This window comes from Uloborus diversus, unplaced genomic scaffold (genome assembly GCF_026930045.1).
Source record: "Uloborus diversus isolate 005 unplaced genomic scaffold, Udiv.v.3.1 scaffold_13, whole genome shotgun sequence".
Classification (NCBI taxonomy): Eukaryota; Metazoa; Arthropoda; class Arachnida; order Araneae; family Uloboridae; genus Uloborus; species Uloborus diversus.
This window is the reverse complement of record NW_026557987.1, coordinates 10,512,508-10,584,596: the sequence shown is the minus strand read 5'-3', so window position 1 is coordinate 10,584,596 and position 72,089 is coordinate 10,512,508. Positions and strand designations below refer to the sequence as shown.

General features: G+C 33.6%; 2 protein-coding genes across 2 annotated transcripts in view; both read left to right on the top strand.

Moving 5' to 3' along the window:
* The first annotated feature begins 16,263 nt into the window (after positions 1-16,263).
* LOC129232590 (60S ribosomal protein L44) lies at positions 16,264-46,779 on the top strand. The gene is made up of 5 exons (XM_054866722.1): positions 16,264-16,393; positions 20,587-20,695; positions 30,864-30,931; positions 40,539-40,655; positions 46,706-46,779. Exons 1-5 carry the CDS (start codon positions 16,391-16,393, stop codon positions 46,724-46,726), a joined length of 318 nt encoding a protein of 105 aa, XP_054722697.1. The 5' UTR covers positions 16,264-16,390; the 3' UTR covers positions 46,727-46,779.
* Positions 46,780-64,723: 17,944 nt separating this feature from the next.
* Positions 64,724-72,089, top strand: part of LOC129232665 (uncharacterized) — a 24,969-nt gene continuing 17,603 nt past the window's right edge. The window contains exons 1-2 of the mRNA XM_054866797.1: positions 64,724-64,740; positions 68,525-68,580. Coding sequence (XP_054722772.1) covers positions 64,724-64,740; positions 68,525-68,580 — 73 coding nt within the window. The remainder of the gene's footprint in view (positions 64,741-68,524; positions 68,581-72,089) is intronic.

The following is a 72,089-nucleotide window of genomic DNA, read 5'->3' as shown; positions in this document are numbered from 1 at the left end:
TATTATTACTATTGCTGCTGTTGTTAATTCTCCGTCACCCAATTGATCATCAATAAGCTCTTTCTCATTTTATAAAAAAAAACATATATATATATATATATAAACAAATTCAAGTTTTGGAGCATCGTATTAAAGCTGGTGCTTTTAAAATTAAAGTTTATTAGATCATAGATTTAGACCAACTTTATTATCTTTACTGAAACTTTAAAAGAGTTGATTTTGTGTGTGTGTGGTTTTTTTTTTCTTTTTTCCATTTTATTGCTATACGCTATACATATACTTTCGTAACTATGCTGGATGGTTACCAGTTTTTTTTCAAGATCTTTTTCTTTAACCCACAAACCTTCCAGACATACACAAAGCCTTTGAAAAAGGAACGTTTGTTGTAAAAAAGACAATGAACGTGTTTTCTGTAAGTGGATCGGACCATATGCTTAGCAAAACAGTGCGATAGTGAAAGGAGATGGTGGGGCTATTGGTCTTTCACACATTCAACTGCGTTTGGTCTTCAAATTATTGATTTAATTACACAGTTTGAAAAAGTTACCTCTGCTGATTTAAAGAAACGCTGTATATGCGCAATGCAGAAATGTTAAGTTTCCAAAGCACATTTTCAAGAAAGTTTTTGAAGAGAAAGAGCTAAACATGAGAATCCATTTTTAGTCATCGAAAGAATTGGTCTCATTGGAGACGAATGTAGCAGAAGACGAATAATATGTGGATCAACTGATGAAGATTGGGCAAGTTGAGGAAAAAAAAAGAGTTTTGACTCAAAAGTCACTTTATGTCACGGGTAGAAAAACAATAACTTTTTAGCATTTCATTTTTCCAGAAAAATCTGTAAGTCTGCTCTTTTACTGAAAAGATTAAAATCCAATACAGATTCGTTTTCAAAGCTTTTCATTATTTGCAATGCCGTAAATTTCAACCTAGTTGAATTTCTGCTCTATGAAAATCAACCTCACCCTCCATCGATTTCAATAAATGGAGCTCTTTGGCCGGGAAATAAGTCTGATCAATAACGTTCCTGCTCAATGAGTTAAATCATAGTATTCCTACTGATGAAAACAACTCGAGAGAAGAAGAAAACGAGTTAGGATGGGATGATGAAGATGCAAATGATGAATGCTAATTTTAAAATAAGTGTAATGGAGATACATTGTGACGCCATTGTCTATGATGGTTCTTTCATCATTCACATAAAACGACTTAGGACAGAAAAATTTTCGGTGGAGTATCTGCATTCTTTTCAAGACACAACAAGTAGGACATATAAGAGGAATAAGAGAAAGATATCATTTTAAGAGAAAATGGTTTGCTTTCTAAAAACTGGTTCAGTTTCTACGAAACGCAAATAAGACAGAATTGTTTTCCATGATTGCACTTGCTATATGATCTTATGTTTGCTCTTAATGATGTGACGGTGATTTTCATCGAATAAGACATCTCTAGTGCCATAAAATCACGAGGAAGCTAATTTCTGGATCTTCGTTCACGTTTTGCATGCTGCAATAAAAGGACAAATGAGCATATTCGTTGGAACTGTTGACAACGATGCTTCCATTAGCTGTACATAAAAAGGGGGATAAAGAAGATTTTGGAGCTGGAAAACACTTTCGACTTATACTAGTTCAAGACTTGGCTTACAAATTTGGTCAGCAAAAGTCAGTTGTTCTAAGAGAATTCCACTCATTCTCAGCGGAACTCTAATGGTTACCTCATTTCCTGCAGGTCGGGAAAAAGTGACGATGTGGAAATGATGAAAAGACTATCCTGATGTTATTGGTGTATTTTCATATATATATATATATATATATCCTAACCTAAAAAAATGCACACCTAATTAAAAATTCAAATATCTTAGCGATTCATTAATCTTTGCTACTACTCGTCTGCATGCAACTCGCCGTCCGTAAATGAAACTGGAAACTTTTTTCACCAGCGAACCAATGATCATTGAATAACTTACCACCCACAGCTGAAGCCCTAAGGCAAGTTATTTAGTGCTTATCAAGGGGGACATCAGTGGGGCAGTATGTCCAAAAATTTAGCCTTAACTTCAATTTATGATTGGGGTTTTACAGTAACTGATGAAAAGCGCGTTCTTATTTGTTTGAGTTTGTCCGAAGTTTCAAGTTTTGCTGAAAGCGAATTTACGTTATGCAAGTGGAAAAAAAAAAACTGCTCTCAAATAACTTGTGGGTGCTTCAAAAATGAACTTATCTAAACACCTATGTGTAAATACTGCAATGGAAAATGTTATGTACTTGTGTAAATTACTTGTAAATTCAAACGTTTTAACTTGTCTTCTATGTAATCGTTGTATGCATCACTTAATCAGATTTGTATTGCAATTTAGTTGTAGTTTTTGTAACAGTGAATTATATTTCAATAAATAACAATTTTATTCTTCCTCTTACATGGTTTAGAACAAACATATAACAATTGCCTCAAATCGTCTAATGAGAAAAAACTTGAAACTTGTTTTAAAGCGTTTAATAATAATAAAGATTAGAGCTCTGTAAAAACAACGTCTGTGTCCCCTCCCCTTTATTTCAACTGCACATATGACTGAAACTGCAAAATGTAAATGAAACTTCCAAAAATTGCGTACTTCATTTCCAAGTGTTTGAAGTTTTTTTTTTTTTTTTTTTTTTTTTTTCCGCCGATAATGAAAATTGATTTCGTTTTAACTCATCAAAGTGCTGTATTTATTCTTAAACAACAACTCAAATGTTTGTTTCAAGTTTTGACAAATTAAAATAGCTTTGTTTATGTTTGTAATCAATTTTAATAGCAAACTGGATTTCTGGGGTTCGGATTATTGGGTTCTACTGTAAATGAATTGATTTTCCTTACCACAGTGCTTTAAAATGCATAAAAAAACATTTCTCAAACGACCCCTCAAGAAATATCAAAGACTTTAACTAATCAAAGTTTTGTTTAAAAAAAATCAAGTTTTTAAAATTAGGAGGTTTAGAAATATTTTGATGATTTTTTTAGCTTTAGCAAGCATAATAGAACTCCCAAAAGAAGATACAGTGGGTATTTTTCAAAAAATAAAGAAGATAAGTAGTTTTGGATTTTTGACCAAAAATGGCTTATTACACTAATAGTCGGAGAGCCCAGGGCCGCCAGACCTAACTTATTTTCTAAGTAACAAAATGTGAAGGACAGAATAGAGTTAGCATGTACTTTCAAACATATGCATGTTTATTAACTTGGACCGAGGGCCGATTTGCAGGTACTGGGTACTGAATGTACGCAAAAACACAATACTTTACTTATTTTCTGAGTGCTGATTTTTCACGCGCTCGTACTCACAGCGACGATTTAATTGCATCTGGCGGGGGTTTGGTCCATACGATTGGTTTGGCTATGCTTACAAAATGCATTGAAATAGTTTCCTGAGTACCATAGTACAAAAATTGAGACTTAGAAAATAAGAAAGGTTGCGCCACTGGCAGCCATTAGTGCTCACGGGACATGTCTGGCAGTCTGACTATGAACTATTGACAATATTCTGTAAAACATACGAAAAAATCAGCACTCAGAAAATAAATAAAGTTGTCACTGTTTTTGCGTACATTCAGAACCCAGTACCTGAAAATTGGCCCTCGGTCTAAGTTAGCAGGCATAACTGGGGGACCTGATAGATGGGAACCAATGAAAAAACCTAAAATGTGGAGAAAACGTAGACTCGGGGGACGTAAGACCGGGGTTTCAGTGAAATCCTATTTCATGTTCTTTTTACTAGGTTTTCCGCCTTAGCAATATTGCTTTTTGAAAGCAGACGATATTTTTCAGTGCTTATGAGCAAGAATAATAGCGTCGCGCTCGTACTCACATCTTTTTATACCGACTTTCGCGAAATAACCTTGTACGGTGCGGAAACGAATTTAGGTAACAATTATGCCAAACTGCATTAAAAAAAAGCCAACACCTCATTGGAGAGATTAAGTAATCAATACCAACTTCTATTGGTGTTTCATTACGACTGTGTGTTTGAATTCTTGTTTTACTTATTGATACAGAAATCAGGGTAGAAAACATCGATTACACTTGGAATAATTGGTCACACAGATAATCGGGATCTGTTTCCAATTTATCCATCAGTATGAGATTCCCCCCCCCCCTCCCCCCGTTCATTTTTGCATCATACTTATGACGGAATATTTGATGATTCTCTAATCTTGAAAACATGTTAGAGCAAAAAAAAAAAAAAATCAGGGCCCGATTAAGATATCAGGAGGCCCCGTTTAATGGCCCCTAAAAAGTGGGGGCCCTAGGCCACGGTCTAGTGTTGGCCTATTCAGCAATCAGGCCCTAATAATAATCAGCACAAGGCTTTTATAGACTTCAACTGCACACAGTGGTGAATCAAAGAATAATGTTTGGAGGGACCCTCGGAAATTGAAAAGTGCACTCCCCCCTCCCCACCCCTACAACTTATATTATGTTGTAATGTACTTTGAATGTGGAAGTAAAACATCTCTTTAATTTTGAAGTCATTTAAATACTAAAACCTATTTAATTTCACCCAGATGCTAGAATGTTTTAATTAGGAACATTACATTTAATAATTACATTTATTTACTATGCTTATTTCTTGAAATTGCAGAACTGGTCGGACAAAAGGCTCGAGTTTAAAAGAGTCGATCGTGACACTAGTTTCACATCACGAAACTATTTCTCTTTTAAAACATGTTGAACAGCTCGAGAGCTGCTTCGTAATTTGAGTTCACATCTAAGAATATTTCATGATATTGGAGCAAAGCTCGTCTTATTATCATGTGTTTCACACGTACAGAAACAGAAGATTATACGAGGCGTATCCGGAAAGTAAGTACCGTTTCGTTCTAATGCCGCTGCAGCGCTGCTGTCGGCGCTCAGTGCATGCGTACTTGTTTCCTCTGTTCATCGGCTACAAACTCGCGCCATTACGGTTGATTTGTCTTGTGTTTTGCGTTTACTGTGGCCGTATATAATGTTTAAAAAAATCGATGATCCCAGGGGCGTAGGAACTTTGTAGAAGTAGGGGGAGCTGGGACACAGTATAAGAAGTGTCTGGAATCTAAGGGGCAGAAGCAGAGGGGCAACCAGAAAATAATTTTTTGGGGGGGGGGGGGAGGGAGGATTTTAAACGTTTTTCCCCATAAAAAATTGGCTTCGAAGCTTCCATCTCTTATTGAATATTGTATATATACAATTGTTTACGGAGAGAATGAGGTGATTAAACTTCTGGTTTTGAAAAAGAGTCGGTTAGTACTTGAAGATGAGCACGTAGAAATAGAGGTGTTTTGGGGTCTCTCCCGGAAAATTTTCAAAATTCTTGCTCTAAAATCGAACTTATAGGTGATCTTTGATAATGTTAAGGGGAGAAAAGGTTCGAATACCCTCCCTGAAAATTTTTCGAAATTAATGTCTTTAAACGCGATTATATACCATATTTGTTGCCTTTAGTGAAAATATGACTCGAAGGATTATTCTCTATCGATTTTTCGAACGATTTACATCTCCGTCCCAATATTTCGAATTGGAAGTCCTAAAAACGTAACTGTAGACAAGCTTCAATGATAGAAGGGGAAAAGGCTGTACTAGGGCTCTACTCTGGAAATTTTTCAAAATTGAAGTCCTAATAGAGAGCGTTTTTCAATGATGTAATCAGAAAAGGTTCAGAGGTTTCTTCTTCTTAATTTTTTCAAAATTGTTGTTGCTGAAAAACGCGACTGTGGATCATATTTGTTGGCGTTAGGGGTCCAGCAATTTTTTTGAAATTGAAGTCCCAAAAACGGAATATTACATAATCTCCCATGTTGTTGGAGGGCAAGGCATTCAAAGGACTCTCTTCCGGAAATTTTCAGGGAATTGAGCCTTGAAAACAAAATTTGAGGCACTCTGTAATAATTTTGGAGGAAAGCGGAGGCTTCGACAGCGTAGCATTTAGAAGACTTTCTTATTTTTTGAGAACTAGAAAAAGGGGAATAGATGAAACAGGAGGGCGGAAAAACAGAACGTTGGATATGTGTTAAAATGAATTATACACTATATATCATATTGTTCAGATAAATTTTTAGTTTAAAGTCTTTGAGTCTTTGATAGAAACTATAAAATATTGTTGGCTTTTTTTTTTTTTTTTTTTTGCAATAATAGATGAAAGGTAACAATTTTGGCATAAAAATAAATCTGTAAGTGATAAAAAAATCGTAATTTTAAGAAAGCAAATAATAATAATAATAATAATAATAATAATAATAATTAATTTGAATTTTGACATCTGGAATTCAAATTATGTTTTTCGCAATCACGAGTGTGTGTGTGTATGTAGGCGTGTGTGTTTGTGTCTGTGTGCAGGCATGAGTGTGTGGGCAGTTGTGTGTATGAGTGTTTGTGGTAGGGGGGGGGAATGTGTATGTGTGTGTAGGCATGTGTTTGTGTCTGTGTGCAGGCATGAGTGTGTGGGTAGTTGTATGTAGGTGTGTGTATATGTCCGTATGTATGCGTGTGTGTGTTTGTGTATGTGTGTTGGTGTATGTATGTGTGTGTATGTGTTTGTTTGTACGTGCGTGTATGTATGCGTGTAAGTGTAGGATATTGACTCTACCTAGAGATGGTTTTCGCTAGAGGAGCAGCATCGTGAGGCCGGTCGACGGTGGTGCTGCAGAGGGTGCTGGCGGGAAAATAAAATGATAGCACATCAAAACAGTCAAATAAAAGCAATAAGCAATCGTGATTGCTCAAAAAACAAGAATAACTGTAACTTCGTAAAGTATAATCTGAGGGGTCAGATAACTTAAAATGAGATACAGTGGCTCCCAAAAGTGTTCGTACACCTTGAAATTTTGTAGTAAAATCAAAATAACGCAAAACTGAATTCGAATATGAAGTCCCTTTTTTTTTTTCACACCATTCCTATGCCATTCTGAATAAAACCCAATAGTTTTTTTTTTCAAAATATTGCCAGATTTTATTTTTGAAATTTGTCAAAAGACGAAGGGTCAGAGAAAAAAAATACGCTACAAAAGTCATCGCACACTGAAATATTTTCGAATAAATTCATGATTAAAATTATCATAGTTTTTTTTTATTATTATTTTTGCATTGTGTTGACACACTGTAAAGTCATTTGGCTTTAATTTTTTGATTATTTATGCCCTAATATTCTGCTTATTATTTTAAAATGGCAGCTATGCGCATAAACCAAAAACACAATTTGAAATTTGATGTTTTTTCTCTCTCAGTAGCCGTAAATTGGCTTGAAATGTCTCTAAATTAGTTATTTTATACCATTCTATAGTGAAGTGCTTGATAAAATGCTTTAAAGACAAGAAACGAATCGAAAACAAGGTAATAAAATTTCAAATGCAAAGTTAACAAAGCGTGACCGGAGATTTACAGTTACAAAAATGATAAAAAATACACCTTTGAGTGATGAAAAATTTTCTGCAGAATTGAATGAAACATTTTCGTTTAATTTTCCCCTAAAATTATTCGCCAAGTTCTCTGATTACCTGGATTAAATGGGCCCTCTTCCTGCTGAAATTTTCTTGTTCGTGCGAAAAACAGAAAGCTTACGTTTTCCGCCGTAAAATCAATGATAAATAAGCTCAAAACATTTTGAACATCGTCTTACTTAAAAATAAAAATAAATTCAACATTTTGGGTTGAATTGTTGCATAATTGTAAATAGAAAAAAAAAATGAGAAATTAAATCTATTGAACTTAGTTGGGATCAGTTAATCGGGACGGTGAAGGTGTTATTGTGTGAGGGTGCAGGACTTGGAAGTTTGAAATTTTTCGATGAATCATGCTGTTCAGTGAAATATTTTTAAAAACAATTTTAAATTATTAACCCAAAATTTGGCAATCGGAAACTTTTTTAATCAATGGAACGATAAGAAGCCTACGTTTGCGTTTGGTGCCTCAAATATTGTCATTAAACTTAGAAATATCTCCTCAATCGCCAGATTTAAACTTAATAGAACATATTTGGAGATATCTGGTGGATATATTACGAAAATACACTATTGAAACGGAAAACGAATTAGAAACAGCAAGACTCGAAGTGCGGGAAAAAAAAAGAAAGAAAAAAAAACAATGGAATCTATTCCCAGACGTTTAAAAGCTGTTGCTGATACTGCATGATATTCTACTAAATAATAACTTAGTAAAAAGTTAGATTATTTACTAGTTTTTTGACATTTTTTCAAAGTGTACGAAGACTTTTGTGAAATCAAGTTTCTGGCACTTTTTGATTATTGATTTCTTAAAAATCAAGTTTTATTATGTTATTAACAATTTTCATGTAGTTTTGTTAAAAAATAAATCAAAGATCTTATAATTAAATACCCGTTCCAAAATATTAATTTTAACGAATCGATAATGGTGTATTTCGTTGAAAATCGTAAGTGTACGAATGCTTTTGGGAGCCACTGTAAGTTTTTGGAAAGTTGAAATTATTTGAACAAGTTCAACATTCGTGAAATACACCGCCAGCTCAGTCATTTCCAGCCGAGGACTGCAGTTTCGTGCTTATTAGCACTCATCAGCCCGGCATAGGAAAGTGACTGAGCTGGAGATGGAAAATCTCTTAAGGAAGCCAAGAGTGCGAAACAAACTGGTAGCTAATATAGAATTAGCAGACCAAATGGGTTGTAATTTACTGAATAAGTTCAACATTATTTGAACAAGTACAAACAACCTTAGTAACCTTTTTTCAGTCATGTCTGGAGCACCTTCCATGTTATTCATCTTTAAATGCCAAACTGGGTCATTATTATCTCTTTTTGTGATCATTGGACTAATGGCAAATCCGGGGGGGGGGGGGGGGCGGCTATGAGGCAGCAGCCACCCCCATACCAGAAATAAATTCTTTCACCCTCTGTCTATGCATCTTAATGTTAAAAATATATATATAATTTCCTACATCTATTTTATCTTTATCAATTAATTTGTTTTCGCTCTTCTTAAGGTTGATACACAAATTTGCGATAGTAACAGGAGTGTTAGTTTTCCGAAATTTCCCTTCAGATTTCTGAATTTTTTCCCTACCTGAACCAAATATTTATACATTTACTCACTGAAAGAAGGAAAGGAGAAAAAAGTGTAGATATAATAGCTACTTGTTTTTCTTTCTTTCTCTCTCTTTAACTTTCGTGTTTAATATCAATTCTTAAAATTTTGTCTTCTTTCTCGCTGTTTTTCACTATTTGTTTAGCATCTTTCAGCTTTTCTTTCTTCTATTTCATTTACATCACCTTGTCAGCGTAATTGTTTTGCATCCTTAACAAGAATTGAAAATTTTGCCTTCAAATTGCATAACAAATATGTCTAATTGAATGAAAAAACTTTGAATATACATTTAAAATTTAGAAATTTTAATACTGAATACCAAATTTTAGATAATTTCAAATGTAACTCAGAAAGATTCATTAGTCATTAACACTCCTAGATAGCAGATAATGATACAGAACACTTTCGTTTACATCGATAAACTTTGGTAATGAGAAGGAGACCTCAGCAAGAATTTTAACTACCTCAGCCGCTCCCAGAACAAAATTCTGGATTCGCCACCGCATTGGACAAAATAAAACCGCATGCAAAACTAATAAGAATATGAACTGAACTGCAATGCCGCTCTCGAAAGCCGAAACACGAGCTCAAGGTGGGGAGCAAATCCATATTGGTACTAGTACAGATTTTCGCAGGCCGCGGGGTAGAGCCCAGTTTTCCGCATTTCTGGAATCAAGAGATGTTTTAACAGTAAAAAAAGGGTGAAGGTGAATTCAAGTACACTGACCACTCCGTCTGCCTGCTGCTTTTGTTGCTTATTGGGTGGAAATTCCGAAATTCCTAGAAAATGCTGATCACATTTTTGAAATCAGATTTGAGGAAATCAATTCACGGCAATAAGCTGCAGTGCTAGAATTTTCCGGGGGAGCTGAGCCGGTTTGAAATATTCCAGGGGGAGCTCAAGCTCCCCCAGCTCCCCCGGTTCCGACGCCTATGGATGATCCCGCCGACTGTGAAATTCGTTCTGTGATCCGGTTTTTGAATGCAAGGAACGTTAAGCCATCCGAAATCCATCGTCAGATTACAGAGATTTACGGTGAAAGTGCAATGACTGATGGAATGGTGCGGAAGTGGGTAAGACAATTCAATGAAGGACGGACAAATGTCCACGACGCAACACGAAGTGGGCGGCCTTCGCTTGCGACTAATGATTTGGTTAACAGAGTGGATGAGAAAATTAAAGCGAACAGACGAGTCACAATGACAATGCTTGCAGATGAATTTCCACAAGTTTCGAGAACTGTTTTGCACGAGATTGTAACCGATCGTTTAGGTTATCACAAGCTGTGTTCCCGCTGGGTACCAAAAATGCTGACGGATTAGCACAAAACAAAGCGACTTGGCAGTGCTCTGACATTTCTTACCCGGTACAATGATGAAGGTGGGGAATTTTTAAAACAAATCGTGACCGGTGATGAAACTTGGATTCGCCATCTTACTCCAGAATCCAAACAACAATCGATGGAGTGGAGACACACAAGTTCCCCCAAAAAGCACAAATTCAAAACAACGTTTTCTGCGCAAAAAATCATGTGCACTGTATTCTGGGACACGAAAGGTGCTTTGCTTGTTGAATATTGTCCCAGAGGTCAAACCATCAATGCGGAACGTTACCGTGTGACTTTGAGGAATCTTCGGCGAGCTATTCAAAACAAACGTAGAGGAATGCTCAGTGAAGGAATTGTGTTGCTGCATGACAATGCTCGACCCCATACTGCTCGTGACACTCAAAGACTAATTGAGCAGTTCGGTTGGGAGCAGTTTAATCACCCGCCGTACAGCCCAGATTTGGCACCGTCTGATTTCCACTTGTTCCTGCACATGAAACGAGAACTTGGAGGTAGGCGCTTTGCTTGTGATGACGACGCAAAAAACGCTGTAAATTTATGGCTCTCTTCATTGGCGGCAAGCTTCTTTGAGGCAGGTATAAATAAGCTGGTGAGCCGCTACGACAAGTGCCTCAACCATGGTGGAAACTATGTTGAAAAATAATTTAAGGTATGATCTTTCATGTAAACATTAAATAATCTTTAAAAAAAAATTTTATAGCTTTTTTTTTCAAAACGGTACTTACTTTCCGGATACGCCTCGTACCTACCTGTTCGTCTTTGTGGTCCAATTATTTGCCAAATTTTGTGAGAAAATTCTAAATGACCAATCTCTGTCTATTCAGATTTCTTGTTATTTCACGTACAGTAAGTCGTGAAGTTTTTCAATCAACCACTTTCCTTTTCTTAAATTCTTTATTAAGTTTAGTACGTAGCGGTATGACTAAAAATAGAATGTGACGTCCCCAATGGCTTACTACGCATTTATATTGCTATGCAGTGCTGCGTGCAGAACAAAAAAAAAAAAAAAAAAAACAGATTTAGCTTTTTAGAATACGCAGATCTAATTGAATTTACAATGCGTCCATATTACAGGGATGTGGATATTCAAACTTCATTCTATGAATATGAAATTCCTATGTATTTCCAATAAAAGTAATTAAAGATGTTTCTTTAACCATTGATTTTCAGACATAAAAATTGCTTAACTTTCCGACCAAATGCAGTCAAGATTTTGGGAAGTTTTTTTTTCGTCCTTATAATTTTGACTACCATCGTATTTTGAACAGTTGACAGACGCCTTGTGCGTATTTGTGTAGGCGTGTGTCACACATTCACTAGACTGTAAAAATAGCACACACACCCACACACAGTGTGGGTATGTGTACGTGTGTTTGACAGGGCATAGACGCCACCACCCAGGAGTGATCCCACTCGCTGAGGCCGGTAAATAGTAGAGTTCCTAATGGCAAAAGGGACTATAGAGTAGACAGTAGAGTTAACAAACTGACATTTTATGCTTAAGTTGAACCTCGAATGAATGCAAACGTTTTGTAACCATGGCGACGGAAATGTGTCTTTTTAATAAGTATTAAAACAACTATCGGTTTTATTTGCGTGGTCATGGTAATCTGAAAATCAGAGCAACATCAACTTGGTCAAGTGAGAATAAGAAACAATTCGTTTATTCCTCAAGAAAATTGAAGCTGTTACCGTATGAAACTTTTCAACGGTTTCATTTGTTTTTAACGGTTTATGATTATTATCTTGCAACTTCTGATTCGGAATTTTAAAATCAAAATCCTAAAAACGTAGTTGCAGGCTATCTTCTATAACTAGAGATCAAATACTCTACTCTGGCAAATTTAAATTCTACGTTCTACAAGTCATCTTGCTGCCTCCGGAGACAATCAGATTTCTCTTTTTTTTTGCTATATAATTTGCATTGAGTGTGTATCCTATCTCTTTTTGCCCCCCCCCTCCTCCCCCGAAGTCATTCGGAATGACTAGAGTCTCTATAAATGATAATGATAGGGCAATTCCACGGTGTCGGACGTAGAATTTGCACGAAATTTACTAATAAAGGTTCATATTTTTCAGAGTTAAAATGGATGAACTGAGCCAATTTTTTTTCTCAATACTTATATATGTAGGAACAATATAAAAACTTATAGAATTTCTGAAAAAAATTCAAACTATAAATATTAAAAATAAAAACCCTCATGGTGTCGGACGTAGATGAAAGGGGAACTGAAAATTGACTTACGTTGAAAAAACCCAAGTTTCAGCTCAATGAACTGTTTTCAGATTTTTTTTACTACTTGAATGTTTAAAAGCAAAGCTGAAATATGAATAATTTTTCCTATTTCACCAAATTATTTTACGGATAAATAGCAGAATTTTTTTTTCCCCTTGGTGTCGGACGTAGAATAGTTGGTGTCGGACGTAGAATTGATATATTTCCATTGATACCAAATTTGTAAGAAAAAGATTATTTTAAAATTCTGCCATTTTTTCCCCTTTCCTGTGGAATTGCCCGATAGGACCTTTAGAAATGACGAGTATGGTTAGAACCCTTCAAAAATGTTTTCATGCGCACAAATACCGAGACAAATTCTCATATCTGATGGAATGCTTTCAACATAATGCGTATTTGGAATATAAATTAAAGAAAAGGGGCTCTCTACAAATGATGTCAAGCTTTGAGTGGGAGGGAGGCTCATGAAGTTGTGACAGTTTGTAATAAGGGGGAGAAAGGGTTTAAAAAAAAGTAACATCGCTCAATTTTTAAATAAGAATAAGTTAGTAAAATATAGCGTGGCATGTGTAAAGGTAGGGGAAGGGGTACGGTGAAGGGCGACGCTTTGCGCCACAGAGGGGAGGAAGAAGACGTCGCTGAAGTTGTGACGTTACAATATGGCGGCTGGGCAATAACAAACTTTTTTTATGTGCCCAAACGCATTGTAAATCAGTCTGTCATCGTGAATAGTTTATATTTAAGAAAATGGTGCTTTGTTTTGCAGCTTGTTGTAATCATCAAACTGTAAAAAATCAATGTTCATTTTTTAGATTTCCGAAGGATAAGAAGTTAAAAGCATTATGGACAAATTTGTCTAGGTGTGGATTGCATGTCTCGATAAGCTTATATATACGTGTTTTCTTGTATTGAGTTTTAGTAAATTTAAATGTTATTTGTTATTAATTTCGACGTACGTTTGTAAAATGTGAAATAATCTTTTTTTCGAATTTATTTTGTGTTTAAAATTAATATTAAACTCTGGTAATTAAAAATGCGAACCAAAAACTTATTTTTGTGTGCAAAAGCATGTAGGAACAACTTCAATATAAGCGGACTACCCTCCGAGTTGATTTTTAGGAATTATTTATTTATTTAAATAACAACCTACTATTATGCATCAAGAGAAAAATTATAGAGTACTCTGTGCACATTTATATAACCATATGCAGTCGGAAAAAAAATCGATATGTTGAAATGATCTTAGTTTATCATAAATTTTGGCCAACTGTAATGCCCTTTCATGTTTTTGAGTGCGTTTACTGTAAGTTTCAGCCTACTTTTATTGGTTATTTGATTTCTCATAATTTATTTTTGCTAGTGTAACATAAGTTGGCTAATCTAAAACGCTTTTCTAGCCACTTCTTAACATTTATTTCTCCTGGAAATTCTGGCACAAAGTAATATGCGATATTTTTAAATTCAAACTGCGCTGACTTGTAACTAAACAAATATTTAAGCAAAAACAAACGAAAAAAAGATAAAGTATAAAGCACACCCAAACAGCACAAATCGTCCCAAAATCGTAGAAGTAATGTAACATCAACGTGATCACATGTACCGAAATCCTCTTAAATTCGTAGAGAACTGGTTGATAAAATCGCAAAATGTCCGCCCAGCACAGCGATTTTACGTGAAATCGCTGTAGATATGATATGACTTTCAACATTTTTGGGAGCAATTATCAACGTTTTTTGGATGCTTACAAAATATCAACGATATTTCTATTTTGGTTATATTGTACTCTGGAGGAGTTTTCAACGGATTTTAGAGGTTAAATGGATTTATCTACTAATATTAGATGAACTGGCAACCTGTTTCAGAGGATTTATCAACGATTTTCTCATGTGTTTGTGTCACGAAATATCTACAAATTGCATCTTGGTAAATTAATTACCAATAATTTATAGACTGTTTGCACGCTTTTTGAAAGTCTTAAAAACTTTTTTACTCTCAAACTTTTTAAAACAGTAATATACTTATGATTTTTTTAAAAATCGTCTAAATAAAATTCAAATTTGGAATATAACTCAATAAAATAATTAAGAAAGACAAGAAAAATCAAATAATTTTTAAATTAATTTCAAATATAAATAAATATGTATATTTTATTTAAATAATTTAAGAAAAATTGGCTGATTTTAACTATTTTTAGCGTTTTAAAAAAGTAATTTTATTTAAGACTTCCAAGAAACATGCCAGTAATCTATGAATCATTGATAACCTATTTTGTGTTCATATTTAAGTAGACAATAAACCATTTCTTTTGTATGCACAATTCACAAATTTTATTCCAGCAATAATCTGAACAAACAAACAAAATAATAATAATAATATGAGAATTTTTAATTCAAAGCTATCTCTACGTCGTTCTTGACGATCAGAACATTGTTTCTTGAATTCAGAAAACATAATTTTAAAAAAACTTAAAAAGCAGGCAATTACTTACTTCACGTTAATACAAGAAATCGCTAATTCATTTACACACTCACGCTCGCAACAATGCACAAGCCGACAACTGACAACGTGAAAACATACTACAGTCAGTAAATAGCCATTTTTCTAAACTGAAATTGTTGCGCATGAGCAGATTAAACAGTTTTCAGACATGTAAAAACTCGTCAAAATGATTACAAAAATTAGAGATACGCTATATACTATAAATGTAAACTTTCAAACATATTTTGGATTTATTTTGAAACCTGTGCCAATTTCGTACTTTTGTCAACCATATTTGGAAAAGCCCAACTACGTGAGGAAATCTACATCGCGTCGATATCCGTTTGTGATCTGTCATGAGTTTTGCACCAGTTCAACGATATAACAACGAATATTGGAAGATCTGTGCTGTCTGGGCATACATATATATATATATATATATTTAATGTACCTACGCGGGTGAATTAGAAAAAAAATATTCTCCATGTGTTTACGTGATAAACGCGATTTCATATAAAGTTAATTTTCTAATCAAATATTACAAAATCAGCACATTAAATGTATTTATCAATTCCTACTAAAACTGAGTATGTAGTATCCCGCATTGACGCTTGTACAGTTCCTCGAATATCTTACATTTCGGGATCAAAAGAAAAACTTTGAAGATGAGAAGATTTCAAATGGTTTTCCCCTCGTTCAATTAATTTAATATTTTCGGAAAAAAAGATGGTAATATCGTAGAACGAAGCCATTCTCGACAAACACTGCGGTAGTTTCAACACACTAATCGTTTGTTGTTGCCCAGCGCCATGTTGTGACGTCAGACTTCAGCGGCGTAGAAGGGTCAAAAACGTACACCGTTGAGCCTCATTGATCCGGATTAGAGTCCCTATATGACAATGTTTTCATTTTGGGACTCTAATCCGAATTAGGTGTTCCAGCAGGTCGTCTGAATTAATGAGAGGGCGGATCAAGCAAAATAATCTATAAATTGGGTGCATAAACAAGTACTTTATATAAGTAAGAATTGTATTTTAAATTCAAAGGGTTAATGAGGGAAATTATTACGATTTCCTCACAAAGAAAATCCCTAAAAATCTCTTGAAGTAACTCCATCATGGATGTGGAGGAAAAGTTTTTTTCTTTTGGTTTTTTAAACTCCTCTTTGTCGCAAAAACAGCGTGAGTGGCAACAACCTGAAAATTCATTGCGAATTGGCGTTTCGAAGGAAACGAAATAAAGTTAACAAATTAAAATGGTATGTTCATTTATTTATTGTTTTTATCAACTCTGAAATTAGTGTGATTACTTTCTGCCGTTTCATATAATTTTTTTATCATTATAATCTTGTACAGTAATCGTAAGTACCAAACTTGATTATCTTGACACGTGTAACTATTCACGACATGCGGCATGTTTATTTCTGCCATAAATTTTCATATTAATGAAAAATCTTTTTCTAAACATGTGTGATTTAGCTTTTTTAAATGTTAATGCAGTATTAAATATTAGTTGTTAATCCAGCGTTTACAATAGTGCATTTGTGACCGAGAACTTAAGCCTACTCGGTTATTTTCTGTACAGAATTCACATCGATTCTCAGAAATCGATTTGATTTGTTTTCAGGGGTCGATCCAGGTTTTATTTTTTGGGTCCCCATTTTGTGAAAAGGCAAAATATTTTTGTGAAATTTCGTTATTTTTGTGAAAAAGCAAAATATTTTTGTGAATTTTCTTTATTTTTGTAAAAAAGACCTTCTCGTGATTTTTTTCTTGGAAAAGATTACATTAAAGCATTTTTAGCTGTCGTATCGTTATAGAAAAGCCCTAGACAGGTTTCAGGGGTGATTGCAAGTTCTTGAAGAATACCTGAAAGCTGTCAAGAGAAAATGCGCTGGGGGAGGGGGGAAGTAAGACCCTTAACATTTTATTCGTAATTTGACACATACATTACATTTATTGCTTTTTACAAATATACATATGCAAGCAGGGGCGGCATTTCAGCATTTCGTTTGGGGGGTCGAGTTTCTTGAACATGAATTTCCTCACAACGGTATAAAATACATATTGTTTTTCACAAGAACTGATAATTAAATGGTTTTAATGTTAAGAATAATTAGGTTTGTAAAGAACAATTAAAATTTTTTCGACCGAAGCTTTAAATTTATTTTGTTATAAGTTATCTCACAAAATATCTCGGTACTAGTTTTTATTTTTTAGTAAAGTTTTAATCTGCTATTTTTGGAGTTAGGAAGAACAGAAAATTTTGTAACTATAGTTAATCAATATCCAATGACTTAATTTATTGCCAGTATATATGGCTAAAGAGGAAGGTCTTGCTTTGCCTCATTGCGCTCCTGAGACACGCAAGTCAAAATTGGTTGACGTTCAGTTCTCCTACAACTTTCTGGTTGTGTGCGTAGTTTTTTACACTGATGAAGAGGCTCCATTTTTGTAGCCTTGAAATAGCTATATGCTGTATTTTCGTGTAAACTTGTGCTTTATTTACATCTATTTTTCAATTTAATCACGTAAGTCGTCTTTCAAATGACTGACCTGATTGAAACAGTCAAAAAACAATGGAAGCAAGAAAGTTATGTCAAAAAAGCACATTTCCTTTAGATTCCTCTCTTTAAAATAACCAAGAAAGCTTTTTAAATAGGTTAGTATTTATTTTGTGTCATTAAAAAGTATAATCACAATTCACAAAACAATTCCTCTTCCCTCATGCTATTACTTATAAGTGTAATATTTTCTTTTTCGCTTTCTATAACCGACCTACATAATATTGAAGTTAAGACCAATAATAAATATATCTCATTAAATCCTGTCTCAATTTCTTGAGAAACTGAATTGATCAGTTTATTCAAAATATTGATTTAATATTTTGACTAAAACTTCGTCTGGGTTTTGTCACCTCTTCCACATTGGCATACATTAAAAACTGTTACGAAAAGTTCTGTCACAAAGTGCCACACCTGGTTCAAGTATGCATTAATGCGAAAATAACTAAGAGTTTCAATTGTCAATCCAAGAATAAAGATTAGCGAATTAAAATTTTTATGATAGAGTGTAGCATTTATCAAAAAAACGCTCCGCAGTATAAATAAAGTAAACAAAAAATTCAGACAAAGGCATACATATTAAAATGACATCAAATTTTTTATCAATGAAAAGGTCACTTTCCAGTAATTCTTCCAGGGGGCTTTTATAACTCTTGAAGACCATCTTGTGTCACTCGGAGATTGTCAAGTAAAGAGCCTCAAGATACATTTGTTGATGTGAAAGTATTTTTTGATGTGAGATGTTTTTCAAAAATAGCATATCTTTACAAAAAGTTCCCATGAAAGCATATGATACACCGAGTTGCTAAAATGTGTTTCTAGTACATGGCGTCAATGAACACTTACTAGCTGAACATTAAGTTATAATATGAGCATAAAAATTTATGCAAAATGACATGGAATTTACTCGTAAAAATTGCACAGACTGTACGGGTATCTCATACAAGATGCTCCATCATAACATAGATTACTCAATTTTGAAATATTTAACCCATATGAAGCGATTACTTCTTTAGTTAAGGCAAACACTTATCCTCAATCAGTTTTTTCTGTTCTGAAAATTCAGGCAAATGATTTTCTAAGTTATCTAAATTGAATTTTACCATTTTATATTATTCTTAGTGAAAAATTTGGGGGTGCAACCGCCCCCTCTCGCACCCCCTATTTGCCACCCCTGTATGCAAGGCACACTTTCTTAAGGTGAAAGTCTCACAACAGATTTCCTGTTTGCCCCTCTCTTTAGAGCAATGAAACTCTTTAGAGCACTTTAAGAGCAATGAAAATTGCACATGCTGCTGAACGTAATGATAACTCCTAATAAATACAAAATGAACAGACTCAAAGATATCACGTATTTCTTAACACAGAAGTGAAATACTCATTAAAGATTCCATGTATGTGTTTGAAAAACTTAAAAGTAATTAAAATCCAAAATAATACTGCACCAGCATTCAATGTTTAATTTTTTGACTTTTGACTTTCTTACAGAATAGGTATTTCGTTTGAAACTTTTGCAATTTAATGATGTTAATAAATATATAAGAAATTTTATTTGTTTGCCTCTTAACAAGGTACAGTAAACATCAAAAATGCGAAAAATTCGTTTACCATGGCCGATGTAAGGAAATCAAGATCTTCAAAAGAAATAAAAATATAAAAACAGCATGTAAATATGTTTATTTTAAGTAAAGTTATTTTAGAATTGGATTTTGAAACTCAACACAAATTAATACTAAATATATATTGCATAATCAAAGAAAAATTTAAGATTTTCCTGAAAACAAGCTACCAATCACAAGTGTCCCTCTCCCGTCCCCCCTCTGACGCTCTCGAGCAAAAACACCTCACGCAGCAAGCAAAAAGATAAGATTGGGGAAGGTGGAAGAGGCTCCCGCGTAGATGCGTACACATTTGCGGTTAAAAAATATTGTGAAAAGGCTGCCTTTTTATAAATTTTTGTGAAGGGGCTGCTTTTACGACGCGGAATTTTGTGAATGGGGCCGCTTTTGCGATGGGGAATTTTGTGAATGGGGCCGCTTCTGCGACGCGGAATTTTGTGAATGGGGCCGCTTTTGCGATGGGGAATTTTGTGAATGGGGCCGCTTCTGCGACGCGGAATTTTGTGAATGGGGCCGCTTTTGCGATGGGGAATTTTGTGAATGGGGCCGCTTCTGCGACGCGGAATTTTGTGAATGGGGCCGCTTTTGCCATGCGGAATTTTGTGAAGGGGCCGCAAAGCGGCCCCAATTTGGCGCTGGATCGACCCCTGGTTTTTAATGCGTTAAAAAAAGTTTTTTACCGTATGTTTGTTTACATGTGATTTTAGTTCTTTTTTGCCTTTTAAGTTGTATTCTATATATATATTCGATTTCGTATAGTTCCATGATAATGATAATTTTTTTCACACTGCTCCTTGTTTATTTCTCTTTGTCTGAACCAGCTATTTGTATGAAAAATAAAAATTTATTTTAATTCGTAGTTAAAGTTTAGTGACTGTATTGTATTCGTACTAATATTTCTGTTATTGGAACTCTAAATATGTTCTACATACAGTTGGGGCATTCCACGGTATTTTTTACATTTATGTAGAGTCCGTGACGTGACCTTTTTTTGCCATAACTTTAATTTACCGTTTGATTTGCAAATTATTTTAATTTGGGCTGGTGTGTTGGTAGGAAAAGATCAAAATAAAATAATATGCTAATCAAACAGTAAATTAAAAAGTTATGGCAAAAAACGTCACGTTACGGACTCTACATAAATGTCAAAAATACCTTGGAATGCCCCAGTTACGACTTTTTTCAATGATTTTGTAATGTTAGAACGAATGGTTTTCTCTATCAAGTTTTGCTCCATGGTCACATTGTTATTATTGGCATTTTCCTCAGGTGAACGTACCCAAGACGAGACGTACCTTTTGCAAAGGTAAATGCAAGAAACACACTTTGCACAAAGTAACACAATATAAGAAAGGAAAAGACTCCGTTTGGGCTCAAGGTATGTTGAAAAAATCTTCTTTTTTATGTTTTTTCGAGAATGTTTATTACAATTTTCGTTTTTCATGATAATGGTATATTTGAATAATCTATAACAACAACAACTTGCGTTACTTCAAGGCCTAGTTGCTCAAATGTTCCTTTATGTCAAAGTTTTCATTGGATCGTGAAGTGACTGATGATCCCATTAATTCAGGGTTCATACACCTCCTGAAAAACTCCTGAAATTTTATTTCTTCTATGGACCCTTAAAACTCCTGAATTTTTGTTTTAACCTCCTGATTTTTCCCCTCTCCTCCTGAAAATAATTTTCAACAACAATCTCTAATTTTAATTCCATGTCATTTTCGTTTAGGCAGCCATATTGAATCGCTGTCAACCAATCAAAATTTTTGTATTATATAGAGCACCCAAATGCTTTCCGCAAAGACATGGGGTGTGTTCGAACCGACTGACCTGCTATTCTGTTCAAACATGCCCATTACGGTTACTGATTGTAACTGCCACTAGAGAACAAACCAAGAACATGTGCTAGTTTTTGTGTTAAACAGCAACAGCCATTAAACATATTTTCTATATTGCTAATGAGTAGTGCTATTGCCATTTTGTAGTATATTTAGTACTGATAAAATGCCGATGTATCTAATATTTTGTGTATTCCTGTTATTTTCAAATATTTTGAATCCAATTTTTAATTCTTTTTTTTTTTTTTTTGATTGAATAGTGTGTGGAAAAAAATTACTAATCAATTAAAAATTTGACAAAGTAGATTAAATGTTACTGAAACTAATTTTCTTGTAAAAACCGCTCGTGTTACTCCTGAAAATTTTGCTTTTGACTCCTGAAAACTCCTGAAATTCATTTTGTCTAGAAGAGTATGAACCTTGTAATTGAACTACGAATGTTGCTGTGGGAAGCTAAAGTGCAGCATTTGCAGAAATGAGTTATGAAATATTTGAAGATGCACGTTTTTTAGATTGCATACTAACAAAAGAGAAATGCAGAAAATTGAAATTCATGCTTCAATTTTGGCGCAGAGCAGATGAGCAAGGTTGTATGAGGAAGCTAAAGTACAAAAGCTGACAAAAATGTAGAAAAAAAAAATGCGTTTATGTTGCCCCTTTATTTCTATTGCAGAAAAATTCGTGTTGGTTTTTAGCTGGTCCCATGGAACTTTAGAGTTAATGAGAGTTGGCAGTATGGGTTTTAAAGTCTTAAATCAGCAGACTTACCTTTTATTACAATAACATGCAGTATTCTGTAGCAAAATTAAGAACAGTAAAATCGCACTACCATAAATACCAATCAGGGTTGTTTGGTTTAAACCACATTGGTTTAAACTAATTGGTTTTTAAAAAAAACCATGCAGTTTTTTTAAAAAATGGTAAAAAAAAAAGCCAAAAAAAAAAAAAAAAAATCCGTTTTACAGGTTTACATTGTTTCCCCACACATATTGAAAAATGTAAAATTCCATTTATGCTAAGTTCCTAGCTAAGTTGCAGAGATAAATACTAAAATTGCAGAGTTGCTTCTTCAAAATATATTACAAGCTTTAATCAATATATATATATATATATATATATATATATTTCATATATGTGCCATAAAGCAGATTTCAGTCAACTTCCATCATTATGCTTAATTTGCATGATTAGTTAAGATTTACTAAGGATTGAATCTTTTATTGTAGATGCAATCCATTATATTGCTCACTCCTGTTGCAGGGGTGTGACATTTTTGCCTAAAAATTAAGATTTGTTCTGCAGGTGAACACAAATAATATTTTTTGAATCAAATTTTTAAAAAAAATTTATACTTCATATTATGATATATAATAGTTCCTTATATTATAATGTAGGAAGATTAAAAGACATTTTTAAATTCCCAGAACAAAATGTAAATGTATGTGAAAAAATTGATTGAGAAATATATAAATCTTCACATATAAACTACACTCTCCATTGATGTTTTTTTTTTTTTTTTGGATTCTGTGTGCTCAAAAGATTTTGATTGGCTATACACCTATGCTGCTTTATATCTATTGGGTGCAGATAATTCTTAGTTTTTTCCCCCCTTTTGTTCATTGGAAGCAGAAAGCTATTTTAATTATTTAATTTAGTTACAAGATTTTGTACTAATCTCTTTAATTAATTAAGAAATTAGGTATAATGTGACTATTGAATAACTGTTAATTACATGGGACCTTAATTACCTTCCGAAAATTAATTGTTTTTCTCGCAAATAGTATTTAAACTTAAAAAAACCTGGTTTAAACCAAAAAAACCTGGTTTAAACCAAAAAACCTTTTTTTTTTGGAAAAAAAAACCGTTTTTTTTACCAACCCTGATACCAATAGAACAAAATGTCTTTCAACAAAACAAATTTTCAGTCCTAACTTAAACAAAATTTGCAGTCTTTGAAGTTTGTTGTAATGAGATTTCACTGTATTTTGAATCATTCTAATATACTTTCTATCTCAACGCTTAATTCATTATTTTATATATTTTTATTTAATATTTTTGCTCAATCCGTTTGTACAAATGAAAATTTTTTTACCACACGTTTACACTATATTCTCCAAATTTTAAAATTCGCCTTTTAATTCTTATGTATTCAAATCTAAGGAATGATTGCTTAGGTATAATGATATGGAATATAAGCTTTTTTTTGAGTTCAAAAAATAATGCTTTGTACATGCTTGCGACATGTACAAAAAATTATTTTTTAAATGCAAAAAAGGCTCTATAAAAGTTGATACAGTGAAACCTGTGTAAGTTGACCACTCGCGGTGCAGTACTTTGGCGGTCAACTTAAACAGGTGGTCAACTTATAAAGGGCGGTAATGTTTTTTTCCGTCATTTCTTGCACCATGTATTCATTTTTTGAGGAATTCACCCTTACTCTTTCTGTTCAGCTCCACTTTCATTGTTTAACATTATTGAAATTGAAACAATAATTAAACATACTATTCAAATACTTTTGTTATTTTCCCTACTTTTTTAACTATATTAGACTCTGTAGATTTAGAAATTCCATATATGCCACCTAATTTTCTCTGGCTTTCTCCATTTTCAATTGCTCTTAATGTTTCATACTCTTTATTAATTTCAAGTTCAACTAACTTTCTTTTTGAAGCCTTTTTATGTAAAATTTATAGCACAAAGAGCAACAAGCTCGACTCTCCCAGTTCATAAAGGCAAAATTAAAATGTCTTAATCCCTTGCACCAGAAACATGTAACTTTACTTATTAGCAGGCCCAGATCTGCGTACCCGCAGTGCAAGGGGCCCGCGTCCTTAAATGGGCTAACAGCCCTATAAATTGATGAAAAAAGAGAAAAAATGACTAGCACTTAGGCTTATCGCTTTTCAAATAGACAGTGCTGGCCACTAGGGAGAGGCCCACATATTTTTTTGCAGGGGGCCCAAAATGTATAGATCCGGGCCTACTCTTTTTTGCAGAATTCCTGTGTTGCCACACTGTATTGCATCTGAAAGAAAAGACTATGAACTTTTCTACTGACATCTATTTTTATTGAAAAGAATACGAAAAGCTATCTCAAATAGAACAACAAATGAAAAACAAGTTTGGAGATAGTTAGTAAAATGCTAGTATGTCATTAAAGCATTAAAAACATTCTTTGAACGCTATCAAAAAAAAAAATAAAATATTATAATAAATAAATAAGTAATAAAATAAAATGCTGAAGAAAGTTTAAAAAAATAAACCAAGTGGTCTACTTACAAAGGGTTTTTTACAATACTCAAGACCAAATTTGGCGTACATTAGTGGTCAAGATAGACAGGTGGTCAAGTTACAGAGGTTTTTCCTTCATTATATGAGATAGGGCTAATTCCGTTCCTGACAAAAGCAGTCAACATAGACAGGTGGTCAACTTTACAGGTTTTACTGTACTTCATATTATGACTAGATGCATTGCCCAGCTTTGCCCGGTGCACCTTAAAAATAAAAATGGTCAAGTGACATATATTCAACAATCAGGCTTTAATAAATAAATAATAATAATAAAAAAATCATGCAAAATTTCCCTCCCAAACAATGATGACAGATATTAAAATACTTTTAAGAAATTAAATCAAGAAAGATAGATTGAAAAAGAGTAACCATTGAAACACAAAATAAAGTAAGTTTAAGGAATTAAAATGCGAAAGAAAATGGTTAACAATTTTAATGGGCATGGGATTTTTTAAACTTGATTTGAAAAGGCATGTAACTTTTTTTTTCCTTTGGAGATAGAAGCTTAGTTTTTCGACCATAGGTCGAGATTACTATAGAGTAAAAAGATACTATAGAGTTTTAGATAGATTACTATAGAGTTTTTCCAATGGTGTCAAAAAGAAAACTGGGATAATTCTTTCACTTTTTATTGATAGATTTAATAAAGAAAGTAGTGCCTAAATTTCAGCTAAGCTTTAAAAAAAATAGTTAAAAACGTGAATAACTCCCACCGTATTTAAGTTGGTGCATTGAAACAAATTTCGCAGAACGCAGAAAAGTCTATTCTTTTCAACGATATGTAATATTAATGTGTGCGAGTACTTTTTCACCCTATATTTGGGAATTTATGTGACAATTGGGCCTAAATTGGAATGAAAAAAGAACTACTCGTCGAATTTTTTTCGAACTGGTCTGCAAACATTTCCAGGGCTGAAAGATACCACTGTTAAAATTCCAGCGAAATCGGCCGGGTAAAAAAAGTTCTCGAGTTTTGCGCGTTTAAACAAACAGGTGCTTTTTGGAGGATTCATTTTATACTTTGTAGAGATACGTAGTAGCTCAAATATATAAGAATCAAAAGACAAAGTTCAAAATTTTGGGAATAAAGTGCAAATGATACTTTTCTGTGACAAGTATGTCATTTGGCACATTTTGTATTTTTAGTGTTTAAAATTAATTTTCCGCCATATTGCAAAGCAACATTCAAAGGCTATATACTTGTGAATATCACGTGGTTTCCACTAAAGTCACATTTCTTGTAAAATGATAAAATACTAACTAAAATATGAAAATGAGTCAAGTCGTTTTTGCTTAAGTAAAGGACTAAATAAATGAACAGTGCACAATCCGAAGAGGAAGCTATCATGGCGATGCTTAATGTTATCAAAAATTTTAGCTAGGTGTGAAAATTATTATGAAGTGCATCAAAACTTAATGAGCATTAGTCCCCCCAGTACTGCATGTATTGGGGGGGGGGGAGTGGACTTATAAAAGTAAAACTTGTGTTTTCTCAATAATACATATAGTCCTATTTTTTTAATTTCAAATTAAAAATAAATGTATCTTTTACTTTAATTCTTTAAAGATGTGGCGGCTGAACTTTGAATTTGGTTTTAAATTGCAGAGTTGATGAATAAATCGAGTCGTTTAGGAAGACCTTCAACATTTTAGCATTTTGCTAAAGCTTTTATTTTAATTTTAGCTTCTTAGTTGAAAATCTTTTCAACTCGGTTTAAACCTTGGGTAGATAGAAATTAAACAAAATGCAAAACAGCGCGACATACATACCTTTATAGGAAAACTCCCTTGCAAATTTATGCATAAAAATGTTATACCTGTGCAAATAGATGGAGCATTTTCCAAATTTCCAAATTTTAGACTAATTTCCGTGGGAAGAAACAGGACCTTATTTCCTTGTTATGACTACTAGTTTGCTCAACATTTTCAATGAGGAAAATTTCTTTCCCCGACTGACATTCTGACGAAAAAAATAATCTGAGAAATGTGAGCAACTACATGTCCTTCCCACGGGTTTTAAAAGTGCTTTATTTCAGTGAACTGTTGCAATTAAAATTTTTAGCTAGGTGTGAAAATTATTATGAAGTGCATCAAAACTTAATGAGCATTAGTCCCCCCAGTACTGCATGTATTGGGGGGGGGGGGGGGAGTGGACTTATAAAAGTAAAACTTGTGTTTTCTCAATAATACATATAGTCCTATTTTTTTTAATTTCAAATTAAAAATAAATATAGCTTTTACTTTAATTCTTTAAAGATGTGGCGGCTGAACTTTGAATTTGGTTTTAAATTGCAGAGTTGATGAATAAATCGAGTCGTTTAGGAAGACCTTCAACGTTTTAGCATTTTGCTAAAGCTTTTATTTTAATTTTAGCTTCTTAGTTGAAGATCTTTTCAACTCGGCTTAAACCTTGGGTAGAAATTAATTAAAATGCGAAACAGAACGACATGCATACCTTTATCGGAAAACTACCTTGCAAATTTATGCATAAAAATGTTATACCTGTGCAAATAGATGGAGTAATTTCCAAATTTTAGACTAATTTCCGTGGGAAGAAACAGGATCTTATCTCCTTGTTATGACTACTAGTTTGCTCAAAATTTTCAATGAGGAAAATTTCTTTCCCCGACTGACATTCTGATGGAAAAAAAATCTGAGAAATGTGAGCAACTACAGGTCCTTCCCACGGGTCCTTAAAAGTGCTTTATTTCGGTGAACTGTTGCAAAGGTCCTTTTAAGGTGCTTAATTTTAAACAAAATTCCTAACGGATGACTGGATATATAAGATGTATTTTATCTTTATGTAAACATTTTTTATAAAGTTTAAGTTTTTTTTTTACTGGAACTGAAAATCAATTGTATTCGATGTTTAAAGTACAATCAATATTTATCGATTACTTCCAGGGCCCAATACAGGCTGGTTTTTCTACCGTTTTTCGGTACCTTCACAAAAATCTTGTTTTGAAATCGGTACTTTCACAAAAATCAAGTAATCAGGTAGCTTCACAAAAACATTAAAAATTTCAAAAATTCACATTTTAAAATATAAAATTTATTTCTCTGTTTAAAACAAAATTTACTCATAAAATTCTAAGCTGGTTTATATGAACAATCGCTTAAATAGAAATCTTTTTGTAGTATTTTAACTCATTTTTAGCCGTTTCTCGCCAAAGTGTTTTTATGCAATAGTATCGCAATCTTTCAACATCTGTTTTGGAAAACCGTTTTTCTCATCATTTTCTATATTGTACACAGTACATAGCCCATTAAGCTGAAACTACGATATCATTTTTTGTACTTCTTAGGTTTTTAGCTTCCCCCCCCCCCCCCAAAAAAAAAACGAAACCTGTTAAAAATAATACTAGATGACATTTACACTTTTGGAACTAAAATTTCACTTATTCTACTTTTCTTTTACAAAAATGAGGATGCCTCTTTCTAAAATTTCACAAAAACAGTGCTAATGATAAAAAAAAGTCCACAAAAATAGAATGACGCAATACTTTCACAAAAATAGGTAGCGAGAAAAAAATCCTGGATTGGCCCCTGACTTCAGATACATGAAATACACCTCCAGCTCAGTCATTTCCAGCCGAGGACTGCAGTTTCGTGCTTATTGGCACTCATCAGCCCGGCATAGGAAAGTGACTGAGCTGGAGATGGAAAACCTCATAAGGAAGCCAAGAGTACCAAACAAACTAGTAGCTACTACAGAATTAGCGCAAACCAGATGAGTGACCAAAGCAATGGTTTGGTTCAATTCGAGGATTCAAGGCATGGTATATCCAGTAAATTACCGGGGCCAGGCCGAGGATTCTTGCCTTCAATCCTCGAGTTGAACCGAACCATTGCTTCGGTCACTCGTCTGGTCTGCGCTAATTCTATATTAGCTACCAGTTTGTTTGGCACTCTTGGCTTCCTTAAGAGGTTTTCCATCTCTAGCTCAGTCACTTTCCTATGCCGGGCTGATGAGTGCTAATAAGCACGAAACTGCAGTCCTCGGCTGGAAATGACTGAGCTGGCCGTGTATTTCATGTATTTCTGCTTTAGCCCTGGCTATTGGGTGGTAATTTACTGAATATACTTCAGATAGTTGAAATTAATTTTTAATTGCATAAAATCAGGGCTTGAAAATTATACTGTGACTTGCCCGGGGCTTGTAAAAATTCCGATTGGGACGTTATCTAACTAAGCGTGTAAATGTTACATGCCTGGCTAAGCATGTTGCCCTTATATACCTGGCTAGGCATGTAATTTTTTAATCGAATATTTCTTCCTAAAACTTGATTATTTTGTATTTTATTGAAAAATTATTGCATCATTACCAAAACTCAAAATTTACTTCAACCCCAATTTCTGTTAAAAATTTGCAACTTCAACTATTGGCCATTGGAGAACCTTACTGCTTTGGCTGCTTATGGCAATGGTAAAACAGCTTAACTTCCCAATTACTTTGACCAAAACCTAAGTGACAAAATTCGTTTGGCTATAAAAAGTCAATGGATAAGTTTTAATGCAACTGTCAACAAAACAGGGTTGGCCGAATTGGACCCAATTGGGTTGGACCCAATGGGTTTTTTTGAAGAAACCCATTTAAAAAAACCCATTATTTAGCCCACTTTTGGGTTTTTTTAAATTTTCTGAGAATTTAAAAAAAAAAAAATAATTTAAATACTTTCACAATTTACCGCAGACAATGAACATAAAAAATGAATTTTGAACTTTAATAGTATTTCTTAACTCTTAACGGCATTAAAAAAATACTTCAAAGATTTTAAATAAATGTATTTAACTTTTTTCTTGAACTGGTCAATAAATAACTCAAATTATCTCGACCAAGTCCTGTCACGTCTGATTTTCTCAATATGTGTACAGAGGAAACTAATCTAGTTAAAAGGCTTTCATGTGAATTATTTTCTGCTAACCAACACATCACAAATCTCTAATAAACACACGGTATATTTTTTAGAAATAAACAGATTTTTCAAACGGTCGACAGAACAGATACAGTATATTCATTATCTTATGAAAAAGTTGAATATTTCTAACTCTGTACACAGAAATAGAAAAACGGGCAGCATAAAATTCAAAGAAATGTCTTGATTAAGCTGGAATTCAGTAAAAAGGGATTTAAACTACTTGAGGTTCTACAGTAGTTTTGCATAACAAAATAAATACAATAAAGTAAAATGCAAAAAAAAAAAAAAAAAACGTAGTAATTAAAAACGAACAATAGATTTTATCGCTCGAGAAGTAACTTTGCCTTAACTGTTGGTAATAATGAAAATTAAAAAACCCGAAACTTCACCATACTTAGGTTTTTTCGTCTTTCATACTTTTCTTCAGAAAATGCTGAATTTTAACTAGTTTTCCAGCTTTTTTTCCCCGAAGACAATTTTTGCACTTTGTCCATATACTTACGCTACAATATGCTACAAGTACCCCACATTTTCCCTAAAAAAAGACAAAAAAACCCAGATTTCTTTTAAAAAACCCAACTTTAGTTGGGTTTTTTTTGGGTTTTATTTAAAAAAGCCCTGGGTCCATGGGCTTTTTTAAAAAAACCCGGGTTTTTGCCAACCCTGCAACAAAGTGCAGGCAATATGATCAAACCTTCTGACTTTACTTTTCCTTTTAAGGAGTAAGCAAAAGACAAAAATTCCTTCGCTTGCGTGTGGAGATTTCGCTCTTCATTTTTCCCAGCAAATGTGCTTGAGGGAGTTGATTTAGTGCCATTAATTAAATAAAAAGCACTCTCCATTGCAGTTTGTCCATGGAGATTATTAGCAGTTTGATGAGAATTCCAATTGATGGTGGGAATTTAGAGAAAATGGAGCCATTGGCGGCCAAAGGATAGAGACATGGTGACAGACATGCATGTCAGCAAGAATATTGTTAATGCAATGTAAATTTTAATGAAAACTGTGTCATTAATATAAACAAATTTTTGTATGATTTATATTTAAAAATTTTAAAATTCGAATATCAAGCCATTAAATTATTTTTTTGTCTGATTAATGCTATACAATAAATTCAAATGTTTTATTAAATGACAATAAAAAAAAATGGACATGTAAAGTATTTTTTCAAGCATGTAATCTTTAGACAAATATGCCCAACAGGACATGTAAAATCTTAAGATTTTTCTAACCCTGCAATTACATTGATTAAAATTTTGTTATTTTGAGTTCAACCCAGTCAATACTTCTGATAAGGGAAAAACTAAAAAAATAAGAAACTGTATGGAAGGGATATATATAAATGTTTGATTTATGCCCTTGAATTTTAACTGTAATTTAAATGTTCTTTTTTATTTTAAATGCTCTTTGCACTTGAACTAGGTTTACTAAATCTCAAAAATTTGTTTGCATATTTTCATGTAGCATGTTGTTAAATATGTATATTATTTGGCAGGTAAGAGGAGATACGACCGAAAACAGCAAGGTTATGGAGGTCAGACGAAGCCTATTTTCAGAAAAAAGGTATGACACATTTAATGAGTGATTATTGTTTTTAAATACAAAAAACCAGGAGTCTTCCTTTTTTTTTTAAAAATCTGAGTAGTCCAGTCGCCATGTAAAAGAAACGAGCGAGAACACTCATTTCATTTTTTAAAGAACTGTTCATTGTTTCTTGATGTATTACAGGTAAACGGTATGTGTATTTATGATCCCCCCATTTTTTTGTATAAATAGTTATCATTTTAAATAATGTATTGTAAAATATGGTTCAATTTTTTTAAGGACATGATTTTTATTGGGGAAAAAAAATAAATATATATTGCTCGTTTGGGAAAAGAATGCCACTATAGGAAATTTTAAATTATTTTTTTCCTCTTAAAGGGCTTCGAATAATATTATCTTCTTTGGAAAATGACAGATTTTTTTTCCTAATATTATCCACTGGAGAGCATAGCAAATTAATTTTTGTTACAACAAATTTCCTGACAGGTTAAACTTCAAACGCTTCTTCTGTAAAATTTCATTTTTTCGTATTGTGGCAATCTTTTTCAGGGGTCTGTCCAGGATTTTTCACAGGGTCCGTTTTTTGTGAAAAATCAAATAATTTTGTGAAAAATGAATTAATTTTGTGAAAAATCAAATAATTCCGCAAAAAAAAAAAAAAAAAAAAAAACGAAATTTTAGAATTTAGAGATGGCACAAACTGCATCAATTAAACTTAAAGTTGAGTGTTTTACTCTTCTATGTCGAGAAAATCATTCTGGAGTGTTTTTCTGATATTTGGCGGGGGGGGGGGGGCATCGCTCTCTCAAGTATCAATATTTATCTACCATTCTACATTATGTTAAATTATACTAGAAATATTTCTGTACAGTATTTAAAATAATTGTAACAAAAAAATAAATAAAATAAATTTCAGAATAGGGTTCAGCATTTAACTTTTTGACCCAAGTCACTTTTAAACACAGAATTTCGATTAAAACTTATAAATTCCGTGATTTTAACAAAAATAAAAAGATATTTTAATTGTTTACCTCTTAACAAAGTGTAATAAACATCAAAAATTCGAAATATCGGATTCCCATAGCGGATGCAAAGAGATCGCAATTCTCAAAGTGAAGGCATCAAAAGTATAAAAACGGCTTGTAAAAGAAATATTTTTGATAAAATTATTTTAAAATTGCATTTTAGAGTCCTATGATAAACATTTCATTAATATCTGTGGACACAGTTGACGCAAAAAAATAAATAAATAAAAAATAAATAAGTAAATAAAATAAACCATCTATTCATCACTTTAATTTTTGACTCATAACAAAACTTTTCATTTATTTGCATCCTAATTAAGGGAAGTTAGCTTGAAAAAAGAAAAATATGATTCTCATATCGGATGTTAAAAGATTGCATTTTTCAAAATGTAGACATCTAAAGAAAAAAAAAAGGTAATTAAAAGAGTTTATTTAAAGTTAATCATCCTTGTTAGTATCGAAAAATCAAAACCCATATTTCTCCCAAAATAACAATTAAACATCTCACCCCACCGTAAAAACGCAAATATTGACAAGCTGGTGAAATGATGAGAATATTTTCTAATCAAGTCATTATAAAGGTTCAACGCCAGACTCTTAAGTGGTGATAATTTTGAAGTTGGTAACCCTATCTGAAGCGATCATATTTTTTCCCCACCCTTGCTATCCCTTTGCAGTTCTAAGTTCATTTCGCAGATATATATTATTATTGTTTATTAAATCATGAGCGGGGGGGGGGGGGGAGAAAAGTGCTTACCAATGCCTTTGCAGAAAAGTTTACAACAACACCGCTGCTAATTAGCTGTGATAAAACAAACAACCATTATATTTATTTGGCAGTAGCAATCATTTATCCCTTGCAGGAGCATTGCAAGAGTGCCGATTTCTTTTTTTTTTTCAAACTAAGCCGATTTTGTATAAGCTGATCCCTCTAATTTGTCTTCAAAAAAAGCTCCAAAAATTATCGGTTTATACACTTCAATAAACAATTTGTGAAAGATCCGATCTTGTTTATCAGAATTTTGTGAAGGGTCCGTTTTGTTTGATCGGAATTTTGTGAAAGGTCCGTTTTGGTTGATCGGATTTTTGTGAAGGGTCCGTTAACAGACCCAAATATCCTCTGGCCAGACCCCTGTTTTTTCAAATATGTTTTTTTTTTGTTTCTTTTAAGTAATTTTCATCTTGTTTTGTACAACATAATTTGTTTGTTTCCTCCTCTTTTCATATATTAAGTGCAAATTAAAAGTTAAAGTTCTAACAGATCCTTTAAAAAATTTAATATTAGACTTAAATTCAAAATCTGATTTAACTTTAAAAAAAAGGGGGGCGGGGGACACCTTAGACACTTGTACGAAGCTTTTAATAAAAATAAAATATTACTTTCAAATGTCTCACTAATGTGCATAATCAAAATTAAAACCCTTAAGGATGACATGCTTTGTCATCATTAAGGGTTTTGTCAGTTCTGGTCTACTTCCCTACCTGCGAGTCAACTTAAATAACTTCAATAAATTGTGCAATGATATTCAAGGTGCTGATATATTATTTAGATTTATTCTAGTTCTTTATCTTTAATCTAAGATTTGCACGCTTTTTTTACGATTTTGTCAAAGCTTTAATGTATGTAAAATATCATTTTGTTTTTGCTACCTTCAAAATGTCTCTGATCATACATTAACTTTACATTATTGTTTATCTTTCTTATCTTTAAATGGATTGGCTTTGGTGTTCCAATTCATTTGACAAAAGAAAGTAAAGTAATAGAATTCTCCAAGCCAAATACATTCTGTTTTGTATTTGTTTAAGGAAATTTGGTCATTTTACATTTATATACAACTTGGGCTACCAGCCCCTTGGTTACTGTCGCTCGCCAATCCTCAGAAACACCTTTTTTCTGCTTTGCAACTTGAGCTTGATTATCAGATTGAGATATGCACTGAATATCGTAATTTGCCTAATACCAACTGTCTGGTTAATTTTTTGGCTGATATTTGTATTTTTATTTTATTGCAAATTAAAATAGTTCATCTATTTTGAGTCTTATGTGAAATCGGTTTAAAATCCTAAAATTATCTACCTTAAAAATATAATTACAAAATTGTGTCGTACAGTTGCAAAACCGGCCACCTCCAAAAAACAGAATTTTTGGGGAAAGCCATTTTACTATTACATCAAGCATAATCGAGGTCAAAACTAAATCTCTTTGGTTTTTAGTGATATTACGGAAGCATGTTGAAAAACGTTTATGTAAATGATGGTGGTATGTCGAGGGGGGTATTTATTCAAATTTTCATTTTGGATTTGGCCACTTTTGCAACTCATTTAGGAGTTGGCCGGTTTTGCTACTAATTTGAACTTAAAAATTGCTGTACCAAATTTAGATATTGGGATTTTGGGGTACGATAAAGAGAATTCTCAAGAATAAGACAGTATAATTTGAAAAATCAAAGATAATCAGAACAGCTGATCAGAATTATTTTTAAGTATAATAAAATAATATAAAAAATAAAATATCAACATTTAAGAACTACAGTCTCATACTCTTGCAGCATTATCGTCTTCAACAGGATCACACTTCTTCCTGATGTTCTTCTTAACTACTGTTTTCTTCCTCTTCGCCTGTACTTCCATTACCTTGAGCAGATGATGCCAGCAAGATGTTTTTGTAAAAAATCTAGCGCTTGTCAGTCTCCCAGTTTGACCCAAAGTGTTTGGTCAGTAAGTTTTGGACATCGCGCACTTTCTGAGGCTTCACCACTAAACCTGGAAATACAGACTTTTTTTGCTCCAACCTCAGATCTATAGAAAATCGCTCCTTGAACCAGCACCTTGTTATTCTGCTTGGTTATAAAAAGTCTCTTCGTTGGTGCAAATTTGAAATGCCATTGTGCGGGGGTTTAAGGATGGTACTGCTGGTTCTCTTCCAGTCAAGATCAGTGTAGTCTCTTTCTGGCTTGTACACCCTAAAGCAGAATACTTTACGATGTTCTGCAACGTAAAATCATTTGACCAAAATTGTTTTGCAAATATTTCAAGCATTGTACGCGAAAAAACGTGACATTTTCCACAAATTGGGTGGCAAAAATCAAAATCGTTTCATATAGGAGTTATTTTTTTTAAAAACTGGACTTATTTATTTCTGTGGAAATATATTTTCGGAAACATCACAGCTTTTAACCAAATGACCAATTAAAGAGCACAGAATTTGGAAAATTAGTTGATCATGAAAACTATAAAATCAAAAAAACTTTAACAAGGTGTCAAACCTAAACTGATTGAGATTTTACAAAAATAGTTTATGTGCTTTCCAAAATGCGTAGAAAGAGCAAAGATACAAAATTTTATAAAAATTCGAACCTAGGTGTCAAACCACATTTTTTTTTGGTTAATTTTACATGGCATGAAGGAGCAATTAAAATAATGTTACTAAATAAAGAAATTACTGAAATAATAAATAGAATGAGTCGAGGTTGGGTTGCATATAATAAAACACTTCAAAACAATTGAAATATTTTTTGGATGCAAAAGGATTGAAATCTCAAACAAGACACGCAATTTCCGGTGGTGGACGTGTTTCAATGTTGGCATGTTTCCAAAACATAAGTGTATGGCGGAAATTGTAATAATGAAGATCGATTGGGAAAGTCCCCAAAGGATTAATCAAATTCAACATAGCGAGCTTTCCGCCAAATTATCGTAATTTGAGATAATTTTAGATTTTCTTTTAATTTTAAGAAGTTCAGTTTCTATAGATTCTCTGCACCGCAATTTTTGCAGATTTTCATCACCGCGGTTTCTGCAGATTTTCAATGAAATTTGCACAATTTCGGCAGAAAATTTGTCAATTTTCCTTTCACATTTGAACAGAATTGTTCTGCTGCTCAGGCATATGTTCTGTGACGTACGTCGCAAATTTAGTAGTATTCTGCTTTGGGGCTTGTACACTTCCACTTTTCGAGAGAATGTCGTCAAATTCTGAATGAAGGCTGAACGAGGGTTTCAATTTTTTTCAACTTCTACTCAATTTGGGCGAAAACACGATCTGGAGAAATGAAAGAATGACCAGGAATGGGGAAAATGACTTCCACTGTTTTAGATGGGTTGGGGCATAATGAGTCATCAAGTATTGAAGCATGAACATCATTGTTGTGTTTTTGTTTTGGCCACCACAGCCGTCAAGCAACGCGCACCACTGACCAGTATTAAAAACGACGACTATAAAGCACAGGGAAAGGTAAACACAGGGATGAGATTTTTCCGGCTTTTGCCGGAATTCCGGCTTTTTCTGTTGACTTTTAGAACCTTTCCTCATTTTCCTCCTTTTTTTTGCCTCTTTCAGGCCTAATTTTTCTCAAAAATCGGAAAAATACGATTTCTTCAAATTTTCAGTCCCTGATTTCTTATTTTTTCTATTTTCCTCTCTCGAATCTTCATCCTCCGCGATATCTACCAAAAACGTATGTTTTGGAATCATGCCAACGATGTCAAACACGTGCTGCGCTGAAATTTGCATGCTTCGTTTGAGACTTCAATCTTTTTGCATCCCGCAATTATTTCAATTATTTTTAATGTTGGGTGACTTTTCATTATATGCTACCTTTTATCTGCTTATTTTATTCATCATTTCAATAATATTTTTGTTTCTTTAATTTATTTTAGGAAAAATGCAAAAGTCAATCAAAAAATGTGGCATGGCACCCACAGTCTCGAATTTTATTGAAACTTGGCATGGTTACTTTTTTGTGTATTTAAGAAAGTGTAAAAAATATTTATGGTGAATCTCAAACCATTTAGGCTTTACAGCCTGTTAAATGTTTTGAGATTTCATGATTAAATGAGGCGGCTGCAAGTTGTTCTTTTGATTCCGAAATCCTATTAGGATGTATTTAAAGACAAATTTTGGGTTCCAATGCAAGGAGAAAGATAACCAATCGTTTATATACATATATATTTATTTAATTTCAATTCTTACTATGAAAAGTATGTTCTATTACATAGAGAAATTTTAGATTTTTCTCTCCGTTGTCAATGTTTACTTTACAAACAGACCTAATTTTAAAATTTATGTTCTCACTCGTTTAACACTATAAACTCAAATGTTTTTAATGAAAAAATATATTTTTCTCTAAAAAATATGAAAAGTTGACACTATTGTGTGATGCAGCCAAGATTGACGATTGACCTCTGACTCCCCTAACCCTTTGTTCAATAACTCAGGGGTTAGAAATTGTTACCTCTTTTTCAAATTTTAGATTTATTTATTAATAAACAGTCTTGCAAGAAATGGTACAATGCAGCAAACTGTACAAAATTATTACTTATACTTAATTAAATACGTATTACCATTAAAACTGGTAAATTAGCCATTTTTTATTGAATTTTTGAGTGTCATGGCTTCTAGGTTTTATTTTGATGCGGTTTTGGATATCATCCCTTTTACGAAGTGTTTTTGGATTTCCTCCTTTTTGCTCTCTGACCACTCTCATCCCTGTAAACAGACTGTGATGCAAGCTGAAAAAGAACATTCCAGATCTAGCGGATATGGACATGGCAGGTTTTGAAACTCACAGGGGAGAGGATTTGGCCGGGTTTGCAGCACATCATGATTTTCAAATGCATGTTAAATGAGGATTTTGCCAGTTTTGCCGTGACTTAAGGTATCCAATAGGTGGAACATGTATCTTAGTACCCAAAACACTGAAAAAACATGTTTCCTAAAATTGAGGAGTTGGCCGGTTTTGCAACTACACGACACAATTGTAACGAGATGTGGATTTGACAACCTAAATTCAACCTAAATGATTTTCTTTAAAACTTAAATGTATGCAAACCATCTTTTGTTTTTTTACATTTTAAATGGCCATTTTCTACAATATTATTTGAATTTAAATGTTTTTATGGTGTTAATATTAGAGGGATGAACCGATAAGCAAACTGGCCGATTACAGATTAATTGGCTGTTGATGATTGGTCGATTAATGGTCAAAATAATTATTTCCAATGCTACCAATTCATCTGTTACTTTTTTTTTCCACTTTGGAAATAGTCAAGTTTATTTCTAATAGACAATCTTTCTCCTCTTTCCTAATTTCCAAAAATAATATGATACTCGTGAGAGTTCTTCCCGGGTTAAGTTTATTTTTTAATTATTAGTAGCCATTTAATCCAAGTTTTTTATTCATTAATACAGGGTTCCCACAGACCCTCAAAGCACCTTATGTGTTATTATGTAAATTTGCATTTTTAAGGTGCTACCTAAGAAATGGTTTGTTGAAAGTTGAAGGACAGATATTACAGTGACATTATGAACAATCTTTCTTATCTTTAAATGGATTGGCTTTGACATTCCAATTCATTTGACAAAGGAAAGTAAAATAATAGAATTCTTTAATCCAAATACTTTTTGTTTTGTATTAGGATAAAGAAACTCGGTCAGTTGTCTCAAAGTGTATGTATCGCATCTATATATATTAGGAAAGATTTTGTGTGAATGAAACGTGAAAAAACTTTACGCAAGGCCACTGGGCACGAACTTTGGTGCCTGCTTTCTGTAGTTTGACTCCAATAAATTTAGCTATGACCTTGACAATGTTTATCTCTGTTTGCGGAGCTTCGTGTGAAGGGGACATGTTATTGGGCCGAATTTGAGTTTGAGTTTTTGGTAAGCGTTGTTAGAGCCACAATATACTATGCATTAAATAACATTTAAAAAACAATTTTTTTTCAAAAAAAAAAAAAGCGTGTCATTTGATAAATATTATACAGTTGAACCTTCATATATCAAAATTTTCTACACATCGAAATCCCAGAAAACTTCATGTCCATTACATGGAAAAATTGTTTCTATATATCGAAAAAAATCTCTATACATTGATTTTTTTTTTTGTTGAGACATTCCTAGATTTTGTTCCACTTTAGACTGTTAGTCTCATGAAAAATAAAGGTTGCGGGAGAAAATTATGTTCCCTAAAAGTTTGCTACGAAACTCATATGGAATCTTGGGTTGAGGGGTGTGTAGATAGGTCGTTGTTCCGATCTGGAGTTCTTAAATTCGCTCAAGTTTATTTAAAATCTAAGTTGTAACCAGTAATACAGTAAAATCAGTTTCAAGTTATCCCTTTTGTCTGTTGATTATCATTCCTAGTCTTTTTAGCTTCGGTGAAAATCATTCAAGTTAAGTTAGATTGATTTTTTACTTTTCTCTCGATTCCATTGTCAAAACAAAAATCCCCTAATGTTGCAGATGGAAGTTGAATTGCCAAATAATGAAGATGTCTGAAGGCGCAAAAATGTCATTTCTGTTAAATTTAGTATTTCCGTAAGCAGCAGGGTTTCCGCTACGGTCGCATTTTTCGCATAATGCGAAAACACTATCTGAATTGCGAAAATAAAGCAATGCATTTTCGCTTTTTTGCTCAGATAAAAAATAAATTAGTTTTTTAAATAAAGAAGAAATGTGTGATCCTAGAGAGGAAGCGTGCATGGCGATAATCAACTTAATCTTTTTAAAATCTTAGCTGAGATGTTTAAACTACAATTAAGTTCAATAACTATTAGTCTTATCCAGCATTATGTCCCCCCCAAAAACTGCTTTATTAGGAGGAGGGAACTGCAACGTTCTAAACACCAATCATGTTTTCTTTTTTTATTTTATGTTTTAAAAGAACTGCTGTTGTACTTATTTCTTCAAGAATGTCACAAATGAAATATGAATTTTATTTTGAACTGGAGATGAAACACACTGAGGCATATATAAATATATGAGAATGTGTAACATTTTAGCATTTTGCTAACATTTTTCCATCAATTTTAGCTTTTATGCTAAAGAACTTTTGAACCCAGCTTAAACCCTGGTAAGCAGAGCGCCTGCTGTTATGAGAAATTGGATAGCCGTAATGAAAGTACTGAAACTTACAGAAAACTTTCACTCAGAAACATGAAACAACATTACAGTTAGTATTTTTTTAGAAACAATGCAGTGCTCACAGTAAATGTTTCACATTTAATTTTTTTAATTATTAAGTTTTATGTAATCAGATGCTCGTATAAATTAGAAAATGGGTTTCATACACGAAAATTGACTTTAACTTTAATGTTTTAGGATATTTTTTTATAATAGACCAAGATTCTATGTATCAAATTTTTTTCTGATAATTTGCTACTTCGATATATGGGGGTCCGACTGTAATACAATGTCAAACATTTACTTGGTAACAATAAGACATAAATATAAAAACTGAATATAAAGATTTAAAATGCAATAAAATGTACTGTTAAGCCTGGAGTAGTTTTGGGATAAGTGAAAGAGGTAATAATTTTTAGTAAAAATTTTTTTTTTTTACTTAATATATTTTCTGTGGTGGGATTTGGACTTTCTGTATTGAAAAAAAAAAAAAACATTAAGGTAAAGATTTGGTGCTGCCCAAACGTCTGGGCCCATGCTCTAATTTGTAACATTAAACGAGTGTTTAATTTGTTTTGTAATTGTTAGAATAGATAGCGAGTCTCGATCCATTGCTATTGTATAGACTGATTTCTAAGAATTTCGCTCATAATTCTGTAATTTTATTGTGTATCATTTTCTCATCTGTCCTTTGTAGGCCAAAACCACCAAAAAGATCGTGTTGAGGATGGAGTGTTCAGAATGCAAGTATAGGAAGCAGCTGCCAATCAAGAGGTGCAAACATTTTGAAATTGGTGGTGATAAGAAGAGGAAGGTATGTTTAAGCCACAACCATAAAACAAATAATATTTGTATATTGTGCTTTTTTTCGGTGTCGCTTTCTTTCACTGTATTTAAATTATGATTCAATGAGAAGGCCATTTCCATGTTCTTCATTTTTTTTCAAAAGAGTTTATTTTCAAACTGTTGAAAAATGTTTTTGGAGGAAGCAAAATTTTCAATCAAACTGCCCTGATAAGCAAAGTTGAAACTAGTATTCCTTCCAGTGACATAATCATTGCTAAATTAATCAGGTCTACCAAGTAATTTGTCAAAAAAGTTCGTAGGGCCAAATTGTTTTTCATTTTAGAATTGGATTTTTTCATTGTTTCCTTTTCTTTCTGTAGCTTCTCTATCTTTCTGTATCTTCTAATTAAAATTTTTGATGTATTTCCAAATTGAATGTAATTCTTAAATGCAAATAGAAATTAGTAATTTAGTGTATCTTGATCTTTTCATGTCTTTCTAAACATTATTTTTGTTACATAGTTTCAAAAGACAATGTTATATAAATGTAACAAAATTTTGAACTTTTGAAGTTTATTTTCTAATCGAGATTACATTCTGATTTCCAATCGAGATTTATATTGAAAACAGAAACATTCTGTTCTGTTTTCAATATACAGTCGAGCCTCCATATATCGAACTTCCACATATCAAAATTTTCTATATATCGAAATCCCAGCAAATTTCAATGTTCATTACATAGAAAAATTGTTTCTGTATATCGAAAAAATCTCTATACATCGAAATTTTTTTCGAGACATTCGTAGGTTTTTTTCCCCTACTTTAGACTGTTTGTCTCATGAAAAATGAAGGTTCCGGGAGAAAATCATGTTTACCAACGGTTGCTAAGAAACTCATAAGAAATTTGGGTTTGAGGGGTGTGTAGATAAGTTGTTGTTCCGTTCTGGAGTTCTTAAATTCCCTCGAGTTTATTTCAAATTTTAGTTGTAACCACTAACACTGTAAAATTAGTTTCAAGTTATCCTTTTTGTCTGTTGATTATCATTCCTAGTCTTTTTAGCTTCAGTAAAAATAATTCAAGTTAAGTAGATTGATTTTTTACTTTTCTCTCGGATTACATTGTCAAAACGAAAATCCCCCTCATGTTGCGGATCAAGTTAAACTGCCAAGAATGAAGATGTATGAAGGCACAAAAATGTCATTTCTGTTAATTTTTCAATTATTAACTTTCGTTTAATCCAATGCTCGTATAAATTAGAAATTGGGTTTCATGCACGAAAATTAGCTTTATTTTTAATGTTTTAGGAGATTTTTATGAGAAAATTAGATTGTTTCTATATATCGAAATTTCTATAGATCGAATTTTTTCCTGGCAATTTGCTACTTCGATATATGGAGGTCTGACTGCATATGTATTGTTTGTTTTTCACGAGAAATCACATTGCCACGCCCCCTCGAACGCAGAGTTCCATTTTATGCGGGGGTGATCGATAAGCAATCCACACGCTTCTAAAGGAGACAACCAGACAGCCGCAACTTGGGCGTGCATTTTAATGTGCAAAAAAACTTTACATCACTTGATTGACTTGTCTGTTGTCATTTTTGTTATTCTTACATTTTAAAAAATGTTGCTTTTACAACAAAACGCTATGATCGAATATACCTCCTGCCGAAAACAGCGAAGTAGAATTATCGGATACCATGTAACAAGGGAGAAGTCAACAGGGGTGATTGTGTTCCGGTATTTTACCTGATTTCCGGTATTTTCATCTTGAATTCCGGAACTTCTATATTTTCAGAAAAAGCTACTTTAGTAAAATTTAGAGCGATGTTTAATGAAACGAAAAAATCCAAATTGAAGACATTTGGTATAAATATAAAGCGTGAGCTACGGTCATGTTTTGTAAACTGGGGGAAGGTAGGAAGAGAAAAGTGATAAGAGCTTCGACTCCTGTCTTTGTTCTTTATGGCAGTTGGAGGAATTGATCGTATGCAAATATTTTCTTTATTTTATATTCTGGTTTATGATCTTTATCTGCGTGCGTTCTGTTGTTATTGAACTAATTCTAATTATACTTTATCGTTATTAATATGCTCCTCGTAAATATAAATTAGTTTGTTTAATTAAATTTTACTAGTTAAATCTTACTTTTCATTTTGCTACTTTTTTTGTTTGATAAATTTATTCATTTGAACTTTGCAAGTTCTCATTTAAAAAATGAGGTATCTGGATAATTCTGAAGATATTTGTTCCATCGATGCAGGATAGTAGTGTTCACTCTAGAAAAAAAAGGGCAGGGTGCTGGCCTTTGAAAGGGGCAACTTTTTTAAAAAGGGCACTATTTCAACGCGGTGTCCCCCCCACCCAAGACCAATGATGCACCACTCAAAAAGTACTGAGTGCCCCCCCCCTACAAAAAAAATAAGAGAAATAACACTTAAAACACCTTACAAAAATTCAAACAGTCTAGTCTGCACCATGACCCCCCCCCCCCTTGATTGCCGTCACCACTGACTTTATTATTAAATATGATTTCATCCAGAAAGCGCACTTGTCTTCAAAATAGGGTTAGCTCCCCCCCCCACACACAAATGCCAACTAAGCTAAGCACATTTTCCACACTCCATAGGAACATTTAGCTAATGCTGAAACTTGGCTTTGGGTGTTTTTCAACACTTTTCAGGCCATAATTTTAACTACCTATAAGAGTAAAAAAAATTCTAGGCATTTCAAAAGCCTTTGAATTTCAATTTAAGAAGAACAGTATTTAATTACTGATCTCCCCTTCCTAACAAAGAAACTGCCTAGTAATGTGCATTGTGCCATTAAGTATTTTAGTAGACATCAAAATTTTGATGAGTGTAAATTCTCCTTTTTTTAAACACATTACACTTCAAATAGAATAATTAACTTAAAATACTGTGTGCCAGTGCTTCAAAAATGCAGTGATAGCAAGTTGCAAAACTAAAAAGACTTTATTGCAGCTTTATTTCCTAGTCTTGGAGTTCAAATTCATAACACAAATGTGTTGGCAGATGTATGCGCTCCTAAATGCAATGCATAAGCAGCTTGGGCCAAGCTAAGATTTTTTATCTCAGACAATTTTTCTGAAAATTTAATATTTCAGCATTTTAATTGTGTGATTTTTTTAAAAATCAATTGTATAATATTTATAAAAGAAAAAGAAACAGTGCAAGATTATTTTTGTTAGAAAAAAAGCACAAGTATGTCAAAAGTATGCTTTTTATTATGTCAATAAGTGTTTTAAATAATCTGTTATATGAATCACACACACAACACATATACAAAGAAAATAAAAATACTTAGCAAAAAGGAAAGAATTGAATGAACGCCCTGTCAATGCGATGTTTCCATTTCAAACGGCTTTTTAGGGGGGCTGGGGATGGGGGTTAAAAATCCAAGATATTGAAAAAATACCCTTGCATTTTAGCCCAATAAGTTTTGTACTATGTTCTTCTTAGGAAACAATCAGAAAGTTAACTTTCCAGTAACAGATGTGAAAAGATTGCTACAGAATCACTAGCAATGCGCTAAAATTAGCTAAGCCTAATTTCCACGTGCAGACGAAGAACGGACACAAAGGGCTGAAATGTTAGGAAAATGTCCTATTCCCTCTCTCATTGTTGATTCTCAGAAGATCAAGGATGGGGAGGAATGAAACAAAGCTCTCTCCCTTCCCAGAAGACCCTACTCCTTCCCACAACCTTTCAAAAAACCACCCTTAGTAGAAGAGAAGAACATGCCTTTGTTTCCTATTGATAAGCCTGTTTGAATTCTGATAATCTCATCCCTTCTTTGCCTAGGTGTTTGCTTCCCCTTTTGTTTATGGGGCCGTTTTCAGGGTGAAATTCTGGGAACAAGGATAAGACATGGGCGTTTTTACAAATCATCGCTGGACAAATAAAATTGCACCTATATCACGGCAGGTCGAAACGATGGTTGAGGCATCTTTTTAAAAACACAAGGTGCAATTTCTTATTTTTGAGAAGGGCGGGGCGCATTTCGCGATCTAAAAGAAGGGCAGGGCGCATTCTGCTGATATGGAAAAGGGCAGGGCGCTGCGCCCTTCAAAAACGGCCTAGCGGGAACACTACAGGATAGAAGAACAAGTTTAATTGGGAATGGTTAAACAGAGTGGATTCCTACAATAAAAAGATGGAAATATAGTGTAAAAAAAATGATAGGGTTGGATTTTGGTTTTGTGTTTCTTGCAACAAGCCCTTTACATATGCTAATGATGGTGTGAAGGCATTATTGCAATGCAACATTCTTCTACAAATACTCATAAAAGAAACCGGGAATCAGTAAAAAATGCTGGTGTATTAGGCTTTAGTGTATTAGTAAATGAATGTAGTTAGTGGTTAAGGATTCAGATGCAAAGGATGAAAATAAAACATTCTTTGAAAAATTTTAAGAAATGAGAAAAAATAAAATAATTTAATTCCCACCAAGCACATGGACGAATGAAGTCCAATTAAAACTTCGAGTTTTAGCCCCAACAAATAACTATGTATATAAATTATTTATATACATAATATAACGTGTACATACACGTAATGTGTATATATATGCCCATCAAAACACTTTTTCTTCTTGGAAAAAAAATTTCAGGTGTTTTTTCATGTAATTACAATCACCCCTGAGTCAAGTGCCTTGTGAAAAACAGACAATATACACAATGAAAGGAAAGCCATGGCCGTATTTAAGGAGTGGGTGTTTAAAAGGTTTAAGCCCCCTCGGAAATTCTCCGGTTAAAAATATTCTGTTACTGTTTTCAATTATTTGCTCGTAAAAGTCTGCCCTTTTTTTAAAAAGAAACTTTTAGTATTTTTTATGATGTAAATAACTTTGTTTTGATCATTATGTTCTTTTAAAAATATCTCCTTATTAATATGATTTTTCATTTCACGAGTGTTGTTTCAAAAAAGTTTCAAAATGATTCTTCAATTAAAAATCCTTTTCAGCATTAACTTAAGTTGATATGTAAAATGATGCATGGTTTAAATGTTTAGCTATTTCTAAAAGCTATAGAATAAGTTTTTGAATAGCTCAATCATAGATGACTTCAAAATAGTTGCAGGCCTTCCTTTTTTGCCTAGATGAGTGTTGGTAAAGAATTTAATAAACGAAAGTCTTGCTGATTTATGTACAGCGGTATTTCCATACATCAAACTTTTTCATATAGAAATTTTCTGCTTTTCAAAAAGCTTTCTTTGTATCAAAAATCAGAAAGGACATATTCAGAGATTTTATTTACTGTAGACCATTTACGTCACAAAAATTTAAGTTAGGAGAAAAAATATTGCAGTTACTGTCACTACAAACCCAACAAGTCAAGTGGGATGTCATCTTTAGTTTATAAATTATCAAATTTCAGTTGCAACTTGTCCTTTAAAAAGGTTTTAGTTATTCCTTTTCTCTGATTAATGATCTTCACCTCAAAATTAACGTATTTTCTGTCAAAATCCAAGCATTTCCTAGCCATTTAAAAATTAAATGCAAAAGGTGTTTGAAACATATGTCCTGGACTTCAGTTTGCAAAAAATATTTTTTAATGGAATGAACAAAGAGGAATATTTCTTTATTTCAACTTTATGCAAAATTTGGTGTTCAATGTCACATTCCTGGTTAATGTACCCACTGCTTTGATAATTGTTTTTAACAAAATTTAATGTGTTTGAGTAAATGCGATAAAATTAAGATTTCTTCTATATATCAATATTTCCATTTGGCAAACATTTTTTTTGCTAATTTTATATATGCAAATGAATTTAGTTAAGCTAAACAAAAAAAAAAAAAAAAATAATTCTGAAAGAAAAAAAAAGTGTCTCATCTTGCAGTATTTCTGCAAGTTTAAGTTGGACTACAAAGAAATAGAATTAGTTTAAAACTCCTTTCTTAGAAAATACGACTTTATTTATTTTTCTCAGACTTGAATGGTGATATTACAAGGGGAAAAAGAATAATAAAACTTGTGAAACTAATTTATTATATTTATTTTTTTGTCTTCATTTTGTATGCATTTGCTAATAAATGTTTTCTTCATTTATTTTCAGGGACAAATGATCCAGTTTTAAATTTCCTTCTGTGTCTGTACAGTTTTGTGGAAATAAACTATTGTAAAAATCTCCATTTCAAATCCTTTTGATTGTTTGTTACATTTTTTACTTAGCACTTTCTTTGCCTCTTTTTTTTTTTTACTTTTTATTTTATTATGAGTTTATATGTAGTTCAGTTATGCAGAACTTCTTTCATAATTTCTTGCCTTAATTAAAAAAAAAAATCTGGTTATTGAAAATTCTTAAAAAGGTTCGCAAAAGTATTTCCAACTTTCTTCTTCGCTGGAAACAGAAGACCTATCACTTTAATTCCCCTGGACTCGATAACTTTAATTGTTTAATCTATTCTTAATACCAGCTCACAAAAACCACTTATTTTTAAAATTGATTTTTACAAATCTTTATCAAATATATGTTGGACTAGGTTTTAGTGTTAATTTGAATTTAAAGAGCTTAATGTCTTGTATAAATGACATGCTTTTATTGGGTTTTGTTTAAGACAATTTTTTTTTCATATGCAGTATTTTTTATTTTAAAAAATAAAAGTATTTCCAACCTTCTTCTTCGCTGGAAACAGAAGACCTATCACTTAAATTCCCCTGGACTCGATAATTTTAATTGTTTAATCTAGTCTTAATACCAGCTCACAAAAACCACTTATTTTTAAAATTGATTTTTACAAATCTTGACCAGATATGTGTTGGACTAGATTTTAGTGTTAATTTGAATTTAAAGAACTTAATGTCTTGTATAAATGACATGTTTTTATTAGGTTTTGTTTAAGACTATTTTTTTTCATACGCAGTATTTTTTATTTTATGTGTTATGTCCTATGTCCTAAAATTCTTCAAATTTGAAAAAAACTATAAATGTACTGATTATGTCTGTTGATGATTGTTCCTGGATTCCTAGAAGCAAATGTGGGATTCTTATAGTTTTGGCTCTTGCATGCTATAACATATTTGGGAAATTATTGAATTGTCAAACAAATGTAATGTAAAGAAAAATCATAGATGCTTTCAGAGAAAAAAGCAACCTACATTTGAGAAATCATCTCCTACTATTAGTTTTTTTATACCCCTATTAAATTTTTTTTCTGGTGTCTTCATATAGTTCAGGGTTCGTACGCTCCTCCAATACTCCTTCATTTAGGAATTTTTTTTGAAGGGTCCTTCAAACTCCTTCATTTTGGTTTTAACTCCTTCAAAACTCCTTCTTTTTTCAGGGATGAGATTTTTTCCGGCTTTTGCCGGAATTCCGACTTTTTCTGTTGGTTTTTAAAACCTTTCCCCCTTTTCCTCCTTTTTTTTTGCCTCTTTCAAGCCTTATTTTTCTCAAAAATCGGAAAAAAATACGATTTTTTTGAAATTTTTGGTTTAAGATTTTTTATTTCTTCTATTTTTTCCCTTTTGAATCTTCATCCTCCTCGATATCTGCCAAAGACGTACGTTTTGGAATCATGCCAACGACGTCAAACACGTGCTGCGCCGAAAGTTGCATGCCTCGTTTGAGATTTCAATCTTTTTGCATCCTGAAAGTATTTGAATTATTTTTAATGTTGGGTGGTTTTTTTACTATGTACTACCTTATATTTTCTTATTTTATTCATCATTTCAATAATATTTTTATTTCTTTAATTTATTTTAGAAAAAATGCCAAAACTCAATCAAAAAATGTTTCTTAGCACCCACAGTCTCGAATTTTTTTGTAACTTGGTATGGTTACTTTTTTTGTGTATTTAAGAAAGGGTAAAAAAATATTTATGGTGAATCTCAAATGGTTTAGGCTTTACAACCTGTTAAAAGTTTTGAAATTTCCTGATTAATTGAGGCAGCTGCAAGTTGTTTTTTTATTCCAAAAATTGTATTAGGAAGTTTAGAACATAAAGAAATTTTAGATTTTTCTCTCAGTTGTAAATTTTAACTTTACAAACAGGTCTAATTTTAAAATTTATGTTTCTCTAAACTCAAATGTTTTTAATCAAAAAATGTATTTTTCTCTAAAAAAAAATATGAAAAGTTGACACTATTGTGTGATGCAGCCAAGCTTGACCTCTGGCTCCCCCAACCCTTTGTTCAAGGTCTCGGGGGTTAGAAATTGTTACCTCTTTTTAAAAATTTAGATTTATTTAGAAATAAACACCCCTGCAAAGAAATGGTACAATGCAGCAAATTGTATAAAATTATTACTCGTACTTAATTAAATACGTATTACCTTTAAAACTGGAAAATTAGCCATTTTTGGTTGTTTTTTTTTTTTTTTTTTTTGAATATCATGGCTTCCAGGTTTATTTTTGATGCGATTTTAGATATCATCCCTTTCACGAATTTTTTTTTTTTGGATATCATCCCTTTTACGAAATTTTTTTGGATTTCCTCCTTTTTTCTCTCTGACCACTCTCATCCCTGTTTTTTGGTTCAAGACTACGTAATCTTCCTCTATGACAGTAACTTAAAATACTTCGCTCGATAACTTAACTTCGCCACAAGGGCAAGGTCATAAAGGCAATTTCAATGCAGTAATTTCATATATTTATTTTTTTTCATAAAGATGTGATTTACAAATTGATCATAGAAGTCAAAAAAGTTAAAGGTGAAAATATTGTTATATGACTACGACATCTCATAGGTTTCATTCCCCCTCCCCTCTAGGTGGGCACCACTGCTTTTCCTGCTAAAGCCAGCGCGACTCGGCTTAAATAAATAGCGAACCTTTCTTACCTGTTGTGATGTGCTTAATGCCGAAAATTTTTTGTGCCTTCATACTATGACGTAAGTCTGGCGCTCACAGGCTCTTGCTCTATTATTATGCGTATTCATCTTTAACTAGAAAACCGCCCGTCAAGGTATGACAGGTGAAAATTGCTTCTACTCTTCTACATTTGAACGAAGCAATTGCCTCTCTGGTGATATTTTGATAGTTGAAAATTGTAACCCTAACACCAGTCGATTAACCTTAAACTCCAGTAGATAGCGTTCATTGTTTTCTTTTCTTCATTTCCCTGCAATGACAAAGTCTTACCAGTAAAACTGTTAAGTTACCGGATCGAGTTCAGCCTAGTTGCAAGTTAAACTAGAGCCGCTATATAGATAGGCCGACGCATCAGCTTAAGTTTAGCCATTGTGGATCGGATTTTTCATTGTTGCAGAGCTAGGGTTACCAAAGCAAAATTTCAAAAATGACAATTTATTTAACAAGCAATTCACGTTACTGGCAGGGCAAAATCACCAAACGCGATAACTTGCCAGAAAAGACAACCACTCAAACACGCACTCCGATCCAAAATGGCTAATCTTAAGCTGATGCGCCAGCTCTTATGTATAGGGGCCTTAGGTTTAAACATTACCAAAACACATTATCAAATTATCATACGGTGTTCATTGTTGAAAACACGCGGGTTACTCTATCATCGGCTATTATTTAGGGTCACACGGGGGCAATTATGGGTCACTCTCTTTCCGGGGTAAATAATGGTCACCAACTTTTTATTGTTAAAAAATGTTTTTGCAAAAAAACTAAATTATGCTAAGTCATCCTTATACATTCAGTTTTCCTATACCAAGGTCAAAAACAATGCAGCAGTGATAGTAAATAAGAGAGAAAAAATAGTTTTCACACTTCTATAAAAACATCTTTAAAAAAGATTGCCTCGGAAAATCATGATTTGTTTCAAGATTCGTGTTGGTGAAACACTGTTGAAGGAATTATTTTGTTGGTGCTGTTTTTTTAGTAGCAAATGGTCTAAGCTTATCATCTTACTACTATTATATATGCGAAAGTTTGTATGGATGTATGGATGTTTGTTACTCTTTCACGCAAAAACTACTGAACGGATTTTGATGAAACTTTACAATAATATAGCTTATGCATCAGAATAACACATAGAGTAGTTTTCGTCCCGTTATGGGGGCAAAACCCCCCTTAGAGGAGCAATAAAATACAATTTTCGTATAAATTCTCTAATATAGGGATGAAAAAATACTTGCACATATTTACATTATATGTCCATCGAAAGCTTTGATTTTTCTGCTGAAGATGGCACTTCTTCGAAATTTCTAAGTAGAATAAAAAACGAGTTATGAGCTTTTTAGTTCCATGTTCGAAGGCTTTCCTCAACTCAGTACAGTATTTAGAGTATCATCTCAACTCAATGTCGATAGCGACTATTGTTGTATTGTTGACTATCTTTGCTTTTCGTGACTGTTCAAGGCTTTTCTCAAGTCATATCTTGAAGTAAGATTTTTGCACAAGATTGGCAAATGATACATGATTTGGCTGATCATTTTCCATTTAAATGGAACTTTAATGTAATTAATGGTTTTTATTATTATTTATGCTGATTGAACACTTACTCATTATCCAAACAACCAGCAGATCGCCAAAATTTTTGCAGAAAGATTTCCGTAGCTGATGCATTTGGCAGTTTTTTTCAACGTTGCTGTTTTTGAAGCCGAAGACTACGTCATAATGTTTCTCAGTTTTCACCATGTAAACAAAATATCGCCAATCAAAGAATTTTCAAAAGACTTTTTTTTACTGTGTTAAAAAATCCAGCAACTAAATTAGGCAAATCCATAAACAGCAAAAAAACTTCCATTAATTTTCCTTTTTGCACAATTTCAAAACAATCACCAAATTGTATTACTTATTTTGGTAACATTTCGGATGAAACTGTTTACGCGCCATTTTATGGTGACCAAAAATATCTCAGCATCTGGCGACGATATCTCTGTAACGAAAATTAATATCATATCGTTTTTACAAAGTAAGGAAAGAATGGGGGAGCATCATCGAAGGTACCCCTGAAACGAGTTTCGCAAATTCGGTAAAATCGCACCAAGAGCCACAATGATTGAAATCTTTTTAAACATGAGAAGAATAATTTCATGTTTTGGAAATTTGTATATGCTTAAATGTAGTGCTTTCGTTTCTAAATCAATACTATTTTGTTCTTTATACTTATTGCTATTTTACTTTTATGGGTAAGGAAGAAACTCTACTTTTAATCATGTCAAAGAGATGTGTTTTAAATTCTTTCACTTAAACCAGAAAAAAAAAGCAAGTAACGATTTTTTCTCATAATTATTACTGACCCAGGCAACGCCGGGTATTTTTGCTAGTACCTACATACTTTTTTTCTTTTTTAAAAAAAGTTAGCATAAAGGTATGCTGATTTATACTCCAGTTTAGCGGGGTAATTCTGGGTCAGTATATTTTCTGATATTTTAGATGTTTTTCTTATTTATTTCTAAGTGAATAATATAAGTATTAACTTCAACTTAACCTTTTCTATGATAAACTCTCTCTTAAAAAGAAATTTTAATGCTCCAAGTACAACATTAGATATTTTATCATCTTTAATTGCTGCTTAAGTATCATGCCCTTCAAATCAATTTCAGCTTTGAATATAATATGTGTCAGCATGCAATTATGGTACACATAAAGAAGCAAAATAAGCAATAAATTAATGCAAATCACTTCAGTGACAAATAAGGAGACAAATTCGATAATTATAACAAATCAAACTCTCTTGTCTTACTTTTAACTGCAAGAGAAATCAAATTCACAAATGTAGTCAATGAGAAAAACCCTGCTTGCAAAAAAATAAAAGTACCTCAACAAGCTGATATAGACAGCATTTAAATGCAAAATAAGCTTGTTTTGGAATTGTTTATGGCAAAGAAAAAAAAGGGAAGAATTTGCAATAACACAGTTGCAAAATCAATCCTATTTTTAAAATGTTAAAAGATGGTGCTATAACCGATTTCATTCTGTATTTGAACATCAGATATACTTCGTTGTGTATGATGATTAGCAACATATTCAATGGGTAACGTAACTTAAATTTTGGACAAGGAAAAAGCAAAAATGAATTTTCTGGAGCAAGGTGTCGGAAACTTTAGCTTGTTCAATCAAGACATTTCTAGAAGTAATTTGAAATAAGTACATTTTTTTCAGTCTGATAGTTGAAATTGAAAAGAAAAATCCTTGCAGTTGATAGAAACATGAATGATGAAGATGGCATACAACTACTATTAAAGAAATTTCTTCATCAAATTGTGGGCTAAGAGCAATAGCCAATTGTAGTCGGCTAGTAAGAGTAACTTCAAATTATTTCAATTATAATGTGTTATTTCTTAAACATAAAACTTTTTGTCATTAAAAAGTCTCTTAGTGGGCTAAGAAATGACAATTTAGAATAGTTAGTTACTTTTGACATGGATTACTTAAAAAAAAAAAAAGGGGGTGACCCATATTTGCCCCCATGTGTGACCCATAATTCCCCCGATCCGGGGTAATTCCTGGTCACTCGTTTAATTTAAATAAAATAAATATTAATGTAATTTTAGGTAAAGGTATCATTTGAATAATTTCTAAATTGTGTAAGTTTACTCCATGCCAAATTAAATCATTTTATCTTTTATACTTAAGAAGATATTAAGATGTTATCAGGGGTCGAAGTAGTCCTATATATCCTATATTTTCAAAAAAAGCCTCAAAATCGTCCTATATTTCCTATATTTTTCAAAAATGTCCTATATTTCCTATATTCCCATTTCATACCATATATATCCTTTAAAAAGAACTGTAAATAAACTTTCTGACATAGGATTTTTCGCTGAAAGTACGTGCCCAAACGAATTTCAATTTAAAAAACTCAAATGACTAAATTCTGCAACAGGCATCTTCTCTCATTAGCTACAGCAATGTGACGTCACTCTATAGTGGGTGGAGTTTCGGGAACTAGTGCTGGTTTTAGTATAGTATGGTATAGTTGGTTTTAGAATTTTGCATTTTGGGGGGGGGGGGGGGGGGGGGGCAACAGCCATTTGTTTTGTTTTCCGTCATGGTTTTTGTTTTCGTTGGTATATTTTTGTGTTCGGTGCATTTTCTGATCGGAATGTTCTAATTTTCTTTTTGCAATCTTTTCTTTTTGGGATTGTGGAATGGTTAGTTCCTTATGATGTTAAAACGTAGTTTGTTGTAATAAATGGAATTATAATGGCGAAATCGCATCGCTTAACAACATTTCGTGTGGAGTTGTTGAACCAGGAGGACATTAATTCTTCAAATTTTGGTGCATGGTGCACTAAAGGAAAAGATTATTTTACCGCTTTTTGCCATTTTTGCAACTTTTCAGTGCCCATAAACAATAGTGGATTTTCGCAATTGAGGCAGCATGCTAAAACATTCCAAGCATAAAGAAGACTCTGAAAAACGTCAGAAGGATCCTTCCCAAGCTCTTTTTGTTCTTAATACAAAGGGGGGGGGGGGTAAAGGGTTCAGTTTAGATATAAAATCTAAGAGCAGTGGAATTAGTACTTGGGTCATGAGTGAGGAAGAAAAAATAAAAATTATCTTTGTTCAAATTTTGGTTAGTTATTTAGTCTGTAAAGTACACTTTTTTCAAAAATTATTCTTTCAACTACTGGAAAGTCATTATAGATGAATTTTTTTGAAGTTTTTTTTAAACAAAATCATTGATAAGAATAACTGAATAATATATGATATGTATTATTTCTTTTTTCATAACAAAAATATTCATATAATATGTCCTATATTTGTCCTATATTTTTTGTGGAAAATGTCCTATATGTGACAAGTCGGTCACTTCTACCCCTGTGTTATGGCATTTTGATCCATAATTGCCCCGTCTGACCCTATATGAGGACTAGAATGGAAGTGGTTTGTTTTTGTCATCTGTAATAGAACCTTACCCCTACTTTTACGCTTTACGCGGCTTTTCTGTGCAACGTAACCCCTGGGTAAAACAAGGATCTACTATACTTAGTTCAAATTGCTCTTTGGTTATGAAATAGACAATTTTTCCTTCGTTCTATTTATTTTGTTTATCATTATTTTTTATTTAAACACTCATTGAGTCTTGGTTTCAGTGCCAGCATGCAATATTTTTAGTTGAATTATCTAAAAAAAAAAGTGCTCCTTTCTCTTGCATTCAAATGTAAAGACTAGAGTTTCCCAACCCTCGGGATTATCAGGAGCCAATCCCGCTTTATTGACTTTATTCTTCTAAAAATTAAATTTTTATGTCAAATAGAAAAAACACGCTTTCGTAGCAAAATGAACTAAAAAGTGAAAAATAATCTTTGGATGATAGTCATTGACCAATCACTTAATTTTAATGTAATACAAAAAAGCGTGGGGTGCTGTCTTATTTACATTTTTGCTTGGACAACAAATGGAAGAAATTCAAGACAACTGATAAGAACCCCCCCCCCCCCACGCTTTTTTGTATTACATTAAAATTAAGTGATTGGTCAACTACTCTCATCCAAGGATTATTTTTCACTTTTTAGTTCATTTTGCTACGAAAGCGTGTTTTTTTAGTTTTTAAACTATTATTTTATTTTTCTGTTTTTTATCAGGCAAAATTTGCAATTATTTCCTTTCGTAAAAGTCTTAGTACTGCAATATTTTTTACTTTCATTAAGTTTGACAAAGTTTTATATACGGGATATGACTGGCAATGTGGACGAGCAAAACATTTCGAATTCTAGTTTGAAAAGTTGACCTATAAACAGAAATTTATATCAAGTCCATGTGCAGTTTATATGCATTTTTATATACAGTTGAAATATTTATCCAGAATTGACGAAAATATTTATAAAACGAGTGCGAGGTAATATCTTAAAGTTAAGACAAGGGCACCCCGATGGGAAGCTACTGTGAGTCTTCGATGTATGTTTGCGGAAATCATATTTATATTACTTTGAAAATTTGAGATGCATTTGAAGAAAAGTTTTGTTCAACAATGGTCTGATCAGCAATGAATTTCCAATTAAAGGCTCACCTAAATTTTGGCATGAAATTAGTTAAAAACAATTCTATTTCATGTTCTAATTACCTTGGAACATTGGAACAAATTTTGTCTGATGCAGAAAAATTAAAGGTTTTTGTAGATATTTTTAAATAATTTTTGCGAGCATTTTTTAATGTTTTTTTTTTTTTTTTTAATTTTTTTCCTTTTTCACATTGTTGGATTTATGCCAAAATATTGATTAAAATTGGAGGAAACTAACACTTAAAAGAGTTAAAATTTGATTCATCACAGCAACGGGTGAATACTGATTGATTTCTCCAAGTCAGTCTCTAAAAGTTTTTGGATAACTTCGCTAATTAATATTACCTATCACTTTGAAGAGACATTTAAATACATGAACAGCTTAACTTACTGTACTGTCATTCGAGTCATCTTAAGAGTTTCGGACAAGTTTCTGTCGCTCCTTTTAAAATCGTGCCGAATATATAAATAGTGTCGGGTTTTTCATCGCTTTCTTATTTGGAGTGCACTTTTTGTAACTTCAAGATTTTGAGTGCATTCCTTAAATTTACAGAATTGCTCCAACATTGCATTCAGGCTACTCAGCGGGCTTTGGAATCTGTAATTCACTTTCTCTATTTTTTCTTAATCGTAGTTTATTGGATTTTAAATTTTAGTCATGATTTTCGAAAATGCTTCTAAATTTTAAGCACTTTGTCAATTGTTGAACGTATGAAAACTGAAACCTCCAATGAGAAAACCAATTCATTTTCAGGCCTACTCTATTTTTATTGTGTTCTTAAATGGTAAGACAAAAATTTTCTTGCTCTTTTTCCAGATATACGAGGTAGGTGATTCAAACTTCAGACGATGCTTGTGAAAATATAGTCATTTTATCAGCGGCAAAAGCTGGAAAAACGCTTGCATGGAAAATTTTTGAGAGGTTGGAAATCACGCGGGATTGAGATTAAAATCCCGTGTTACGAATCCCACTAAATATCCTGCGGGTCGGGATTGGAAACAGTTAAGACCCAACTCGAAATGAAAAACGTTCAGGAACGTTACGTATGTGGCATCTTTCAAAGCCAATAAAATATGCCTACACACAAACATGGCTACATCATATACACACACGCCTGTTCACACACACACACACACACACATATCCTTCCCCCGATCAGTGTTGCCAGATGATCAAATCCAACTTTTCCCCCAAAAAGCGATGTTTTCTATCAAAATTCCCCAAATTCAAAAATCATTTTTCCACTGATATTTTCATAAAATAATCAACTTCCTATGTTATTTTTTTCTCTTGAAAAAATATTTTTTTTCCCCCAATTAACCAAATTTTGTTCAAAAAGTCCCCTACTTTTTTTTTTTGGTCTTTATGATTGAATAGAAGCGCCTGCATCCATCAAGAAAGGATGTTTACTCATATTGGATTTGATTGAATGGCACTGGCGGACGAAGAGGAACGTTAATGCGAATTTCGTAAGAAAATATTCCACATATTGCGAAATGCAAATTCCATAAATTCCATGCTTGATACAAACAATGTAACTACCAGATGTAAATACGCGAACTTAAATACGAAAATATTCTTTTTTTTGTGAAGATTTTTTTTCCTCAGATGTTCCCCCCAAGAAAAAAAATCCCCCCCCCCCCAGAATTCCCCTCAAAACCCATTTCCCTAAAATTTCCCCAGAGTGCACTAGATTTTCCCAAAATGGGAAAATTTACCCCAATCTAGCAACACTGGGCCCGATTAACCTCTGAAATTATGGGATGCTCGGCATCATTTTTCGCCCCCCCCCCCACACACACTGTTTGTTTGGGGAAATTTTGCTAAACATTCTACGGACATTGCTACAACACTGGCTAAAGCAAAGTGGTCTAGCAGAATTCAAAGTAAGGTTTATTCCACCTCACCAACTGACAGAAAGTTTATTACATATGTTGCGCTTGAATTTTCAGCAAATTTGGATGGTAACATGTTGAATCATATTTGACGCTTCACAAGAGAAATTAAATGTCATAAAAGTACAGTCGGACCTCTATATATCGAAGTAGCAAATTTCCGGAAAATAATTCGATATATCGAAATTTTTATATATGGAAGCAATCTTATTTTATCATAAAAATATTCTAAAACATTAAAATTAAAGCTAATTTTCGTGTTTGAATCCCTATTTCTAATTTATACGAGCATCGGATTAAATGAAAATTAAGAATTAAAAAATGAACAGAAATTATATTTTTGCGCTTTCATACATCATCCTGCGACAATTCAACTTGATTCTCAATATTAGGGATTTTCGTCTTGACAATGTAATCCGAGAAAAGTAAAAAATCATTCAACCTAACTTGAATGATATTTACTGAAGCTAAAAAGACTAGAAATAATAATTAACAGACAAATGGGGATAAGTTGAAACTGATTTTACAGTGCTGCTGGTTAAAACTAAGATTTAAAATAAACTTGAGGGAATTTAAGAACACCAGAACGTAACAACTTCCTATCTACACACCCCTCAATCCCAGATTCAATTCCTTATGAGTTTCGTAGCAACCTTTAGTGAACATAATTTTCTCCCGTAACCTTCAGTTTTCATGAGACGAACAGTCAAAAGTGGAAAAAAAAAAAAAAAAAAAAAAAAAATCTACGAATGTCTCGAAAAAAATTTCGATATGTAGAGATTTTTTCGATATATAGAGACAATTTTTCTATGTAATGAACATAGAAATTTGCTGGGATTTCGATATGTGGAAGTTCGATATACGGAGGTTCAACTGTATATTGTAACAGATTTGAATCAAATCCTACATTTGAAAATCTAGCTTGTTGCTACATTTTATCAAATGTGCCCTCACTTTCAATAATTTTAATTCTTTAAAACATTTTTGTTCAGCAAATTTAAATGTTTGCAACCTCTTTAGAAAACACAGTTAAAAGTAGAAACTGGAATTGTTAAGCAGTTTTACAGTAATATTTGGGTCCCCTAAAAATTCTGAGGGGAAGCTCAAGTTTCCCAAGCCTTTTGATTTTGAGTAATCAGGCCCGGCACATACCTATACACAGGCATGCCTAAACACATACTCACATGCCTAAAAACACACGCACATGCCCTAACACGCACGCACATGCCTTAACACACACTCGTGATTGTGAAAAGCATACACGCGCAAAAGAAAAAAAAATCCTTCAATGCTTTTAAGATATTATTAAGATCCACAAAACCGGATTAACAGTTGGTTTTCAAGCTGGACGGATTATTCGCAACTGGAAAATTTGCACCCGATTGATCAGAATTTTGTGGAGTGTTGAGTAACACACGTTTTCCGGAAATGTGCTTTGATGAGAAGGTGGAGAATACTCCGACGCCAGAAGAAACCTTTCCTCAATCGGGAACAATTGATGCGTTTTTTAAACCTTGCATTGTTTCTGGCGCTAATCAAAGGGTTGGGTGGGAGCGGTCGTGACAGCTTCTCCCAGCCATTCATCATCCCCGGCACTTCCTGAAGCATTCCCAAGAACAAAAACCAAAAGCGCGCGAACAAAATAAACAGCCCGTTTAACGGTCCATCGGTTAGTTCAAAGTGGATTATTGGGAAGTTGTTCTTCGAACCGGTCCGGCCACTAGCCGCGACTTTCCCCTTGGATTGGAAAGAAATCGAGGGCACTTTTTTTTCTTATCCTTCTTTTATCTAACCCACTGGGTCACTTCTTGCTTCCTTTCGATTTTTATTATTGGACGATAGACTTCCCACGGATCAGTTTCGGTACAGCAGACTCGATGAGGAATCGATGGTTTCCTTTCTGTGGTCGCGTGTGTCCGATTCCGTTTTCAAGGTTGGCAGATGATTCGCTGATGACCCTGGTGAACATTCGATTCATTTAGAGAGAAAGCGAAATGGTTCAAGTCATCGCGCAGGTGCAATTTCCTCTGGTGAATTACCGTTTCATGTTCACGTACCTTGATATAAGGGCAGAATCCTAAAGATTGAAGTGTCTTCAGCAACAAACCATCGCAAAGCTAAAATTGAAACTTCTTGCTAGTTGTTTAGATTAGTCAGTGATGACCCTAGTGAACAATCGATTAATTTAGGAAAAGTGTGAAATGGTTTAAGTCTTTGTAGGTGACCTTTTATCCGGTGATTTATTCTTTTCCATCCTATTACATAGTAATAAAGGTGAAATCTACAAAGCTTGAAGTGTCTTCAGCTACTAAACATCGCCAAGCTGCATTTGAAATTTCTCGCTAGGTGTTCAGAATAGTCACTGACAGTCTTGGTGAACATTCGATTGATTCATTTTAATTGAAAGTGAAGTAGTTTAAATCACCGCCGGTGCCATGCCATCGGGTGAATTACCATTTCATGTCGTACTCCCTTGAGCCAAGAGTAAAATCTACAAGGATTAAAGTGTCTTCAGCTGAAAAATTTTGCCAAGCCGCATTTGAAACTGCTCGCTTAATGTGTGCAAATATGAACCATTGAAACTTACTATTCTTGAGTCAAAACTCTACACGTACATTTAGAATATTAGGTGTTTTTGGAAGAATAATCTGTTTTGCATTGTAGATTACCTTGTCTACAGAAGCTTGAGTAGCATCTTAAAGTGGAAATTTAGTAGCCCAGTTTCTTCGTGTTCCTATCAAGTGAACAAGACTGCTACACAGATAAGATTATCATGGTAATAATTTAAGCATGCAACAACCATTAATGATCATAGCCACCGTCCGTGGAATTTCGCGATTGATTTTCTTCATTGCATTTCGAATATGAAGCAAAGCTTTGGAATCTGAAATGAGATTGCGAAAACATCTCCCGCTTTCTCAAAAGGCAGAATTCTCCCCTAGAAGAACGTGTATGACCGTTCAACCGCTTAGCTCACGGGTAATATTTCAAACTGATTGGCTCTCATTGTTGCTCTGAGTTAATGGAACGTTTTTTCTCAATGTCAGGCGTCAATTGATGCAATCGAGCTGGAAGAGCGTCCAGACAGCGAAACAAAGGCTCGAGATTTTTGATGACTGGCATCGGATGAGTAAGCGATCGATTCATCAATTGGAAAGAAAAAAGTGTTCTGAAAATCAGTGCGGTGTGAAAACGATTCGAAATCCATTCTCAGTGTGCCATGTGTCACCGTGAAATGACCAAGTGGGTCACGAAGGACGTGGGCTAAACTTACCACACCAAACCTCCAGAAGGATCATCCTCTGCTTCCCAGGTGAGTCTGTAGTTTTGTTTTCTTCTTCCACGCGTGAGCAAATGCCGGCAGAGCCGCTTTCACTTTTCTCCCCTGATTTTCTAATAGCAATATAATGATATTATTGTCACCTGCCGCATGATAGCAACGTTCAACAAGAATTCCGGATTCTAGAGAGTTTAGTTCAGTAATCGGCAACGGGGGGGGGGGGGGGTTTCTTCCCTAAGTGGGTTATTTTTCCCAATTCAAAGTTAAAATTTTTTTTTTCACATAAAATGTTTTCTGGTGGGTCACATCACCCCTATTTTTAATTACGCAATACGCAAGGACAGATCCAAAAGTTTTTCAAGTGGGGGATGATTGATTTTGGCTACTTACTTTTTACTATGTATACTTATTTAAAACTAGTGGTACCCGCACGGCTTTGCCCGTTATAGAAAAATTAAAAGGTCTTTTGGTTCGCCTGTATATTTACAAACAATGTATGGTGAATTTTCTGGCCAATTGGCTTGTACCCATGTTACGGTTCCATGTTATGATAATTTCGTATCTCGCCAATTGGCTTGTGCCCATGTTACGGTTCCACGTTATGATAATTTCGTAATTTACTCGTCCATGTTATGATATTTTTGTTCTTAAAATTGGAATAGAAAAAGAACCACATCGAATTTTTAAAAAATCGCTTCTAGGTGCACACCTCCATGCTACAAATTAACTTTGTGCCAAATTTCATGAAAATCGGCCGAACGGTCTAGGCGCTATGCGCGTCGCAGAGATCCAGACATCCAGACATCCTGACATCCAGACAGAGAGATTTTCAGTTTTATTATTAGTAATAATAAAGATAAAGAATATTGATCAAAAAGGTTTTAGACTTTTAATTCCGAAACAGTTCCGGGATAGGGTCATAAACCCAAACCTCCTTTCTTCCAACATCAATGAAACTCGTCTAAATTTGCGTTTTTTGAATTTCATTTTCGAAAATTACCGGTGGAGTGTCCCTCAAGGGAGGGGCGACCGCCCCTTCCTTGTGTCCGTCCCTGGCAATACGTCGAACCTTTCCATTTTGAATGTCACAGGATAGAAGAAAACTTCAAGATAAGGACATTTCGAGTTGTAAAGGTTTTGATAAAGTTATAAAAAATAAACAAACTGTTTCACTGCTTAACCCCTTCCTTCCAGTTTTCTAGTGGATGGAGTTTATAGGAAACTTGCTCGTTGTACCGTATTATTCCGCATTAGCCGGCATGTTGGAAAATTCGAATTTTCCGTCATGCCGAAAAATTTGAGGTTTATTTTGCACCAAAACAAAAGTAAATTTCCCCTTTCAGTTCCGACCAGAAAGCCACTGTAAGGAAAAAATGAATAAATCCCGAAAGTAACCTTCTTTCAAAAAAAAAAAAAAAAAAAAAAAAATGTGTAGTGCATATAAGGTGTGCTTGTTAATTTATAGTCTTTACTGATGATAAAGCTGAAAGTCTCTCTTCCGGAGGATGTCTGGATGTCTGGATCTCTGTGACGCGCATAGCGCCTAGACCGTTCGGCCGATTTTCATGAAATTTGGCACAAAGTTAGTTTGTAGCATGTGGGTGTGCACCTCGAAGCGAAAATTCGACGTGGTTCTTTTTCTATTCCAATTTTAAGAACAAAATTATCATAAGATGGACGAGTAAATTACGAAATTATAATTACGTGAAACCGTAACATGGGCACAAGCCAATTGGCGATATACGAAATTATCATAAAGTGGAACCGTAACATGGCTAAAGGCCAATTGGCGAGAAAATTCACCATACATTATTTGTAAACAGTGGCGGCTCGTGGGAGGGGCCGGAGGGTGCCTAGGTCCCTTCACTATTTTTAGACAATAATTATATTTTTATTTATTTCCCCCTTTTTTGTGCGTACTTACTTGAAATCAAAAAAAAAAAAAAGATTGTAGTCTTTTCCTGCGCATAATCCGCGGACTATGTGTTAAAAAAGTAAAATTAATGAAATACGGATTGTACGCTGCCACGGTTTACCTGTTCTTTTTACTCCCTCAATACCAACGCATTGAACCTCAATATTTACAGCAGGATTCGCCGAGACCGTTACCCTGCCTGTATGCTGTTTATTTTACATAGCTTAAATGTTCAGGCTATGTAAAATAAACAACATACAATAAAAAAAAGAAGCTTTCATTTGCACAAGGTTTTCTTGACTGTTTGTCTTCAAGTAATTAGCGTACTATAATGACGAAACAGAGTTTGAAATAAATTTACTTTTCTCTATTTAACACAAATATTTTAACAAATATTTATTTTAAGAAAGTTAAAATATTTAAAAAATATTTTTTTAAATTCTTTTTTTCTTTTCAAAAATTGGGGGGGGGGGGGGGGGCAAGTGCACCAATGATCTGGCCCCCTCACTTTTTCAGGCCACGAGCCGCCACTGTTTGTAAATATACAGGCGAACCAAAGGACCTTTTAATTTTTCTTACGGGCAAAGCCGTGCGGGTACCACTAGTAATATAATAAAACTCAAAGTTTGTCTGGATATCTCTTCGGATCTCTGTTGGGATGTCTCTCTGTGACGCGCATAGCGCCAAAACCGTCGGACCGATTTTCACGAAATTTGGCACAAAATGAGTTCGTAGCATAAGGGGTCAGCACCGCGAAGCGATTTTTCGAAAATTCGATTCTGTTCTTTTCGATTCCAATTTTAAGAATATTTTACAGAGCAAATAATCATAACGTGGAGGAGTAAATTACAAAGTTATCATAACGTGGAACCGTAACATGTGCAAGCAAATGAACATAGCAAATTAGCGAGAAATTCATCATCGATTATTTGTAAATATACAGGAGAACCAAATGATCTTTTAATTTTCTACTACGGGCAAAGCCTTGCGGGTACCGCTATATGCCAATAATGTAATCAATTCAGTCGTTGCTACAGCGATTTGTTCATATTTGTTTTGAATAAATTATTTTAGGTTCCTTTTAGAGGGATAAGTTAAAATTTTTATTCATTGAATAGCTATGGTAAATTATTTAGCACTGGTTTAGGGGCGGCATAAATGTTTGTGTGGTTTTAATTTATTCTTTATACAATTATTCGTTATTAAACAATATTTTTGTTGCTAAAATAGCAAATTACATGGTTAGTAGATATTTTTACAAAATTAAACTTTTTATTAATACTAACAAGATATGTATGGACCTTATATTCATTTTTAAGCTGAATATATACAGTCGAACCTCCATATATCAAACTTCCACGTATCGGAATTTTTTATGTATCGAAATCCCAGCAAATTTCTATGTTCATTACATAGAAAAATTGTTTTATATATCGAAAAAATCTCTTTAAATCGAAATTTTTTTTGAGACATTCGTAGGTTTTTTTCCCACTTACTATATGTCTCATGAAAAATGAAGGTTAGCGGAAAATTATAATCACTAAAGGTTGCTACGAAACTCATAAGAAATCTTGGGTTCAGGGGTGTGTAGATAGTGTCATTGTTCCGTTCTGGAGTTCTTACATTCCCTCAAGTTTATTTCAAATCTTAGTTGCAGCCAGTAACACTGTAAAATCAGTTTCAAGCTATCCCTTTTGTCTGTTGATTATCATTCCTAGCATTTCTAGCTTCAGTAAAAATCATTCAAGTTAAGTAGATTGATTTTTTACTTTTTTCTCGATTACATTGTCAAAACGAAAATTTCCTAATGTGCGGCGGTTCAAGTTGAATTGCCGAAGAATGAAGGTGTATGAAGGCGCAAAAATGTAATTTCTGTTATTTTTTTAATTATTAACTTTCATTTAATCCGATGTTCGTTTAAATTAGAATTTGGGTTTCATGCACGTAAATTAGTTTCAACTTTAATTTTTTAGGATTTTTTTACGACAAAATAAGATTGTTTCTATATATCGAAATTTCTGTATATCGAATTTTTTCCCCGCAATTTGCTACTTCGATATATGGAGGTCCGACTGTATTTCTTATAGTATTAATTTTTTTCCTAACCTCGATTTTTACGGCATGCCGGAAAAGACCACGTAAGTGTTATTGAAAATCTGGTGACCCCCGAATTTTGCGACATACCGGCTAATGCGGGGTAATACCGTATTTTACCTGGGCTGCCTGTCACACAAGACTTGAAGGATTATATGAGTGGTAATATCAGAAGGAAAGGTTTTTGCCTCTAAGATCACGGGGGATCAAATTCGAAAATAGCCGGTATTCGAGATATAGAGGTTTTTAAGCAAACTTGAGACAAACAGGTTCACCGACATCTTAAAATACAAAAATTACAGCATCATACTACAATCAACGCTCGTTATAACGACCCCTGTTGTACAAACGAAATTGGCCGCTATAACGAGAGGTCGTTACGATGTACTGCATGTTATTAAACCATTTTTTTTTAACGCAAATAGATTTCAAAGTTATGCTTCGTCTCAAAAGATAAAGAAAGTAACAAAATAATAAAATAGTTACATTAAAAAAATTATTTTGCCAGCTTATTTAAATTTTATGCTGAAATACTCGTAATATCCATAAATTACTCATAACTCAAAAATAGTACGTTTAACGACAAAATACATTGAAAATCAGTTATTTGAAAAATTAGATAGATATTATAATTTTACTATTTTTTTATCTGATGTTTTCCAAGTATATCTTCTTTTATTACATTGTACTATAGAAGCCGTCCACTTGACTTTCCCCAAAAAAGTATAACTGGTAATTTCCACTCGTTGTGTGCAGTTTTCATCATTATTTTTCTTTCATACTACCAACCAGTAATTAATTTCGATTGAAATATATAAAATTTAACAACATAAAATGTTTAAATATTAATTTTCGGATAGTTAGTCCTTGGGATAACGAAATAAATAGAAGAGAAACTTAATTTTGGACGTTATATTGGAATGAAAGGTTCAGTTTGGACGCTGTAATGGACGTTAAAATAGCATTGCATCTACAGAATAGGGAACGGGACTTCCAGCATTGGACGCTATAACGGAAATGTCGCAGTAATAGGGGGTCGTTCTAAAGAGCGTTGGCTGTACCGAGCTGTCTTCACGGCTCCACCCAACCAATTAAACCATAAATAGTAGTAGGTACGAGGCTTAGAGAAGGAATTAAAATGGAGGGAGCAAGTCCAATCATTGACATAGCAAAAACTGAGCAAAAGACCCCAACTCACGTGACTCAACAACGACGAATGGTTAACACGTTTTGTCTGAGGCAAGCGAAAGAAACCTGTTTTCAACCAATGCTTTGCTTTAAAATCTATCATGTGACTTCTGGTCTTAGTTTCACGATTAAAAGTCTTCCCTCCCTCCATTTTATATCTTCTCAATGGTACGAAGGACCCTTAAGTGTGATGTGTAAGGCTGGGTGGTAGTTCATTGCTTTTAAAAGAACTATTTTGTGATCTATTTGATTTATTTTGTAATGAATTGAGGATGAACTTCTTTTGTAAAAATATCTGTTCACACGAGGACCATCCAAAACCTAATAACGAAGCAAACCGACTTGCTTAATCGAAGAAAACTTGGAAAGAAGTGGTATATGTAGTTGTCACGTTTACTACATGATTTTCATCAGTGTCTTCTTCAGTTTTCCTTTTTAACAGGACTTTCTGAAAGTCGGTTCAAAGCTTCCTTAAAAGCCTTGGATTTGTCTGTCCTTATAACTGAGTTTTCAAGTCAATTTCATATCCAGATTTATTTCACCAGGCTTTATTCTAAACTGAAACAACTCTCATAATTATTCAAGTAAGTTACCGCCCTATAGCCAGCTAAGGCAGAAGTACATCGCCAGCTCAGTCAATTCCAGCCGAGGACTGCAGTTTCGTGCTTATTAGCACTCATCAGCCCGGCATAGGAGTGACTGAACTGGAGGTGGAAAACCTCTTAAGGAAGCCTAGAGTGCCAAACAAACTGGTAGCTAATACAGAATTAGCACTGACCAGACGAGTGACAGAAACAATGGTTTGGTTCAACCATTGGCCTGCCTTGGCAGGTATATTCAGTAAGTTACAGCCCTTCTTACTGAATATTCCTGCCTTGCCTTCAATATTCGAGTTGAACCGAACCATTGTTTCTGTCACTCGTTTGGTCAATGCTAATTCTGTATTAGCTACCAGTTTGTTTGGCACTCTAGGCTTCCTTAAGAGGTTTTCCACCTCCAGTTCAGTCACTCCTATGCCGGGCTGATGAGTGCTAATTAGCACGAAACTGCAGTCCTTGGCTGGAATCGACTGAACTGGCGGTGTATTTCATGTAACTCTCATAATTGAATCACTTTTTGTTAAAAGGGCGTGAGTCAGCACTGATTGTAAGGTTAACCTTTCCACATAAACTAAAATTTTCCCAGTGGGTCATATGCTGCTGACCACTGGTTTAGTTTAAGAACTCGAAAATAAAAAGCTATTTAATGTCAGGTATTTGCACGTGTGTTTCAATCACGTTTAAAATATTTTGCTGTGCTTGCACTGTTAAAAATTTTCCGGAAAATTTACGGTAATTGTTACTGGCATCCATGTTGCCAGTAACTATTACCGTAAAAATCAAATGTTACTGTAAAATTTTACGGTATCCTCGGTAGGCCGCAGCAACCAATTGGCGCTGGAATCGCTTATTTCTCCGGTATAAATTACCGTAAAAATCAGCGATGCGTCGGCGATGCAATTTTACAGTAACAATTACCAGAAAATCTTCCTGAATTTTTAACAGTGTGAGGTTTCAATTCTATTGCATCTTGTAAACATTTCAATCATTTCGAAAGCTAGAAGTTATTTTGAAGCCCAGTGGCTCAGAGGAGGCTTCACGCTCCCACGCCACAGCCCCAGGGCTCTATTCTCAGGTCGGCCATGGTTAACTCATCCCTTCAGTGGGTCGATAAAACGAGTACAAAGCGTACTTGGGAACCAAACACTGGGGGCTCCGCGTTAGGCTGACCACCCAACCGGAACGTCTGCCTTGCGCCCCAGAACCCCTGGTCAGGAAAACCGAGTTGGGCGCGGTTGACCTTGGCCCTCATGGGCTGTCGTGTCACAGTGTTTGCGTTTAGAAGTTATTTTAAGCTAATTCAAATATTTTAATTAACTTTTTTTTAATTTAAAAAATGTATTTTTTAGTGAAATTAAACTTAAAATTTTATATAATAAAATATTATATAGTGTTTCAATTTTATTACATAAAAAGTTTATGTAATAAAATTAATTTTTTTTTAGTTTGATTTAAGCTAAAAATTAAATTTATCTTTCGTGTTTTTTTTAAGTATGACTTTATTTTAAGAACAATAAACTACTTTTTACTAACTTTTGAATTCTAAAAGATTCAGAAACGCTTGCAAGGATGTGATTTATATTTACTGACTACCGTTCTGTGAAGTTTTTAGAATCTTATCCCAATTTCATAAATTAGGAAAACTTTCTGAAGTGAACGTGTATAATTTATATCGCTAGTTTATACCATTTGTAAAAGATAATGTCTAACGGGAAGTATTAATATTTAAAAGCTTTATTTGGACTACAAACGTTTTCGGAACCCCAAACTACTGCTCCAAAAAGCAATTTAACTTGCCGCGAAACTGCTCTTAAAATTGATTTTTGCTTTTCCCCTCCTGGGTATCGTCAATTTTAACATAGTTTATTGGAGGAAAAAGTAGATTATTTCGAATATTTATTCGAATTTTGAATTATTTTTTATTCAAAATTTTATTTTATTTCAGATTTTTATTAGAAATTTAAATTTAGACTTCTTAGGATGTTTTTGAAAATTCTAGTAATTCAAAGTGTTGTTATTAGGCGTTAGCATTCCGTTTCAGATTTTCTGGCGAAAATCCGTATATCCTGAGCATCAAAGACTTTGGTCCCAAATTTGGTAAAGATCTAACATGAACTCGGTTTTATATCGAAAACCCCTTTTGTGAATTCATGAGCATCAAAAGAACCTTTGTGCCAAATTTGGCAAAGATCCGACGCAAAAAATGGATTCTGCATAACACACAACATACACACCCACATGCATCCATTTTTATATACGCTAGATGGCTCCGCACCCTGCTCCTTTCATTCGCCAACCCCCGTTCGCCACCTGTGGTGGGTCAATGTCACCTGTGGCGGGTTAATGGATACCCATGGATGTCTTCAGGATATCCTAGATATCCGTCCCTTATCTCGTGAAACCTATATGATCAATCAAGTTTGATTTCATTCGTAAATTCTATTGATTTTTTAGAATAGGTTAATTAAATGAAGGGGTGGGGGGGGGGGGAGTGCTGCTTTCAGCAGTAATTCAAAAGTGAAGTACCTATTAAATGAAGAAAAAAATCTAATGTACACTACGTAAGTTCCCTCCTGTTTAATATTCGATGTGTTTTTCAAAAGAATAGATGCGTGTACTCATATACACGCATCCAAATTAATTGTTATGAAATCTACATTAAATATAGAGTGCTGCACTTTCCAATTTATAGAATTTTTATATTTTGTTAGCGTCAAGTATTCAAAATATGAAGGTAAAGGCTGTACTGTTTGTTGAGAAATGATTTTCGCAATAACTACGACGTTACTTCGCAGTAACGACACCAGGATGACAGACGTGCTTAAGGCATCGCTCTCAGGAGAACTCTATTTTCTGAGCCTTTTAAAATAGTTAGACTTTTATACCTATTTTCTCTCATGCAACTATACCTCATCTAAGATTTGGCTGCTTCTGGATCCCCTGAATGACTTGATTCTATTTTTACTTGCTCAATTTCGAAAAAAGGTCCGACCCCCAGTAACAGACACCGACAAGTCTGATGAGACCCAGCAACAGATAGAACGAAGAAAAGATGAGTAATAGACAGAAGTCCCCTTTTCTCTTCAAAATGTGCAAAAGTCCTTTATTTTTAGATCTAAAACCTTATCAAATTCAAATGAACATGAAACACCAGCAGACCTCATGGTGGCTGTTCCCAACCTTCTACCACTGTCTTGTATATAAATACCAAGAGGCTCATAAAATTCACTCTGATCAACACTAGATGGTTGCACCGTATTCATGGGTCGCAGCATCATCAGTTTTACCCGACTAAAAATCCTATTATTCAAATCCAAACTGACGACTGTCTGTTTCGGGACCTTTGTCTGTTACTGGTTACCCTAATGATAACTTTCTCAGCAGAAATATCCTGATGAAATCAATTTTGGAAACGTTTAAATAAATTTCTTAGGTTGCTTAAACCCGAGAATTCCACCACTTGAATAGCATCCTGAGATTGGTGACAACAGGGCCGGATTTGGAAGTGTGGAGGCCCCGGGCCAACGAAAGAGTAGAGGCCCCTAAGCAGGGTTCAAAAAGATCATCATATTTTCGAAAATATCCGATACTTTGATATATATATACGAATATTTTGATATCTATGTATATATCCGGTATTTTCGATTTAAAAAATTTCCATTCAAGTCATTTCGTCAAATTTTTTTTAAATTTTTGTGCTCAAGAAGCAAGAAGTTGTAAGGATGACCTGCAAAGTTAACCATTTTTCGGATTTTTTTTTACTTACTTCATTTCTCTTTAACTCAAAGGTACAAATTACAAATTAAATGAATAAAAATACATATATATTGCCACTGAAATGCTCGATCAAATAAAAAATTGATAGTAAATGAATACTTGCAATCAGGGCTTTCTGATATATCGATAATAATATTACTTTTGTGCAAGCATTCTTTGTAGAAATACAAAAAAAAAAAAAAAAAGTCTGGGAAAAAAAAAAACGTAAAATTTGCTGACTCGTGAAAGTTAGGATATTTTGTAAAAATTTTATAGTGGGGCCCCCTTTTTTTGGAGGCCCCGGGGGCAGTAGCCCCGCCTGCCCTCCCCTAAATCCGGCCCTGGGTGACAAAATAACACAATCACGCATTTCTCCCCTGTCTGAGCTTTTAGAATTAGAGGCAGGAAAAAATGGCTTCATGTTCCATTAAATGTTCGTAACCTTAAAAACCCATCCTACGCCACATGCATTTTGTCAAAGCATGGTTCAACTCCTTATTAATGAAGCTTTTCGCTTATTTTGTAGATATTCGTATTATTTTGTCACCTATATGTAGATTTATTTATTAATTTATTTAGGTTTTTTATTTTTCTTAAAGCAGTTAATTTTTAGATAGTAAAAATAGCCTTTTTTTTAAAATCATTGCTTTCTTCTGTAAGATTTCATGTTTTAAAAAATATTCTTCATTAGAAAATATTAAGAACTAGCGGTACCTGCACGGCTTTGCCCGTAGTTGAAAATTAAAAGGTCATTTGGTTAGCCTGTATATTTACAAATAATAGATGACGAATTTCTCGCCAATTTGCTCGCTCATGTTATGGTAGTTTGCTCGTCCACGTTACGGTAATTTGCTCGTCCACATTACGGTAATTTGCTCGTCCACGTTATCATAATTTGCTCGTCCACGTTATAATAATTTGCTCGGTAAAATGTTCTTAAAATTGGAATAGAAAAAGAACAAAATCGAATTTTCGAAAAGTCGCTTCGGGGTGCACACCCTCATTCTACAAACTAACTTTGTGACAAATTGCATGAAAATCGGCCGAACGGTCGAGGCGCTGTACGCGTCACAGACATACAGACATATCCGGACAAAGATCCATATTTTCAGCTTTATTATCAGTAAAGAAGATTTAAGAATTTTTTGTGCTTTGATAAATATTTGCGCATTCGAAATTTGTGTAATGTTTTGAAATACATTTGTAACATTCAGATCAGAACTTCTCCCACCCACCGTTTGAACATAAAACTCGTTCGATATGTTTGCAAGAAAAGAAAAATAGAAACGTATTAATTGTCATGGTTCCTTACTGTGTAGAAGTACTGAATGACACTGAATCTGTTAATTTCTTTTATTAACCAATAGCAGGATATATCCGATCTCTCACAGTAGCTGAGATTGTCTTCACACTGGTAGTTTTAGCTCAACAGCGTGAGGTCCTCAAACATGATGCTAATTGCTTAATAAATTTAGCTTCCAGTGGGAAGGTAATTTTAGTTTCCGTAAGAAGTTTATGGCCGTTAGCTATGTTATGACTTCAGACTGGTGATCCCAAAACAAGGGTGAAACTGCGGTCTCTGAATGCCACAGTGTTTTTTTTTTTCTGCCTCTACTAAGGGAAGCTAATTTGCAGCTTTTTGAGAACTATTTACTTTTTACGAGGTTTTTGGCATCGTAGTATTTAATGATTTGCTAACCAGAGCAATAAGTTTCTTAGGGTTTGTGAGTACATTTTTGATTTCATATTATTTTATCTGTTAAAAATTGATTCTGTTCCTCTCTCATTTTACAGTATGGGCTTAAAATGTTTGATATTGCTAGCAGCTTACTGTTTTTCATCGTGTGGTT

What these genes read in the sequence shown, in the direction of transcription:
- LOC129232590 (XM_054866722.1), top strand. An exon ending in AGACTCCGTTTGGGCTCAAG is followed by an intron (nt 20,696 to 30,863) that starts GTATGTTGAAAA and finishes ATTATTTGGCAG; the next exon opens with GTAAGAGGAGATACGACCGA. An exon ending in GTGGTGATAAGAAGAGGAAG is followed by an intron (nt 40,656 to 46,705) that starts GTATGTTTAAGC and finishes ATTTATTTTCAG; the next exon opens with GGACAAATGATCCAGTTTTA.